General features: G+C 43.9%; 1 protein-coding gene across 1 annotated transcript; it reads left to right on the top strand.

The window, feature by feature from the left end:
• Positions 1 to 20,308: 20,308 nt before the first annotated feature.
• SLC7A13 (solute carrier family 7 member 13) lies at positions 20,309 to 70,218 on the top strand. Its single transcript, XM_056522255.1, has 4 exons — positions 20,309 to 21,030; positions 41,793 to 41,924; positions 61,207 to 61,571; positions 69,628 to 70,218. The coding sequence occupies exons 1-4, from the start codon at positions 20,316 to 20,318 to the stop codon at positions 69,871 to 69,873; spliced, it is 1,458 nt and encodes a 485-aa protein (XP_056378230.1). The 5' UTR covers positions 20,309 to 20,315; the 3' UTR covers positions 69,874 to 70,218.
• Positions 70,219 to 72,089: the final 1,871 nt, after the last annotated feature.

Below are 72,089 nucleotides of genomic sequence, written 5' to 3'. Positions count from 1 at the left end.
TCCACATTAGGTTCAGTATAGTCCCCCACATTAGGTGCTGTACAGTTCCCTCACATTAGGTGCAGTATAGTTCCCCCACATTAGGTACAGTACAGTTTCCCTACATTAGGTGCAGTACAGTTCCCCCAAATTAGGTTTGCAGTATAGTCCCCCCACATTAGGTGCAGTATAGTTCCTCCACATTAGGTGCAGTAAAGTTCCCCAACATTAGGTGCAGTACAGTTCCCCCACATTAGGTGCAGTATAGTTCCCCCACATTAGGTGCAGTATAGTTCCTCCACATTAGGTGCAGTAAAGTTCCCCAACATTAGGTGTAGTACAGTTCCCCCACATTAGGTGCAGTACAGTTCCCTCACACTAGGTGCAGTACAGTTCCCCCACATTAGGTTGGCAGTATAGTACCCCCACATTTGGTGCAGTATAGTTCCTCCACATTAGGTGCAGTACCATTCCCCCACATTAGGTTGGCAGTATAGTTCCCCCACATTAGCTGCAGCATAGTTCCTCAACAATAGGTGCAGTATAGTTCCCCCACATTAGGTGCAGTATAGTTCCCCCACATTAGGTGCAGTATAGTTCCCCCACATTAGGTGCAGTATAGTTCCCCCACATTAGGTGCAGTATAGTTCCCCCAGATTAGGTGCAGTATAGTTCTCCACATTAGGTGCAGTAGCAGTAGGTCCTGGGACCAGAGGAGCGGTGGTCGGAACACTGAAGATGATGTGCTGCCAGCTGGTGCTGGTGACTTACCATGCCGACAGGCGCGCGTCCTCCTCATCAATGCTCTGCTCCTCTGTTGCTATGGGTGCACGCACAGGACGTCAGTGATGTCCTTGCGTGCTCTACCTCCCAGCGGCTCCTGCGTTTTTAAAGTTAATGCGGGAGCCGCCGCAGAAAGGTAACCGAGATACCCTGGTGTCCAAAAAAGATTTTCTAGGACACAGGGATGTCCAGAATGTGACGGGGGCCCCCTGCGGGCTGCTCAGTGGCGACCGCGGATTCCCCCCCCTGGGCTTGGTTAGGGTGCGCCCAGGCAAACCTCGTGCGCACGCCTATGTCTCTAGTCATCACAATCATTTTCTGAATTGTGTATTTATTAAATGCTTTTTTTTCTATATGTAAACTATTTGTATTATAATAAGTTTTAGTTCACTATTGCCATTCTATTGTTTTTTGTTTTAAGTGGGATAGGGTAACTCCGCCCACTAATCTGGCACCCATTTTGTTCTATAAATACGCTGTATGTGTGATATTTTGTATTTCAACCTGCGGAAGGAGGACTGTACCTCTGAAACGCGTCATTGGTTTCTGAATTTCTATAAACATAGTACCCTTTGGTACTTTAATGAACTTCTGCTTTGGACACTACTTTCTTCCTGCCTAAAAAATAGAACAGCGTCTGATGTGGAGGTTTTTTTTGCCATTTTTTTCCATAATCTTGACAGTTCCTGACACGGACAAAGGTGTCAGCAGAGAGCACTGTGGTCAGACAGAAAAAAACTACACAACTTCCTCTGGTGCATAGTACTGGAAGGATTAAGATTTTTAGATAGTAATTTAGAAATCTGTTTAACTTTCTGGCACCAGTTGATTTGAAAACATTTGTTTTCCACTTGTTTTCCACAGGAGTTCCCCTTTAAAGGGGTACTCCCGTGGAAAACTTTTGTTTTTAAATCAACTGGTGCCAGAAAGTTAAACAGATTTGTACATCACTTCTATTAAAAAATCTTGATCCTTCCAGTACTTTTTAGGGGCTGTATACTAAAGAGAAATTCAAAAAAGAAATGCATTTCCTCTGATGTCATGACCAAAGTGCTCTCTGCTTACCCCTGCTGTCCATTTTAGGAACTGTCCATGGGGAATTTTTCCTGCTCTGGACAATTCCTAAAATGGACAGCAGAGGTCAGCAGAGAACACTGTGGTCATGACATCAGAGGAAATGCATTTCTTTTTTGGATTTCTCTTTAGTATACAGCCCCTAAAAAGTACTGGAAGGATCAAGATTTTTTAATAGAAGTGATTTACAAATCTGTTTAACTTTCTGGCACCAGTTGATTAAAATTTTTTTTTTTCCATGGGAGAACCCCCTTTAAAGGAAATCTGTCATCAGTATCACCCACACTAACCTTTCATACAGGCTTGTAGTGTGGGTGATACTGATCAAAATGATACTTACGGTGTTCTGAACCAGCCATTCCACCATTATTTTGCTATTTCTTCATATGTAAATGAGGTCCTTGGGGCATGGGCGGAGCTACGACCGGAGCTCTGGGCACCCCTACGCCATCTTTGACTGGGCGGGCCCTTTTCATGGCACAATCAGTAAAGATTTTTGCACTACCAGGTAATAAACAGAGGGAGGGGGCTCTCTTTTTTTATTTCTCTTTCTGCCCTGGAAGAATTTTGGGTAGGTTAACATATCAACAGATATTTTATTTTTTTTTTCGAGGCAACAATACACTGGGAATTCATTATAGCTAAAAATAAAAATTTTGATTATAGGTTCACAAGAAGGGCACAAAAGATCTAAGAAAAAAACCTGTTCAATTAAAGTAATAAAATGGCTTACATATATTTTGTATCCTCATAATGATATATATAATAAGCGCATTACTGTCTATATCAGTGTTTTCCCAACGGTGTATCGCCAGCTGTTGCAAAACTACAGCTCCCAGCATGCCCGGACAGCCGTTGGCTGTCCGGGCATGCTGGGAGTTGTAGTTTTGCAACAGCTGGAGGCACACTGTATGGAAAACACTGGTCTATATCATGAAAAAAAATAAAAAAAAATATATATATATTCTTATTAAATCTTACAATCAAAAGTAAAGCCACCAAAGTAACCTTTTATGATTGATGGTTTATACAGAAATGTCGTAGATATCTTTTAAATGCTCACTGTGGGGAAATGATGGAGCACACTGAAATAAATGTCTGTCAGAATGATTTTCCACTGTGTTGGTATAGCAATGGAGCGGAAAGCCCATTTTAAACATGAAATACAACAGTTATTGTCATTGTTCATGTAATTTTTCTGTAGCCTTAAAAAAGAACATATGAGGATGTCGAGCTTAGACCCGCTGCTATATTGTGGTAATATTGTGATCCAGATTAGGCTTGTCAAGTGTAATCTGCAATTATTATTCCATCTTCATAGTATATCTTTCCTGTAGCTATCCTGCTGGGAACAAAGTGTTACATTGGATAGAAATTCATGGGGGTGTTTTTGACCCTGTACAACTTCTGTTGGGTTCTGTAATGCCCCACGGGTGTGGACCCACTGAGCCACAAGTGGCAGCTGGCCAGGCAGGCAGAATGGGGAAAACTGACACAAAAATGTGGTGACACAGGGGTGCAAGGTAAACTTGTCAATTCGTGATGCCAGTGCACCGTTAGCCTATATACGGTCCGAGGTGGAGACAGTTTCTCCTGGGCCAGACACGGGGGGCAAGAAACACATGCCTGGTTATGGATAACTGTATTTTCTTGAGGCAGGTGTAGATGGTACAACACACAGTACGGAGCAGAGTAGAAGGGATGCAATCTAACCCTTGGGAGCTCTGTTACCTTGTTGGGACTGTGGTGCTTTTCACCCACTTGGATTATATAGACTTAAGATGTGAAACTTGAAGATATCCCACGTTGACTAGGGTTCTGACAAAGTCCAATTACTAACACCACCATGATATGACTCACTAACTGTACAGGGGAACACTTGCAGAATGACGGGGCTGACTTGATGAAAGATTTTCTTTAGGCTTCCCTCTGGATCACCACACACTCCTTCCTCCTCCTTTCCACACTGCAGCTCACATGGAGCTCTGAACATAATGCTCCTCACTCCTAGACTCTATGGGGGCAACTCCTCCCCCCTAAACTATATACAGGGCAATTTGAGGGTTCCCATTGGATAACAGGGGTAACCCGGTCACTCTGCATCTCCTTCTTAAAGGTACAGTACGTATACAATACAGTGACTGCAGTAAAAATAATAAAGTGTATGAACATGGTAAACAGTAAAACAGTGGGCACATCCCAAGAGCAGCAGGCATGCCAGAGGAGACCCAATGCCCACAGGAGGACAGCCTTTGGTGCTGTGACACCATAAAAGATAGCATCAGATGTAGCAGTTGAAAGAAAGAAAGTAGAAGGTGCTCCGTGTGTAGGATCTAAGGATAACAGGGTGGGGGAGGGGAACCAACAGCCGCTTACCAAAGCAATTTGTGTTAACTCACACACAACAGTGGAGAGCGCGTGTAATTATCAATAGATCGTCTGCAGCCTTCCTGAAGAGATCTGATCAATAAGGTGACTAGGAATACAGGAATGATGTCGGCGCTGGACGATAGAAGGTAGCGAGACCACAAACGTAAAAACCAGGTCTGTTTATTCGGCAGAAATGCAACGCGTTTCGTTGTGCATGCACAGCTTCATCAGGCCTTTGTTCTTTCATCTCCTATAATATACATGTTTATAATTCCATCTAGTTTCTTGCCATACGCAGTGCTGTTGGACTGTTCGACCTACTTGTGCTGGCATCAGTCTAATGATGTCATTTGGAGTTTATTATTATTTGTTCTGTCTAGTGTCAGGAGATGTGGAAATTACCCTTAGGAATATTGTTATCCTCCAACGGTTGTTCTATATGTAGTCACTCACCTGTATTTGGGATGTCGAACTGAAGCAGCACACTTTATGATGTGGCTTTGGCTTTTTACATCTCGTGTATGGGATATGTCCATATCTGGATCTTTTATTGTTTTGCTTTTTATATGTATACCTAATGATATAATGCTGGATGTATTTTTTTTTTTATCAGATATTTTGTTATTACTGCTGTATTGATATGGTTGAATTGAAAGTATATTGACACTGTTATGCTAAACTAAATATGAGTGATGTGGTTTATCCCCGTGTTATCCTGTGGGTATATAACCTGTGTAAATCTGACATGCCTGATGAAGCTGTGCATGCACAGTGAAACGCGTTGCATCTCTACCAAATAAACAGACCTGGTTTTTACGTTTGTGGTCCCTCTACCTTCTATCGTCCAGCGCTGACATCATTTCTGCATTCCTAGTCACCTTATTTTGCCTATAGGCAGATGTTGGCCCTGCACACCTTTATTAAAGGAGTACTCCAGCACAACATAACTTATCCCCTATCCAAAGGATAAGGGATAAGTTATAGATCACGGGGGGTCCGAGCGCCCCCTTTCCAGCACAGGAGATCCCGGGGGGCCCCAGTGCTCTGACCCCCCGCGATCTATAACTTATCCCCTATCCATCGGATAGGGGATAAGTTATATTGCACTACAGATGTCCTTTAACAGTGAACACCAGCCCTGTCTGATGTAAGTCTGAAGAAACATCTATCCACAGTGTGTCTTCAACATTACATAAATGTCACAGCATTTGATGTACTAAATATATCCTATAATTAAGGTAATACTAACCAAGTATGTTATATCCCTTTAATTATCGGCGGCACAGCTAACTGCAATGTTGTTATTATGTCGTAATAGGCGCACACAATTTATTTGTTTTTGATAGGTCTGTATTGAAATTCTGCTGATATCCATCCACATGAGGCAGTCTGGTGTTTGCATCTCGCTTCTAATTGACTCCAATCACATTAATTAGCAGTTAATGTTCCATTAGTTGCCAATATTTTATGAAACGCAACGCGCTCATCATTCTGAGTGTCACAATGAGTATAAAACTAAGGTAGTCATTGTAGGTTGATGGCATTAGAGAACTAATGTAGACAGGACAAACCTTCCAAAGATGGTGGGGGAGGAAGTGGGTGGAAAGAAAATATGTAGCACCTGACATCAGCCAACTAACAGATATTATTCTGTTCTAACAAATTCTACAAAATGCAGTTTCAATATTACAAACCTAATACTGTAGCATGCCAAAATGCACCAAATAAGATATCGCACCATAATGTTTGAGGGCTTCGTAGATGGGGTAGTTTGTAAGAAAATGATTCATGATTTAAAACAAATTATGTGATTTTCGGTGTGTGCTGGTGAAATTGAACTGTTAGAGATATGCTTGTATATAAATTATACATTTAAAGGAGAAATGTGGTGCAACACTTTCCATGTCCACTGTGCTCGGGTTGCAAAAACCAACAACAGAAACTTTAACCCAATTTCCTACAATTCCCCATTGCGCCTATATCGGCGTCCTGGTCCTCCGGTGCTGGTCTGCTTCCTGCTTCTTGGGCTCAGTGACTCATATTGCGCTCAGCATATCGCTGGCTGCAGCGATGTCCCGCCTCGGCCGGTTGAGCGCATTGTCATGTAAGGAGCCTGGGCCCCGCCTTCTCCCGGCTGCCCTGGCTCCTTACATGACAGTACGCTCAGGGTAAGACCGGCCAAGGCGGATATCGCTGTGGCCGGTGATATGCTGAGCATAGCATGAGTCACTGAGCCCAAGAAGCAGGAAGCAGACCAGCACCAGAGGTCTGGGACGCCGATGTCGGCACAACGGGGAAATGTAGGAAGGTGAGTTAAAGTTAGTTTTTCTAGTTTTTGCAGCCCGGGCACAGGGGACATGAAAAGTGTTGCGCCAAATGTTTTACTTTCTGGCACCGATTGATTTAAAAAAAATGTCAAAGAGATGTCTACTCCCATCCCATAAAGTAAATCTCTTTGATATGCCATCCGTTTATGATTGGGAGGATTCTTGGACCCCATCCTGAGAATAAATGGGCCACAGGGCAAATTTAATTGAATGGGGCTGTGCTTCAGTTCCATGCATAGAGGGTGGCTAGAAGCATTTCTATGTGGGCTAAAACAATGATACGGATGAGGCACAAAACCAGCATTGTGGCTTTTACTTTGGACAGGGAAAAGGGCAGCTCAGATCTCACCCAGACCACTGTACCTGCCTTTTGGGGTGCCCACCTCCTTACTAGGATGGCCCCAACCAGCCCTACTCTACTACAGTGCAAGGCGTAGTAAAGTTAAATACAATAAACAAACACTGTACAGAAGTCAGGAAAACAGGTCAGGACACTATGGATTATTCTAGAAACATGCTATTACTTTTTGAGATAGGAATAGCTCTTCAAGGGAGGTAAGTCTCTTATTCCTCACTTAAATAAAAGCTACTTATGCATATATAACTTTAACTAAAGTGTATATTGGTATTGCTCATTAATTGGCATATGTTGTGTATAGACAGAAATTATTATACTGTGATATACATAGTAGAAAGACAAAAGGTGGACTTCCAGCTCCTCCAGAAGATGCAGATGACGATTACGGTTAAAACATAACTTTTACTTTAGATACTTAAAAACTCCATGGATATTAACACAAAACAAACAAAAAAAAAACTCTAGAAGACAAACGCGTCGGTTTTCTAGCGGTTTTATTGTTTTGTATTGATAATATCCATGGAGTTTTTAAGCATCTAAAGTAAAAAGCTATGTTTTAACCATGATCGTCATCTGCATCTTCTGGAGGAGCTGGAAGCCCACCTTTTGTCTTTCTACTATGTTGTGCGAAAGTCGGCCCGCTTTGATCTCTCTGTGCTCTCCACATATGAATACAAGTGTGAATAAATCTCTGCTTTGTTGAGCTGGTGTATACATATTTTCATTTTTCTGCTGTGATATACATAGTTTATGCCCCTTGTAGCTAGTGGTGTGGTGGACTGGTGCGGCATTGCTACTATACCTTGTCAAAGCAGCTGGGTAGCAGAAATTATAGCCTTCTAGCTTCCAGGGGGCAGCCTTAGTTTGGGCCCATTAAGAGCCTGACGCCAATGTAGGTGTATGCGAGGTGGAGCTGAATTGCTGTGTTACAGTGCTGAAGTGGAAGGGGTTAAATGGTGGTCTGTCTTAAGACAGTGTTGTGTAGTAGATGAGGATTGTGCAATTTGAACATTTGGGGAGTCTGAGAAACTCGCTATAGGCCTAAGGCTATAGTATTTCTATCTACAGATACACAAAAAGAAGATTGCATGTGAGGGGGGGATGTGTCACCTAGATTTATTTTCCTGATTAGAGACAGATACTGAAGCACATCCTTATTTTGTAATCTCTTTCTATTTGTTTATTGTAATTTGTTTTTATATGATTCTTTTTTATCCATCATTATGGGGACTGCCATTATGTGTGGGCTGTATTTAACAGCCTTTGGAGATGTGCTTTACAGCAAATCCTATGGACAAGAATAGACAGGAGCTGTACCATTGACATCAATGGAAAAAGTTACTGGGCATACTCTTTGACCTTTGTAGTGTTCATTGTACTGAGGATGGGAGGCTGAGCTCTCATTATCTTCTTTATCTACCGGTGTCATCTTTCACTGTAATGCCGTACAGATCACTTCTGCAGCCTCATGCTTAACATAACAGACAGAACAGGAAGTCTAAGCTTAATTTTAGGCCTTGTGTTCAGAATAAATACTGCAAACATTCAGTATTATTTCATAATATAGATACAGAAAATTAGAAAAAAAATGTAAACAAAATTTCATTAAAAATATGTTTAACATAAAAAATTGATTTAAGCAATAGGCCATTTTCTGGTGGCAACAAACAAGTAGCATAAAACAAGCAAATAAACATGAATCAAACAGTAAATATATAATCAGCAAGTTAAACAATTCAGAGAGCAAATAAGTAATCAATAGTTCCCCAGCTTCAGCTTCCTCTATTACCTGCACCAAGGACTCAGGATTTAAGAAATAGTTTCTTCATTTCAACCGTGGTTTCTTTGTTCCAGTCATTGCACAATTTCCCATAAAGGCTTAACACACCCGAACTCTCTCACCAGTTCAGCAGTTTGGGCACCTGGAATTTCTTTGGAATTTCTTTGTCCTGTCACTTTGCACAATTAATTTTGGTCGTAGGAGCCCAAAACTGTTAACCCTTGTATGCAATGTTACATTTTGACAGAATGAATTATATTTCGTTGAACAATTACTGGTAATGTGTTGACTTTGGTGTTCATAGGTTACCTGTTGACTTGCACTGGCAACCAAACATTCCTGCAGTCATTTCTATATGTTTCACAGTTTAATAGAAGATTAACTTTAATTGATGTTATTTATTGAACAAACAGCAGCACTATAAGTTGGATTTCCCGGTCAGTATTGAGAGTGTTAGCAAAGATTCAACAAAAAGAAGGCTCAACAAAAGACTCAAAGGGTCAATGTGCTAAAAATGGAGGTTTCTTACCATGAAAAGAAGGTAAACATGGATGATGGAAGAGTCTGCTTGAAGAAGTATTTGGGCTGTTTCGACAGTGTTTGCTTCCTTGTTGGTAGCATTATAGGTGCTGGAATATTTGTTTCTCCTAAAGGGGTATTGGAATACTCTCAGCTCAATGTTGGAGTGGCACTATGTATATGGGCGGCCTGTGGTGTGATATGTATGATGTGCTCCCTCTGTTATGCAGAGCTGGGCACAGCATTGCCATTTGCTGGAGGTGAATACTACCACGTTAAGCGAGGACTCGGATCTCTGCCAGCTTTCATTACCATCTGGACACTAATACTGTTTATAAGACCTGCATCCAATGCAGCACGGGCCCTGACTTTTGCCGAATATATCAGCCGGCCATTTTACTCTGGTTGCCCACCGCCTGACCTGCTCAAAAAAATATTAGCTATTGGGATTCTGTGGATTCTAGGTGTTATAAATTCAAAAAGTATCAAGCTGGCGACCTGGGTTCAGAATATATTCACTGTTCTGAAAATGATGTCCTTGATTCTTATTATTGTCTATGGAGTGATTGAGTTTGGCTGTAACCCTAAGGCTTTGGAGCCTTTTAAGGATGCATTTCATTCAGAAGTCCCTAATGCAGCTCAGACTGCAGAGTCTTTATTTCAAGGCCTGTACGCATATGGAGGATGGAACTACCTCAACTACATGGCTGGTATGTATTTTGATAGTTGTACATATATGGAAATATTTATTTTAGTATCCGTAAGAACCTCTGAAAAACACAGGGAACTACCCCATTCCTATGAATGGGAAACACTGATTTATCTGTGCAAAAGTTGTTAGGTTACAGCACTCATTCTTTCTCTATTGAGATCCAAACTTTTAAAACGAATAAAAGAACATTCCCAGGAAACTTGCCATCCCTCATCCTAGATTCCATTAACCCCTTCCCGACCCATGACATACATGTACGTCATGACCGGGAAGGTTTTCCCGACCTTTGACGTACATGTACGACATGCAGATACTGGCCGCTACTCGCGGCTTCCCACCGAGCCCGGTAAGATGGTGGCTATCACTGATAGCCAGCCATCTTGCCTCGGGACCTAGGGGGGTTTCGTCCCCCCCTCACAGTGATTGCTCCTATCAGCTAGTCAAATCTGACTAGCTGATGGCAGCATTTCGCACAGAAAGATACTGAGCAGCGCAGTGTGTCCCGATCACAGGGATCGGGACACACACTGCTCTCCTAGGAGACCCCAGTGTCCCTTACCTGTCCCCCTTCCCTGGTGTCCCTTACCCGTCCCGAGCTGCTGACGCTGTGCCCGCTGTGCCCGCAGCATGCTTTAGTTTCACTTTAATTTATTTATTTTTTTGTAAAGGAGCTGTTTTGTTGTACAACAGCTCCCCCTAGTGTCCTGAACCTGTTACTGCATGTTTAGTGCACTAGACACTAGGGGGAATCTGTTGTACAGAAGAAAAATTTGAAAAATTGCTCATATAATATAATAATTTAAGCCTTCTAATGTTGTAAAAAAGTAAAAGAATGTTTAACAAATGATGCCAGTATAAAGTAGACATGTTGTGGATGTGAATGAATAACTAAATCTATTTGGCATAACTATTTCTCTTACGAGGAGAGAGTTTCACACATAGAGAAATGAAAATTTTTCAAATTTTTCACAATATTTTGGAGTTTTTCACAAAAATCGCTTCATGTATCAACAAAAATTTATCACTAATATAAAGTAGAATATGTGTCACAAAAAACTATCTCTGAATCACTTTGCCAGGTAAAAGCAGTTGAAAGTTATTACCACTTAAAAAGACATGTCAGATCTGAAAAAACGGATTGGGTCATGATAGCCAAAACTAGCTGGGTCATGAAGGGGTTAAATGGGTATTCCAGGAAAATAACTTTTATTTTTATATCAACTGGCTCTAGAAAGTTAAACAGATTGGAAAATGACTTATATTAAAAATTCAAGTTGAGTTGTTCTTTTCTGTCTGGCAACAGTGCTCTCTGCTGACATCTCTCTGCTTGTCTCGGGAACTGCACAGAGTAGAAGAGGTTTGCTACGGGGATTTGCTTATACTCTGGACAGTTCCGAGACAGGTGTCATCAGAGAGCACTTACCGTATATCCCGGCATATAAAACGACTTTTTAACCCCGAATTTTCTTCAGAAAAGTCGGGGGTCGTCTTATACGCCGGGTATTGAGGTATTGAGGTATTGAGGTATTGAGGATAGGAAAACTTCTGATTATCTCCCCAAGCTGGCTCCCGTGTGTGGCTGCAGGCGGGGGCCGGCCAGAGCAAGTAAATACGAATACTGTATACTAAAAACCAGGGGGCCTGCAGCTGTTGTGAAACTACAACTCCCAGCACGGCAGAGGCTGTCTGGGCATGTTGGGAGTTGTAGTTTTACAACAACTGGAGGCCCCCTGGTTTTTAGTATACAGTATTAGTTTTTAGCTTCTCTGGCCGCCCCCCGCCTGCAGCCACACACGTGAGACGGCCCGGGCAGATAATCATAGGTATTCCTATGCCGGACATCCCTGTGTCCCGAAAAATCTTTTCGGGACATCAGGATGTCCGCCGGTCACTTACCATTCCCCGGCGGCGCGTGTCCTCCTGCGATCCTCCTGCGGTCCGGTCCTCCGTCTCTATGGTTGTACGCATGGGACGTCAATGACGTCACGTGCCTACAACCATAGAGGCAGAGGAGCGCAGGACCAGGAGGACCACAGTGTTCCGATCACCGCTCCTCCGGCCCGGGTCACCATCTACTGCTATGGCCTATGGACCATAGCAGTAGGTGCCGGGACCGGGGAGCGGTGACCGGAACACTGTGGAGGCAGACCAGTACAGACATACAGCCTGCAGCCATACACTGTATATGGCTGGAAGCTGTATGTCTGTTGGGGGGAGCTCCCAATCTAATGTGGGGGGAGATGCCTACTATTGTGAGGGAACTGCTGACCTAATGTGGGGGGAGCTGCCTACAAATGTGGGGGGAGCTGCCTACAAATGTGGGGGGGAGATGCCTACTATTGTGGGGGGAGCTGCCTACAAATATACGGGGAGCTGCCTACTATTGTGGGGGAACTGCCTACTATTGTGGGGGAAATGCTGACCTAATGTGGGGGAATTGCCTACAAATGTGGGGGGAGCTGCCTACTATTGTGGGGGGACTGCTGACCTAATGTGGGGGGAGCTGCCTACTAATGTGGGGTAACTGCTGACCTAATGTGGAGTAACTCCCGACCTATTGTGGGGTAGCTGCCTACTATTGTGGGGGAACTGCCGAACTAATGTGGGGGAACTGCCGACCTAATGTGGGGGAGCTGGCAATCTAATGTGGGGGAACTGGCAACCTAATGTGGGGGAACTGGCAACCTAATGTGGGGGAACTGGCAACCTAATGTGGGGGAACTGGCAACTTAATGTGGGGGAACTGCCAACTTAATGTGGGGGGAACTATACTGCCTACCTAATGTGGGGGGAACCATATTGCCTACCTAATGTGGGGGGAACTATACTGCCTACCTAATGTGGGGGAACATGGTGCCTACCTAATGTGGGGGGAACTACAAGGTACCGTACATCGCGGTAGGAGGGGTAGTCTTATATGGCGAGCATATCCCAAACTCTATATTTTAACTGTAAAAGTTGGGGGTCGTCTTATACGACAAGTCGTCTTATACGCCGGCATATACGGTAGACAGAACAACTCCCGTTGCTTTTTATTAACAGAACAGAAAATTGGGAACACGATTCTTACTGACATTTTTTTTTTGGAGCAGTTGTTTAATTTTTAGAACTTAATATCGACAGATGTGGACAAAATTGTTGCTCCCCTTCTGTTAAATACAGAAAACCCCACAATGCTTCCTGAAACTGAAAAAGTTAAAATTTATAACAATTTACTGAAAATTAACTGTGGTTCAACAGAATCATTTTAAATATCAAAATAATTGAAATGGTCTGGACAAAAATGTTTTGCTCTTAGCCAATCTTGGGTGTTTTTAAATCTGTGTGTTTTGGGTCATTATCCTGTTGGAGGACCCATGACCCGCGACAGAGACCAAGCTTCCTTACACTGAGCAGCACATCTCCTTCCAGAATGTCTTGATAGTCTTGAGATCTCATTGTACACTGTAACGATTTAAGACGCCCTGTGCCAAAGGCAGCAAAGCAGTCGGAAAACGTAACCGAGCCTCCTCCATGCTTCACAGTAGGTACAGTGGGGGAGATTTATCGAAACCTGTGCAGAGGAAGAGTGGTGCAGTTGCCCATAGCAACCAATCAGATTGCTTCTTTCATTTTCCACAGGCCTCTTTAGAGGCCTGTGGAAAATGAAAGAAGCAATCTGATTGGTTGCCATGGGCAACTGCACCACTCTTCCTCTGCACAGGTTTTGATAAATCTCCCCCAGTGTTCTTTTCTTTGTGCGCTTCATTTTTATGTCTGCAAACTTATGTTATTTGACAAAAATCTCCAGTTTTGTCGCATCTGTCCAAAGGACAAGCCCCAAAGTTTCTGTGAGATTGTCCAGGCCAGTTTTATTATAATTTTTTTTTAAAGATTCTATTGAACCATAATTCAGAAGAAGCAGTGTCTTATTGTTATCAGTTAATGTTCTGTCAATTTGTATTCATTATTACTTTTGTCAGTTTCAATTTATTTCAGGGAGCATTGATGGTTTACTGTCTTTACCAGAAGGATAGCAACAATTCTTTACACATCGGTATAATGCCGGTTAACCTATGTAGGCTTAAGTATATGAGCATGTTTACTCTCTGGTTCATTTTAGAAATTTCGGGAAGTAAAATGATGTACCTACGTGGAGATACATAAAAAATGAAACAAGTTAAATTACAGCTTCCACAAAAAAACAAGCTACCACACACCTTTATTAACGGAAAACCAAGAAAGTTACACACCTCTGTATGTTAATGCAAAAACACAAGAATTATTATATATATACAGTATATATATATATATATATATATATATATATATATATATATGTTTCGTATTGCCTTAATTGTTCTCATACTGACCGACTAAATAAGTAAATGTGTTATTAATAGTGTATAGTGAATGGTGCAAAAAGCAATTATGAAATTGCAGTTTTTTCCAAACCAATTTTGAGAAGAGGCCACCACATGTATTTACTTTAATGGGCTAGGGTTTTAAGAACTCCTGCATGGCACATTGCAGGGAGCATTAGGCTGTGTTCACATTATGGAATATCTGGCCAGTGATTCAGATAGCTAGAGAACTAGTTAAAGGGGTACTCTGGTGGAAAACTTTTTTTTTAATCAACCAATGTCAGAAAGTTAAACAGATTTGTAAATTAGGAACACAGAGCTCTCTGCTTACATCAAGAGCAAAGTTCTCTCTGCTGACATATCCATCCATTTCAAGAACTGTCCAGAGTAGAAGAAAATACCCATAGCAAACATATGCTGCTCTGGACAGTAAAATGGACAGAGATGTCAGCAGAGAGCACTGCGCTCGTGATGTCAGCAGAGAGCTCTGTGTTCCAAAATAAAATAATTTCCTCTGTAGCGGGGCGATGGGGGGGGGGGGGGGGCGGTGCGTGGCATTATCGGATTAGGTAATTGGTAAGGTAAGGTAATTGCCGATAACGTCCAAAATCGTGAATATCGGCCGATAATATCGGCCAAATCGATAATCGGTCGATCCCTAGTGTATAGGGTGAGGTATAAGCAGTAGAGAGGGAAGTGCTCATGAGTGTGTAGGGGGAGGTATTAGCAGTAGAAACGGACAGTTCCTAAAATGGACAGAGGTGTCAGCAGAGAGCACTGTGGTCAGACAGAAAGAAAATTCAAAAAGAAAAGAACTTCCTCTGGAGCATACAGCAGCTGATAAGTACTGGAAGGATTAAGATTTTTAAATAGAAGTAATTGACAAATCGGTTTAACTTTCTGGTACCAGTTGATTTAAAAAAAAAAATTCCAGTTACCCCTTTAACCCCTTAACCCGAGTCCGCTCCCGTTCTGTAACAATGGGCCACGGGGTCATAGCGGGTCGGGCCGGGCCTCTAAAAACGGCCAGGACTCATGGCTAATAGCGCACGGCACTGATCGCGGTACCGCACGCTATTAACCCTTTAGACGCGCCGTTCAAAGTTGAACGTTGCGTCTAAAGTAAAAGTAAATCATTGCCGGTTTGCTCAGGGGGCTGTTTGGGATGTCCACGGCGAAATTGCGGCATCTCGAATAGCTGTGACACAGCTGGAAGGTCCCTTACCTGCCTCCTGGTGTCCGATCGCCGAATGACTGCTCAGTGCCTGAGATCCAGGCATGAGCAGTCATGCGGCAGAATCCATTGATCAAATGTAAAAGAAACCAGTGATCATGTAAAAGATCAGTGTATGCAGTGTTATAACCCCCTATGGGAGCCATAACATTGCAAAAAAAATTTTTGAAAAAAAAGTGAATAAAGAAAATTTAGCTCCTTCCCTAATAAAAGTTTCAATCACCCACCTTTTCCCATTTAAAAAAAAAAACACTGTCAATGAAAATAAATTGTTGTTTTATTGCCGCGTGTAGAAATTTCCAATTTATAAAAATATATCATTAATTAAACCACACGGTTAATGGCGTGCGCGCAAAAAAATTCCAAAGTCCAAAATAGCGTATTTTTGGTCACTTTTTATTTCATGAAAAAATTTATAAAAAGTGATTCCAAAAGTCAAATCAATATAAAAATGTTACCGCTAAAAACTTCAGATCACGGCGCAAAAAATTAGCCCTCATACCACCCCATACGCAGAAAAATAAAAAAGTTATAGAGGTCAGAATATGACAATTTTAAACGTATACATTTTCCTGCATGTAGTTATGACAAAATCAAACCTATAAAAGTAGGGTATCATTTTAATCGTAGAAACAGAAGCCCCCAAAAGTTACAAAATGGCGTTCTTTTTTAAATTTTGTCGCACAATGATTTTTTTTCCTGTTTAGCCGTTGATTTTTGGGTAAAATGACTGATGTCATTACAAAGTAGAATTGGTGGCGCAAAAAATAAGCTATCATATGGATTTTTAGGTGCAAAATTGAAAGAGTTATGATTTTTTAAAGGTAAGGAGGAAAAAATGAAAGTGCAAAAACGGATAAACCCCTGGTCAATAAGGGGTTAAGGGCATGCACCATAAATGTACTGCGCTGCATAGCACCTCTTAGTGCACATCGCTGTACATTTACTGCCCGGCTGTGATATGAGCGCAGGAGATGCGCTCGCATCAATCCCGGCGGGTTCTGGCGGCTGTCAGCATTTCTGCTTTTTTGTCACATCAAACTGCAAATTTTTTTTTTAGAAAAAGCGATCAAAAAGTCACATATACGCAAATCTGGTACCAAAACAAACTACAGATCATGGCACAAAAAATGAGCTGAATACGGTAAAATAAGAAAGTTACAGGTGGTCAAAATAGGGCAATTTTAAACATACTGATTTTGTAAAAAAAGTTTGAGATTTTTTAAAAGCGGTACAATAATAGAAAAGTATGTAACCATGGGTACCATTTTAAACATATTGACACAGAGAATAAAGAAAACATGTAGTTTTTACCGTAAAGTGTACAGCACGAAAACAAAGCCCCCCAAATTAGCAAAATTATGAATTTCGTTAAAATTTTGTTACACAAAAAATAATTGTTTGGGTTTAACATACATTTTAGGGTAAAATGAGTGATGTAATTACAAAGTACAACTGGTCACGCAAAAAACAAGCCCTCATATGGGTCGGGGAAAGGAAATATAAAAGAGTTATGAATTTTAGATGGCAAGGAGGAAAAAAAGGGTCCTTAAAGGGGTTATCCAGGAAAAACTTTTATATATATATATATATATATATATATATATATATATATATATATATCAACAGGCTCCAGAAAGTTAAACAGATTTGTAAATGACTTCTATAAAAAAATCTTAATCCTTTCAGTACTTATGAGCTGCTGAAGTTGAGTTGTTCTCTTCTGTCGAAGTGCTCTCTGATGACACCTGTCTTGGGAATGTCCAGAGTAGAAGTAAATCCCCATAGCAAGCCTCTTCTATTCTGTGCAGTTCCCGAGACAAGCAGAGATGTCAACAGAGAGCACTGTTGCCAGACAGAAAAGAACAACTCAACTTCAGCAGCTGATAATTATTGGAAGGATTAAGATTTTTTAATAGAAGTAATTTACAAATCTGTTTACCTTTCTAGAGCCAGTTGATATATAAAAAAAGTTTTTTTTCCTGGAATACCCCTTTAAGGGGTTAACAATGCAAACTAGTGCCCCCTTCTCCACATACATTTTTAGCCAAGGTCGCAAAGAGCTTTTGAATTTGAGCATAGAAGTCCACTGTTATTTAACCCCTTAACGACGCAGGACGTAAATCTATATCCTGGTGAGGTGGTACTTAACGCACCAGGACGTACATTTACGTCCTGAGCATAACCGCGGGCATCGGAGCTATGCCGGCATCATGCGCGGCAGGTCTCAGCTGTGGATCGCAGCCAGGGACCCGCCAGTAATGGCGGACAACCGCGATCCCGCGAATGTCCGCCATTAACCCCTCAGATGCCGTGATCAATACAGATCACGGCATCTGCAGCATCGCGATCACTTAACAGGATGATCGGATCGCCCGCAGCGTTGCCGCGGCGATCCGATCATCCTGCACGGCAGACGGAGGTCCCCTCTCCTGCCTTCCCGCAGACCAGAGCAGAAGATGACCGATAACCCTGATCAGTGCTGTGTCCTATACATAGCACTGAACAGGATTAGCAATTGAATGGTTGCTATAAATAGTCCCCTATGGGGACTATAAGAGTGTAAAAATAAAAGTAAAAAAAGTAAAAAAATAAAGTAAAAAAATATTTGAAAAACCCCCTCCCCCAATAAAAACGTAAATTGTCCCATTTTCCCTATTTTACCCCCAAAAAGTGTAAAAAAATTATTTTATATACACATTTGGTATCGCCGCGTGCGTAAATATCCGTACTCTTTAAAAAAATGTAAACGATCCCGTAGGGTGAACGGCGGGAACGTAAAAAAAAAAATCCAAAATAGCTGCTTTTTTTTATAACATATTATTCCAAAAAAAATTAATAAAAAATGTAATAAAGTTTTGTATAAGCAAATATGGTATCAATAAAAAGTACAGATCACGGTGCAAAAAATGAGCCCTCATACCACCGCTTATACGGAAAAATGAAAAAGTTATAGGTCTTCAAAATACAGTGGTCCCTCAACATATGATGGTAATTCGTTCCAAACGACCCATCGTTTGTCGAATCCATCGTATGTTGAGGGATTCGTGCAATGTAAAGTATAGGAAGCTGTACTCACCTGTCCCCGCCGCTCGAGATGGAGACCCCGGGCCTCCGCTGGGCTCTCCGCTGTCTTCTCCGGTCCTCCGCTGTCTTCTCCGGTCCTCAGCTGTCTTCTCCGATCCTCTTCTGTCTTCCGCAAGGCCTTACTGGGCCTGCGTAGTGACATCATTATGCCGCTGCGTACGCCATTCCTATTGGATGGCGTGCGCAGCAGCGTATTGACGTCATCGGATTGGGCCGAGAAGACGCCGGAAGACCAGCGCTGGCCCCGTAGCACCGTGGAGGGGTAAGTAATACTTACCACACCACACGGGGAACATTAAGCTGCTATCCGGCAGCAGCTTAAGCATTTGGCGCTTCCGGATAGCAGTTAATGTGATGGCCCCGACATAAAAAAGCATCGTATGTCGATGCTGACATCGACATGCGATGGCCTCTGAGAGGCCATCGTATGTCGATTTCATCATATGTCGGGGCCATCGTAGGTCGGGGGGTCACTGTAGGGGGATTTTAAACGTAATAATTTGGTTAAAAAGTTTGTGATTTTTTTTAATTCGCAACAGTATTAGAAACATGTGTAATCATGGGTATCATTTTAATCGTATTGACCCAGAGAATAAAAAACACATATCATTTTTACCATAAATTGTACAGCGTGAAAACAAAAAATTTCCAAAATTTGCAAAATTGCGGTTTTCTTTTAATTTCCCCACACAAATAGTATTTTTTTGGTTGCACCATACATTTTATGGTAAAGTGAGTGATGGCATTACAACGGACAACTGGTCGCACAAAAAACAAGCCCTCATACTAGTCTGTGGATGAAAATATAAAAGAGTTATGATTTTTTGAAGGGGAGGAGGAAAAAACGAAAGCTTAAAAATAAAATTGTCTTAGTCCTTAAGGTCCAAATGGGCTGAGTCCTTAAGGGGTTAAGTCATATTTATCTATTCACAGAGAATGACAAAGCTCTCTAGGTGGCAAAATCATATGTTAAATCTCAATGAGGCATTCACCACTAGGCCCAGTACAATATCATCACAAGTCCGTAGGGGTTAAAGGGGTATTCTGGCCATAGACATCTTATCCCCATAAGATGTCTATTGCCGGAATACCCCTTTAAGAACACCACCTGTCCTGCACCTCTCTTTCAATCTCCCCTGAAGTCTGAGGGAAACCAAAATATATCTGTCTCTTATGAGTAGATCATTACTATAAATAATGCACGATTGTTGGGAAACAAAAGATTTTCATTGAGACCCAGATGTTAAGCATCTCTAGGAACACTTTTTTAATCTGGTGCGCAGAACATGACACCATGAAAGTCATAGCCAGACTCTTCAAATACAAACTGGGAAGTTGATCATTGCAGAAGTTGAACATTACACTTCTCGGCAGAGCATACAAAGCAATAGACATACAAACATTCATCAATCAGATTGAGACTTATTATCACCATGGTTTATGTAGATTAAAAACAAGACATTCATTGTAACTTGTTTTTAGTATCCAGAAATGTATTAAATTCCAAGTTTGTTTATACAGTAGCTTGAAGAGCATGTCACAGTTTGACACTCTTGAGGTGTATCGGTAACACATTTACCGGCAATTACTTAACTTTGGTCACCAATGAGAGTGACCTGGTGACCTATGAACATCCAGTTTAATAGATGATGAACTTTTATGGATGCTGTTTAATGAACAAGCAGCATGGCTTTAAAGTGGATTCCCTGTCCCTGCTAAGACTATTTGCAAACACTAAATATCCTGAAAATGGAGACATCTTCCCAGGAGAAGAAGGTAAAAGAAGACGATGGAAGAGTTTGTCTGAAGAGGCGTTTGGGCTGTTTCGACAGTGTTTGCTTCCTTGTTGGTAGCATAATAGGTGCTGGAATATTTGTTTCTCCTAAAGGGGTATTGGAATACTCTCAGCTCAATGTTGGAGTGGCACTATGTATATGGGCGGCCTGTGGTGTGATATGTATGATGTGCTCCCTCTGTTATGCAGAGCTGGGCACAGCATTGCCATTTGCTGGAGGTGAATACTACCATGTTAAGCGAGGACTCGGATCTCTGCCAGCTTTCATTACCATCTGGACACTAATACTGTTTATAAGACCTGCATCCAATGCAGCACGGGCCCTGACCTTTGCTGAATATATCAGCCGGCCATTTTACTCTGGTTGCCCACCGCCTGACCTGCTCAAAAAAATATTAGCTATTGGGATTCTGTGGGTTCTAGGTGTTATAAATTCAAAAAGTATCAAGCTGGCGACCTGGGTTCAGAATATATTCACTGTTCTGAAAATGATGTCCTTGACTCTTATTATTGTCTATGGAGTGATTGAGTTTGGCCGTAACCCTAAGGCTTTGGAGCCTTTTAAGGATGCATTTCATTCAGAAGTCCCTAATGCAGCTCAGATTGCAGAGTCTTTTTTTCAAGGCCTGTACGCATATGGAGGATGGAACTTCCTCAACTACATGGCTGGTATGTATTATTAGTTATTTGTTCATAAACTTATACGTATTTTAGTATGTACATTTCCTTTGCCCTGAAAAAAACAGCGACTCCACATTAGACCCACATTAGAAAAAAAATATTTATATTTCTACAGAACATGAGACTAGTTTTTGTACTTTCTTGATTTTACTGAATACCTGGTCATACACTGACTGATCCAATTATATTTGACGGTTTAACAGTACGATTCACTGTATGGAAATAATCTTCCTGTATGTAAATATTTACATATAAATGTGATACAGTCCGGCCTGTATATCCTGATGGTGTCTTTTGACAACCTTCATCTGCCTCCAGGGACGTAGCTATAAACCACAGGGCCCCGATGTGAAAAGTTGCCTTGACAGAAGATCTTCATCCTCTATGAAGACAATAATCATTATAACCCTGCCAAATACTGTGCCCTGAATATAATACTGCCACACACTGTTTCTTCTTTAGCTGAATATCACCCCTGCACCATACTTCCCCAGACCTCTTTGTCCTGTGTCCAGGCTCCTCTGTTCTACCTCCCCAGACCCCTAAGTCCTCTCCTAGCATCTCTGCCCCCCCAGACCCCTAAGTCCTCTCCTGGCACCTCTGCCCCAAGACCCCTAAGTTCTCTCCTGGCACCTCTGCTTCCCAGAACCCTATGTCTTCTCCTGGCACCTCTGCCCCCCCAGACCCCTAAGTCTTCTCCTGGCACCTCTGCCCCCCCAAGACCCCTATGTCCTCTCCTGGCACCTCTGCCCCCCAGCCCCCTAAGTCATCTCCTGGCACCTCTGCCCCCAGACCCCTAAGTCCTCTCCTGGCACCTCTGCCCCCCAGACCCCTAAGTCCTCTCCTGGCACCTCTGCCCCCCAGACCCCTAAGTCCTCTCCTGGCTCCTCTGCCCACCTCCTCAGACCCCTAAGTCCTTTCCAGGCTCCTCTGCTCCCCTCATCAGACCCCTAAGTCCTCTCCAGGCTCCTCTGCCCCCTCCACAGACCCCTAAGTCCTCTCCAGGCTCCTTTGCCCCCTTCCCAGACCCCATAGTTCTGCTACAGAAGGCTGTCAGAACATGATAGGAGTTGTAGTTGTGCAACAGATTGAAGAACACCAATCTGAACCAATATTCCCCAACCAATCACTGGTATATTTTAGGTTTGTGCTGCCCATACCACATCGCCTCCTGGCCCCCCATCCCTCCGCATTGATGTACAGTGTATGTATTTATGATAGATGTGAATATGACTGATGTATGTATGGTGTGTGTATATGTATGTACGTATGAAAGATGTATGCACAATAGATGTTTGATCTATCATACATACACACATCTATCATACATACCCCCATCTATCATGCAAATATACATCATACATATACACACACCATACAGACATATACACACACCATACATACATATACACCCCACTTATCCTCGGTCTCCTCATCACCCTGCCCCTACACCCCATCCTTTGTCTCCTCAGCCTCCTGCGGAATAGCATTGATCATTGTATGCAATCAAGAGATTGCATGTTATAGCCCCCTATGGGGGCTAAAAAAAAAAAATAATTAAAAAAAAGTTTTAAAAAGTTAATAACAGTGAATTAAACCCTTCCTAATAAAAGTTTGAATCCCCTCTTTTCCCATAAAAATAAATAAATAATAATAATCATATGTGGTACTGTCGCGTTTGTAAATGTCCGAACTATTGAAATATAAGGGTAGCTAAACCGCACGTAAAAAAAAGACCAAAATTGTGCATTTTTGGTCACTTCATATACCATAAAAAATTTATAAAAAGTGACCAAAACGTCCCATCAAAACAAAGTACCAATGGTACCAATAAAACTACAGACCACAGTGCAAAAAAATTAGCTCTCATATAGCCCCGTATGCAGAAAAGTAAAAAAGTTATAGGAGTCAGAAGATGACAATTTTAAACATACTAATTTTGGTGCATGTAGTTATAATTTTTATTATGTAGTAAAATAATATAAAACCTAGATATATTGTGTATCCTTGTAACCATGTGGACCTACAGAATAAAGATTCGGTAAACAATTTTACCGAAAATTGCACTGTGTAGAAACGGATCCCTAAAAAGTAGCAAAATGGCATTTTTTTTAAATTTCCCTCCACAAATAATTTGTTTTTGTTTCACCGCAGATTATGTTATAAAATAAGGGATGTCATTACAAAGTACAATTGGAGATGCAAAAAACAAGCCCTTATATGAGTCTGTAGGGCAAAATTGTAAGCATTATGATTTTTAGAAGGGGAGGAGGAAAAAATGAAAGTGAAAAAACAAAAATTGGCCTGGTCCTTAAAAATGAGCTTGGTCACCAAGGGGTTAAAGCACTCTGTCATGTTCTTTCTAGTTCTTGGTCTACTCAGCCCCCTCCTTGTTCTCCTCAACAACCCGCCCCCCCCATCCTTGGTCCCCTCAGCCCCCCCCCTGCACCCCATCCTTGGTCTCCTCAGCCCCCCCTTTACCCCATACTTGGTCTCCTCAGCCCCCCCCTGCACCCCATCCTTGGTCTCCTCAGCCCCCCATGCACCCCATCCTTGGTCTCCGAAGCCCCCCCATGCACCCTGTCCTTGGTCTCCTCAGCCTACCCATGCACCCCATCCTTGGTCTCCGAAGCCCCCCTATACACCCCATCCTTTGTCTTCGAAGCCCCCCCATTCACCCCATTCTTGGTCTCCTCAGCCCCCCCATGCACCCCATCCTTGGTCTCCGAAGCCCCCCTGCACCCCATCCTTGGTCTCCTCAAACCCCCCCCCCATCCTACACACTGTGAAGACCCCCCCCCTGTCACATGCTGCTCCACACACCGTCCCTGGCTTTCTTAGCCCCTCAGTTCACTCACCTGGAAATCGGTACCTTGGTTGGGGGTGGTTTCCCCCTCTCCTCTCTCATGCACAGTCGGAAAACCCCCTTTCCTTAGTCTCCTCAGCCCCCCTCTGCTACCCATCCTTGGTCTCCTCAGCCCCCCATGCACCCCATCCTTGGTCTCCTCAGCCCCCCCCCAAGCACCCCATCCTTGGTCTCCTCAGCCCCCCTATGCACCCCATCCTTGGTCTCCTCAGCCCCCCATGCACCCCATCCTTGGTCTCCTCAGCCCCCCCATGCACCCCATCCTTGGTCTCCAAAGTCTCCCCATTCACCCCATCCTTGGTTTCCGAAGCCCCCCTGCACCCCATCCTTGGTCTCCTCAACACCCCCCCCATCCTACACCCTCTGAAGACCCCCCCTCCATCGCATGCTGCTCCACACACCGTCCCTGGCTTTCTTAGCCCCTCAGTTCACTCACCTGGAGATCGGTGGCTTGGTTTGGGGTGGTTTCCCCCTCTCCTCTCTCATGCACAGTCTGAAGACCCCCCTTCCTTGGTCTCCTCAGCCCCCTCTGCTACCCATCCTTGGTCTCCTCAGCCCCCCATGCACCCCATCCTTGGTCTCCTCAGCCCCCCCAAGCACCCCATCCTTGGTCTCCTCAGCCCCCCCATGCACCCCATCCTTGGTCTTCTCAGCCCCCCATGCACCCCATCCTTGGTCTCCTCAGCCCCCCCATGTACCCCATCCTTGGTCTCCTCAGCCCCCCATGCACCCCATCCTTGGTCTCCTCAGCCCCCCCATGCACCCCATCCTTGGTCTCCGAAACCCCCCCATTCACCCCATCCTTGGTCTCTGAAGCCCCCCCTGCACCCCATCCTCAACACCCCCCCATCCTACACACTCTGAAGACCCCCCCCCCTCCATCGCACGTTGCTCCACACACCGTCCCTGGCTTTCTTAGCCAGGGACGGTGTGTGGAGATCGGTGGCTTGGTTTGGGGTGGTGGAGCTTGTGCTACTCCTGGCACTGCTGCACAGGGGACCTCTGCCTGGGAGAGCTGGGAGAGAGAGCACACAAGGAGCGCTGCTGGGGAGAGCACACAGGGACAGGGTCAGGTGATTGTTGGAGCAGACGTGCGTCCCTGCGTGGGCATGTCAATTCCCATCAGCCTCTGGCCTGTTCCTGCGGGCCCCCCCCAGGATAAGGGGCCCGATCGCGATTGCAACGCTTGCGACCTCTATGGTTACGCCACTGTCTGCCTCCATATACTGTCTTTACTGATAAGTTTTAGTGCATTATTGCCAAGTAATTGTGTTGTTGGTAGACTATACCCAGTGCAATAAATCTATGAATCATCTATTACATATAATCTATAAAATCATATAGTTTATTTATTTATTTTATTTATATAGCGCCTACAGATTCCGCAGCGCTTACAATTATGGGGTACAAACAAAGACAAGTATCAGACATAAAATTACACAATAACTATTCAAACAAGAGGTGTGGGGATATATTGAGGATATGTTGGGGATATGTTGAGGATATGTTGGGGGTATGTTGGGGGTATGTTGGGGATATGTTGAGGCCAATTAGAGACTGTTATAGGCCTGTCTGAAGAGATGTGTTTTTAGGCCACGTTTGAAACTATGGATGTTGTTGTTGAGTCTGAGGGATTGAGGGATAGCATTCCAGAGAACTGGTGCAGCACGAGTGAAGTCTTGGAGATGGGAGTGAGAAGTTCGGATTATAGAAGATGTTAGTGTGAGGTCATTAGCAGATCGGAGAGAACGTGTAGGATGGTAGACAGAGATGAGAGAGGAGATGTGGGGAGGTGCAGCAGTGTGGAGAGCTTTGTGTGTGAGACTGAGGATTTTGTATTGTATTCTGGACTGAATTGGTAACCAGTTTAGTGACTGGCACAGGGAGGAGGCATCGGTGTAGCGGCTGGAGAGGAAGATGAGTGTCACGATGCCGGCTGGCAGGTAGTGGATCCTCTGTGCCAGAGAGGGATTGGCGTGGACCGTGCTAGAGGATCGGTTCTAAGTCACTACTGGTTTTCACCAGAGCCCGCCGCAAAGCGGGATGGTCTTGCTGCGGCGGTAGTGACCAGGTCGTATCCCCTAGCAACGGCTCAACCTCTCTGGCTGCTGAAGATAGGCGCGGTACAAGGGAGTAGACAGAAGCAAGGTCGGACGTAGCAGAAGGTCGGGGCAGGCAGCAAGGATCGTAGTCAGGGGCAACGGCAGAAGGTCTGGAATCACAGGCAAGGAACACACAAGGAACGCTTTCTCTGGCACTAGGGCAACAAGATCCGGCGAGGGAGTGAAGGGGAAGTGAGGTGATATAGGGAAGTGCACAGGTGTAAACACTAATTGGAACCACTGCACCAATCAGCGGTGCAGTGGCCCTTTAAATCGCAAAGACCCGGCGCGCGCGCGCCCTAGGGAGCGGGGCCGCGCGCGCCGGGACAGAACTGACGGGGAGCGAGTAAGGTACGGGAGCCGGGGTGCGCATCGCGAGCGGGCGCTACCCGCATCGCGAATCGCATCCCGGCCGGAGGTGGTAACGCAGCGCCCCGGGTCCGTGGAACCGACCGGGGCGCTGCAGTGAGGGAAGTGTAGCGAGCGCTCCGGGGAGGAGCGGGGACCCGGAGCGCTCGGCGTAACAGTACCCCCCCCCTTGGGTCTCCCCCTCTTCTTGGGGCCTGAGAACCTGAGGATCAGACTTTTGTCCAGGATATTGTCCTCAGGTTCCCAGGACCTCTCTTCTGGACCACAACCCTCCCAATCCACTAAAAAAAAAGTTCTTCCCCTGACCTTTTTAGAGGCCAAAATCTCTTTGACAGAGAAGATGTCCGAGGAGCCGGAAACAGGAGTGGGAGGAACAGATTTAGGAGAAAAACGGTTGAGGATGAGAGGTTTAAGAAGAGAGACGTGAAAGGCATTAGGGATACGAAGAGAAGGAGGAAGAAGAAGTTTGTAAGAGACAGGATTAATTTGACACAAAACTTTAAAAGGACCAAGATAGCGTGGTCCCAACTTATAGCTCGGGACACGGAAACGGACATATTTAGCGGAGAGCCATACCTTGTCTCCAGGGGAAAAAATGGGAGGAGCTCTTCTTTTCTTATCTGCGAATCTCTTCATGCGAGAAGAAGCCTGTAAGAGAGAATTTTGGGTCTCTTTCCATATGGTGGAAAGATCACGAGAAATTTCATCCACAGCGGGCAGACCAGAGGGCAAGGGGGTAGGGAGGGGGGGAAGAGGGTGACGGCCGTACACCACGAAAAACGGAGATTTGGAGGAAGATTCAGAGATTCTGAAATTATACGAGAATTCGGCCCAAGGTAGAAGATCTGCCCAGTCATCCTGGCGGGAGGAAACAAAATGTCGTAAATAGTCACCCAAGATCTGGTTAATTCTCTCTACTTGTCCATTGGATTGAGGATGGTATGCAGAAGAAAAATTTAATTTAATCTTGAGTTGTTTACAGAGAGCCCTCCAGAATTTAGACACAAATTGGACGCCTCTATCCGAGACGATCTGTGTAGGCAACCCGTGAAGACGAAAAATGTGTACAAAAAATTGTTTAGCCAACTGAGGCGCTGAAGGAAGGCCAGGAAGAGGGATGAAATGTGCCATTTTGGAGAATCGATCAACGACCACCCAAATAACAGTGTTGCCATGGGATGGGGGTAAGTCAGTAATAAAATCCATACCAATCAGAGACCAAGGTTGTTCGGGGACAGGTAGAGGATGAAGAAAACCAGCGGGCTTCTGGCGAGGAGTCTTATCCCGGGCACAGATAGTGCAGGCTCGCACAAAGTCCACCACATCAGTCTCTAGAGTCGGCCACCAATAGAAGCGAGAGATGAGTTGCACAGATTTCTTGATGCCCGCATGACCTGCGAGATGGGAGGAGTGACCCCATTTGAGGATCCCAAGGCGTTGGCGTGGAGAAACAAAGGTCTTTCCTGGAGGAGTTTGCCTGATGGAGGCTGGAGAAGTGGAAATCAGGCAGTCAGGAGGAATGATGTGTTGAGGAGAGAGTTCAATTTCAGAGGCATCTGAGGAACGAGAGAGAGCATCGGCCCTAATGTTTTTATCAGCAGGCCGAAAGTGAATTTCAAAATTAAATCGGGCAAAGAACAGAGACCACCTGGCCTGACGAGGATTCAGCCGTTGGGCAGACTGGAGGTAGGAGAGGTTCTTGTGATCGGTGTAAATAATAACTGGAAATCTTGATCCCTCCAGCAGATGCCTCCATTCCTCAAGTGCTAATTTAATGGCTAGAAGCTCTCGATCCCCGATGGAGTAGTTCCTCTCCGCCGGAGAGAAGGTCCTGGAAAAAAAACCACAAGTAACAGCATGCCCGGAAGAGTTTTTTTGTAGAAGGACAGCTCCAGCTCCCACTGAGGAGGCATCAACCTCCAATAGGAAGGGTTTAGATGGGTCAGGTCTGGAGAGCACGGGAGCCGAAGAAAAGGCAGACTTGAGTCGTTTAAAGGCGTCTTCCGCTTGAGGAGGCCAGGACTTGGGATCGGCATTTTTTTTTGTTAAAGCCACAATAGGAGCCACAATGGTAGAAAAATGTGGAATAAATTGCCTGTAATAATTGGCGAACCCCAAAAAACGTTGGATGGCACGGAGTCCGGAGGGGCGTGGCCAATCTAAGACGGCAGAGAGTTTATCTGGGTCCATTTGTAGTCCCTGGCCAGAGACCAAGTATCCTAGAAAAGGAAGAGATTGGCATTCAAACAGACATTTCTCTATTTTGGCATAGAGTTGATTATCACGAAGTCTCTGAAGAACCATACGGACATGCTGGCGGTGTTCTTCTAGATTGGCAGAAAAAATCAGGATATCGTCCAGATATACAACAACACAGGAGTATAGTAGATCACGAAAAATTTCATTAACAAAGTCTTGGAAGACGGCAGGGGCGTTGCATAGACCAAAGGGCATGACCAGATACTCAAAGTGTCCATCTCTGGTGTTAAATGCCGTTTTCCATTCATCCCCCTCTCTGATGCGGATGAGATTATAAGCACCTCTTAAGTCCAGTTTGGTAAAAATATGGGCACCTTGGAGACGATCAAAGAGTTCAGAGATGAGGGGTAGGGGGTAGCGGTTCTTAACCGTGATTTTATTAAGACCGCGGTAGTCAATGCAAGGACGTAGAGAGCCATCTTTTTTGGACACAAAGAAAAATCCGGCTCCGGCAGGAGAGGAGGATTTACGGATAAAGCCCTTTTTTAAATTTTCTTGGACGTATTCAGACATGGCAAGAGTCTCTGGGACGGACAGAGGATAGATTCTGCCCCGGGGTGGAGTAGTGCCCGGGAGGAGGTCAATGGGACAATCATAAGGCCTGTGAGGAGGTAGAGTCTCAGCTTGTTTTTTGCAAAAAACGTCCGCAAAGTCCATATAGGCCTTAGGGAGACCGGTTACATGAGGAAGCACAGGGACACGGCAAGGTTTACTGGGAACCGGTTTTAAGCAGTCCTTGGAACAAGAGGGCCCCCAACTCTTGATCTCCCCAGTGGACCAATCCAGGATTGGGGAATGGAGTTGAAGCCAGGGAAGTCCAAGAAGGATTTCAGAAGTGCAATTGGGGAGGACCAACAGTTCAATCCTCTCGTGATGAGATCCGATGCACATTAGAAGGGGCTCCGTGCGAAAACGTATAGTACAGTCCAATCTTTCATTGTTTACACAATTGATGTAGAGGGGTCTGGCGAGACTGGTCACCGGGATGTTGAACTTGTTGACGAGAGAGGCTAAGATGAAATTTCCTGCAGATCCAGAGTCCAAGAAGGCCACAGCAGAGAAGGAGAAGGCAGAGGCAGACATCCGCACAGGCACAGTAAGACGTGGAGAAGCAGAGTAGACATCAAGGACTGTCTCACCTTTGTGCGGAGTCAGCGGACGTCTTTCCAGGCGGGGAGGACGGATAGGACAATCCTTCAGGAAGTGTTCGGTACTAGCACAGTACAGGCAGAGATTCTCCATGCGGCGTCGTGTCCTCTCTTGGGGTGTCAGGCGAGACCGGTCGACCTGCATAGCCTCCACGGCGGGAGGCACAGGAACAGATTGCAGGGGACCAGAGGAGAGAGGAGCCGGGGAGAAGAAACGCCTCGTGCGAACAGAGTCCATATCCTGGCGGAGCTCCTGACGCCGTTCGGAAAAACGCATGTCAATGCGAGTGGCAAGATGGATGAGTTCATGTAGGTTAGCAGGGATTTCTCGTGCGGCCAGAACATCTTTAATGTTGCTGGATAGGCCTTTTTTAAAGGTCGCGCAGAGTGCCTCATTATTCCAGGATAATTCTGAAGCAAGGGTACGGAACTGTACGGCATACTCGCCAACGGAAGAATTACCCTGGACCAGGTTCAACAGGGCAGTCTCAGCAGAAGAGGCTCGGGCAGGTTCCTCAAAGACACTTCGAATTTCCGAGAAGAAGGAGTGTACAGAGGCAGTGACGGGGTCATTGCGGTCCCAGAGCGGTGTGGCCCAAGCCAGGGCTTTTCCAGACAGCAGGCTGACTACGAAAGCCACCTTAGACCTTTCAGTGGGGAACTGGTCCGACATCATCTCCAAGTGTAATGAACATTGGGAAAGAAAGCCACGGCAAAACTTAGAGTCCCCATCAAATTTATCCGGCAAGGATAGTCGTATTCCAGAAGCGGCCACTCGCTGCGGAGGAGGTACAGGAGCTGGCGGAGGAGATGATTGCTGGAGCTGTGGTAGTAACTGTTGTAGCATAACAGTCAGTTGAGACAGCTGTTGGCCTTGTTGCGCAATCTGTTGTGACTGCTGGGCGACCACCGTGGTGAGGTCAGCGACAACTGGCAGAGGAACTTCAGCGGGATCCATGGCCGGATCTACTGTCACGATGCCGGCTGGCAGGTAGTGGATCCTCTGTGCCAGAGAGGGATTGGCGTGGACCGTGCTAGAGGATCGGTTCTAAGTCACTACTGGTTTTCACCAGAGCCCGCCGCAAAGCGGGATGGTCTTGCTGCGGCGGTAGTGACCAGGTCGTATCCCCTAGCAACGGCTCAACCTCTCTGGCTGCTGAAGATAGGCGCGGTACAAGGGAGTAGACAGAAGCAAGGTCGGACGTAGCAGAAGGTCGGGGCAGGCAGCAAGGATCGTAGTCAGGGGCAACGGCAGAAGGTCTGGAATCACAGGCAAGGAACACACAAGGAACGCTTTCTCTGGCACTAGGGCAACAAGATCCGGCGAGGGAGTGAAGGGGAAGTGAGGTGATATAGGGAAGTGCACAGGTGTAAACACTAATTGGAACCACTGCACCAATCAGCGGTGCAGTGGCCCTTTAAATCGCAAAGACCCGGCGCGCGCGCGCCCTAGGGAGCGGGGCCGCGCGCGCCGGGACAGAACTGACGGGGAGCGAGTAAGGTACGGGAGCCGGGGTGCGCATCGCGAGCGGGCGCTACCCGCATCGCGAATCGCATCCCGGCCGGAGGTGGTAACGCAGCGCCCCGGGTCCGTGGAACCGACCGGGGCGCTGCAGTGAGGGAAGTGTAGCGAGCGCTCCGGGGAGGAGCGGGGACCCGGAGCGCTCGGCGTAACAATGAGTCTGACTGCAGCATTAAGGATGGACTGGAGAGGAGAGAGTTTGGAGAAAGGAAGGCCTATTAATAAAGAGTTACAGTAGTCGAGGCGGGAGTGAATCAAAGCAATAATGAGAGTTTTAACAGTTTCTGTAGTGAGAAACGGGCGGATTCTTGAAATGTTTTTGAGATGCAGGTGACAAGAACGTGAAAGAGACTGAATATGGGGAGTGAAAGACAGATCAGAGTCAAGTATAACTCCAAGACAGCGAGCCTGCTGCCCGGGAGTTATGGTAGTACCACATACCGAGATGGAAATGTCAGGGTTAGGTACAGTATCAGTTGATGGAGAAAAGACAAGAAGTTCTGTTTTAGAAAGATTTAGTTTCAGATATAAAGAGGACATGATGTCTGAGACAGCAGAGAGACAGTCACTGGTATTCTGTAGGAGTGCTGGGGTGATGGTGGAGGAAGAGGTATAGAGTTGGGTTTCATCAGCATAGAGGCGGTACTGGAAACCAAATCTACTGATTGTTTTTCCAATGGGGGATGTGTAGAGTGAAAAGAGTAGAGGACCCAGGACCGATCCCTGGGGAACCCCGACAGCAAGGGGAAGAGGAGAAGAAGTAGAGCCAGAAAACGAGACGCTAAAGAAGCGGCCAGAGAGATAGGAGGAAAACCAGGCGAGAGCAGAGTCCTTGAGACCGATGGAGCGGAGACTACTGAGGAGGAGTTGGTGATCCACAGTGTCAAAAGCCGCAGACAGGTCCAAGAGAATCAGTAAAGAGAAATTGCCATTTGATTTGATTTGTAAACCAGACTGTAAGGGGTCAAGGAGAGAGTTCTCAGAGAGATAGCGGATAAGGCAGGAGTAGACCAAGCATTCCAGGAGTTTGGAGATAAAGGGGAGATTTGAGACGGGTCGATAGTTGGCTGCACAGCACGGGTCCAGAGATGTTTTTTTCAATAGTGGGGTTATGATAGAGTGTTTGAAAGAGGAGGGAAAGACCCCAGAAGAGAGGGAGAGGTTAAAGATTTTAGTTAGGTGACAGCTGATAGCAGGAGAGAGAGAGACTGGATGAGGTGTGAAGGCATGGGGTCACTAGAGCAGGTAGTGGGGCGGGCGGAGGAGAGGAGCCTGGAAACCTCCTCCTCCGTTACAGGCTCAAAAACTGAGAGTGATGAAGAGGAGACGTGGCTGGGAATTGGATCAGAACTTTTAGGGGACTGGGAGAGGATTTTATCACGAATGTCATCGATTTTAGTTTTGAAGTATTTGGCCAGGTCTTCAGCACAGAGATCAGTGATTGGGGTCTGTAATTTGGGCCGAAGGAGAGAGTTGAACGTGTCAAAAAGACGTTTTGGGTTGTTAGACAGAGAGGAGATGAGAGAGGTAAAATATGTTTGTTTGGCGAGATGAAGAGCGAAGTAATAGGATTTAAGCATGAATTTATAGTGCAGATAGTCTGAAGAATTCTTAGTTTTCCTCCACAGACGTTCAGCACACCTAGAGCATCGCCTGAGAAAGCGGGTTGTTAGGGTGTGCCAGGGTTGCTGCCGTCTGTGTCGGGAGGTTCGTGTTTTAGAGGGTGCCATTTGATCCAGGGTAGATTTTAGGGTGTCATGGTAATGTTTGGCTGCTAGATTAGGGCAGGAGAGAGAAGAGATTGGTGATAGTGAAGATTGTAGAATGTCTATAAATTGACTAGTGTTTATGGCACGCAGGTTTCTGTAAGTGTACAAGGTTGGAGTGTCTGGAAGAGGATAGGAATTACTGATAGAGAAAGAGAGAAGGTTGTGGTCAGAGAGCTCAAAAGGAGAATTAGTGAATTTAGAGACAGAGCAAAGTCTAGAGAAGATCAAGTCCAGTGTATTCCTATCCTTGTGTGTGGGAGAGTCAGTAAGCTGTGAAAGGGCAAAGGAGGAGGTTAGAGACAGAAGCCGAGAGGCAGAATAGGAGATTGGGGTATCGATGGGGATATTAAAATCACCCATGATGAGTGTAGGTGTTTCTGAGGAAAGAAAGTGAGGGAGTCAGGTGGCAAAATGATCCAGGAACATTTGGGGAGAACCAGGAGGACGATAGATGACTGCCACTCTGAGAGACAATGGGCGGAAGAGCCTGAGGGTGTGGACCTCAAAAGAGGGAAATGTGAGTGAGGATAATGGGGGGATGACTTAAAAAGTGCGTTGTGGGGCTAGAAGCACCCCAACTCCTCCACCATGCCTGGTGTCAGATCATGGGGTATGGGAAAAGTGAAGGTCACCATAAGATAAAGCAGTGAGAGAAGCAGTGTCAGAGGGTTGTATCCATGTTTCTGTGAGAGCCAGCAGATTAAGAGAATTAGTGAGAAATAAGTCATGAACCTGGGTGCGCTTATTGCACACAGATCGAGAGTTTAGAAGAGCGCATATAAATTTTGTAGTGGTTCCGCAAGAGGCAGGTAGTGTAGAGCAAATATTCGTGAAAGGTGGGCCAGGGTTAGGAGCAATGTCCCCAGCAGCTAAAAGCAGAAGAAAGAAAAGGGAGAGCAGATGGCTTGGTTAAGTGATGAAGCGACTTCTGTGCTGTACCGACTTCTGTGCTGTACCATGGAAGGAGGTGACTTTGGGTGGTTTATGATGGTGAGCAGTGCATGCGAGCAATACATAGGTGAGGGAAGGAGGCATGGACAGATGTATATAGAGTCCTCTGGAGAAATCGGTGGGGAATATAAGAGAAAATGTATCGCAATGATGTAAGTAATAAGTGAGTGCATGTTTGTTTTTTGTTTTTTTTTCTGAAAAAGAGTAACTTACTTTTGTAGTTATAATGTTTAGTTAGTTCCCTTTTGTTCCCTTCTGAATTTATTCTGGTATAATTCTTGATATCACACTTAAGAAGCACTTTAGATTGCATATTTTAATGTCTCCAGACCTAAGGTCTAACAGACCTATAGCCTCTGATATATAGTGCTAGGGTAAGCCAGAGAATTGGCAGAGGAGTGCAATCAGGTGTGAATCAGGGCGGGGAGCAATAAAGTTTGGGGAATAAACTTAAGAAAAAATAAACAGTTTGGGATCACTCAGGGGAAATAAATTGTGATCAAACAAAATAGAAACACTTGCCAGATAACAGTAATAAATATACATGACAATGCAATGATGGGGGAATGGGAGTACACATTCACAGGATGAGTGACATACCAGGTTGATTATTTAAATACAGCTAAACAGATATGCAGTGGTGAGAACAAATGATGGTGGTAGTTGTTCAAGAAATAAATGATGACATACCTGTAAATGAAAGAATAGGCTGGTGAGAAGATGAAGTGAATTAATTCTGGTATAATTAAAGAATGTTAAAGAATGCAGACCGAACCCCCTCTTGCAATGCATTAGTCATCACATTTTCCTCTAACAGAGTTCCATAGTGTTAATGATCCCATTTAGGGTGGGGTCACATGTATCGTATATGCTGCGTATTTCACACTGCAGGCACACAGGGCTTCTCTGCCACATCCCTGTGTGCACAGTGAGATTTGAAGGCAGGCCCAGTGCGCCGGAGTGACTGTATCACACAGGCCCTCCTCCAAACCTCACTGCGCACACAGAGCTTTGTATTTCCTGCTGCCCAGCAGATTTCCTGCAGTGTGAAATATGCAGCGTATATCCCCGGTGTGCCCCTGCCTCCGCTTGTCCATGCCTACACTCTGCTGAATAAATTTTGTGGATGGAGTGCAATCTCGTTTTGGACTTTTTTCTGTCTATATGCTACATGTGACCCTACCCTTAGGGTGCAACTTTTTTCCTTCTAGACATAGTGGATGTCTCCTTGTTACAGTTACAGTATTGGCCATTAATAGATTATTAGACAAATCTCTATACTGATCTATAGAGATATTTAAAGCATACCTGTCAGATACCACAATAATTTTTTTTAATGTTACTTAGTACCTAATCCTGACCATGGACATGTAATTTTTATGTCTCTATCACCTATATTTATTATAAAAATATCTCTTTTCATTAGCTCACAGTGTTAGAAATCCTCTCAGGTGGAGGGGGCGTGTCCCTCCCTTGTGGTGGTGGGAGGTGATTGGTGTGTCTGCTCAGGCAGCCTTGTCCATGAGTCATCTCTTTTCCATGACTGATGGACAAGCTCATGCTGCTGCAGGCCTGGTTAGTGTCCCAGTAGATATGAGGACCCCTAGTGGTGGGATCTTAAGGATCCGTTTTCTTTATTAAATATTCAAAAACCATATTACAAAAGGTCTTTAATTTTCATCATTAACAACATATAAAAAGTTTTAGATCTGAGAGAGCCCATTTAAACGTCATTATCACACAAAGCCCATGTACAAGAGTGGAGCTGTTTGTAACCAAAATAATTTTTTTTTTCTAATACTGGTAATCTACAGGATCTTGTTGTAGATGACTGTTTTAGGATTACCATACATTTTAGATAGCTGATGGCTGAAAATATTTTCAAACACCAGCTATCTCACCTCATATACTTGATCCCTAAATATAGATACATGCGTGGCTTGGCTGTGCATGTATGTAATTGGTAGAGGAGAGAAAGCCGCTGCCAGACACCTCTGGTTGTGGCTTTTCTCGCTAAGAACAAATGTATAGAGCTAATTCTCTACCTGACATCTGCTTTCAGGGGAAGAGTTGGTAGGTCCCACACACATTGGATCTGATCCTGATGAAATTTACTTTATTGCATATGGACAATATTAAAATTAAATAAATAACTTTTAATATTTATCATATTCACAGTAAATGCTCCATGTTCTTTAGAGCCTTGACATACTCAGTATTTCAAGTCAATAGTTGGTTCCTGAACAGATAATTGGACTATATTTTACATTTTTAGGAAAAGCGCTTCATCCAATAAAACATGTTTGTGCAACGTATGCTTGAAATATAGAATCTACTCCTGCAATAGGCTTCATAAATATAGATGAGATGTTGGCTCTGTAACCACAGCCATGTATGACACAAGTGTAATGAAAATACAAGTCAGCCGTGGTCTCCATCAATACCACATATTAATCATAGGGAAACTATCATGGAAGAAATCATAGATGGCTTCCCGTGACCATTTATATCTAGGAAATATAAAAGCCGACAGCCCAATTAAAATGATCAATCTATGTATGGGCCCGTGCTCTTAATTTAATGGAAAGCAAGGGCTCGAGTTAATGTAGTTTCATCTATTCGGAGAAAGCAATTGCAGATTGTGTCACACAAGTTTATAACTAATGGTTTTATGTTTCTAGCAGACTGACCTATGACCCTGCCGATAGGTCAAGTATTAATGTTATGCAGTACTATCACTATTTATATTGTGTAGATATATTTTCTATCTGTCCGGCTTCTGTAGGAGGATACAAAGTCCTCTATTCATGTAGGGCCTTTAATTGTATCATTATATTGCTGTTAATCATATGTGGGGATAGTAAATCTTTGTGTGAGTGAATGGAGCATGTTGACTTTTTACAGCTCCAGGGCAGGGTTCACAGACAGAAAAAGCAACGCAATACCAGGATTTTTTCCTGGATTTAAGTATTTAAAGGGGTTATCTACCATAAGGTAATTTTAGTACTTACCTGCCAGACAGTAATGCAAATGCTTAGGAAGGATCCATGCTTGTTGTGGCCCTGAGTTCACCATAACGCTGCTGATTTCTTTGTGTGAAATGGGTATTTCCTGTTGGAGTTTCCTCCCTCCAACTACCAATCACAGGATCCATTGTTTGCAAGTTTGAGGTAACTTTTCTCCCTTCCACACATCAGCCACAACACCCATTGAAGCACAGCAGAGCTCCCTTCTATGATGTGCTGTAAACAACAGACCAGTGTTTTCTAACCAGGGTGCCTACAGCTGTTGCAAAACTACAATTCAATGCAAAATGATCTCCCTCCCACCCAGCGGTCACTCCACCCATTGAAGCAGACAATCTCCTTTGAACACCTGACTAGTGATGCCATCCTGCAACCAGGGAAAACCTGAGAGGACAGTCATTTTTTATGCTGTTAGAGATTAACATTGGGGCAAAAATCACAGAAGAATTGTGAGACCACCATGATACACAGGTACAGACACAGAGGGGAAAGTTTGGTTGGTAAGAGTTGCCTGCTTGCTGATGATACGAAAGTGTGTAATAGGGTTAATACAAAAAGGGTCCAAGACTGATTGCATATAAAAGAGCTGTTGTTTATTGGTTCCCAAATGCCTTTGGCATTTGGGGAACCAATAAACAACAGCCCTTTTATATGCAATCAGAATTTTCCAGTCTGGTGCTGTGGATTGGCCAACTGGATTGGCCATCTGGTTGACAATGAGTACAATGGACTAGTCCTGTGCTGTCCTCTACACTTCTTATTAATAGCGTTGATATTACTTGCAGAGTTTATAGGGAAATGACTTAAAGTGTACCTCTATATAGTGATTTTTTAAATTGACATGTGAAATTTGAAATTCACATTTTTCACATTTGAAATTAATTTGAAATTTGACACCTAAATGCCAGAATGAGGTGTGGTTCTACCTGCTCCTTATCTGCATAATGAGACTTCCAGCTTTCTCTCTATAGCAGCTATCTCCAGTGTGAGACCCAATGCCATAAATAGCATTATAATGGAGATGGCTGCTATGGGAACGGAGCTGGAATCTCTGTCTCTAGAGATGAGCAAATTTTTGAAAAATTAGACTCGGCCGAGTCGCCAAATTTTCTTGAAAAATTTGGTTCGGTCCGAATTTATTTGCTGCAAATCTATATTAAAAACGGCTATTTCTGGCCTACAGAAAGCCTCAATTGGGGTGTAGAACACTTTGCCTTACTGTATCACTCATAGCGAGTGTGCTGGGGTAGTGAAATAATACTGTTATTCAGTATGACATGCAGGTTAGAGGCGTCGCTATTAGAATCACTGTCACAGAGCGGCAAATGATAGAGCCTGGAGGTGGCATCAGTATGAGGAGACCATATAGTGGCTGAATGACACAATGTGGAGGTGGCGGCAGCATGAGAAGATCATATAGTGGCTAAATGACAGAGCCTGGAGGTGGCGGCAGCATGAGGAGACCAGATAGTGGCTGAATGACACAGCCTGGAGGTGGCAATCCCCGCGACTCTGCAGAAACTCTGCCACTGCAGCGTTCACTTGTATATACTTCTAACAGTAGCATCTATTCCTTAGTGCTCCGAGGGTTTATATAACCATGTACTGGAACCCCTCTATTAAATATGAACTTGTCCTATGGGGAGCTACTAAGGTGATGCCATATTTATAATACCTACCTATTTTGAAACTTTGGGGTCTAAGCTGGATGTGGTACTCTTGTCTTGTCCATCCACTCTATGTGTAAATCTTCCTGATGGAATATATGTTCATGTTTATGTTGTGTCTACACATATCCCTGACTGTGTGACCTGAGGAAGTATTTGTGTCAGCAATTGAAGGGAAATGTTTACAGAAAGACGTCGGAATGGGGACTTATGTGTGTTTTATTACTAGGAGCATCAAGAATATAGTGATATAATTGTGGAGCGTTCTTTTTCTTGACCCCCTGTGTGTGATCTAATTGTGGCATATGGATATTGTACATGGGCTACAAATAGTGAATATAGGTGTACTGTTGATCTAATTTACCTTCATACAGTAGGATAGTAGTTTGTGTTTATTATTGGAATCCACCTTTCATGCATTGTGTGGCAATTTTTAGAGCATCTATTAAAAGTTATTTTTTAAGTGGCACCTTTTTCCTTAGGGATTATTCTTTTTTCAATACTGAATAAACCAAGATGTTTCCAATATTCGTTTTCCATTTTATTTTTGATTTGCATAACAGTAACATGCCTATCGATCCTGTGATTTTCATCATTTCATGACTTGTCCTAAAGTTCTTACCATACAAGTCCACACTAATATGAAATTCTTGCATTTTTTTGGCAGCTACATCATTTAATATGCAATACGCCAGGTGGTATTTTACAGCTTGCGTTATTTTTGCTACACAACAGCGTGTATATGAATAAACAGGATCATGACAATTGTCTGCACATCAGTGGCAACATTGGCCAAAAACGCATAGAGCTTGTTATTGCTTCAAGTGTTTTTCTCAAACTTTTCCAATCATTCCTTTCCCCAGTGTTTAATTTATTGAGACAGTATGTTCCACTATGGGTTTTGATGTATTTAAATAGTAAACTATTTAAGACATTTATTCACAGATCGGAAATTCCCTAATGATATTGTAATTGAGACTTATTGCTTTTAGGAGCATTTTATGGCAAAGTAAAATATGCTGTACTTTAATTGCACAACCGAAACACAGACTGTTTACCCCCTAGGAGGAAAAGAATTCGCTTTCCAACTGAGCAGTTTCTTACTAAATGTACATATGCTCATCCTTAATACCGTATAGATGGAAATAATTTCCTGCTATCATGTTGCGGCTTATTGTAAAGCCTTAATTGGATGCAATCACAACCACCAAAATGTTGTTCTTGCTTTGAGATGTTTGTACAGTGGAGCAGCCAGTTATATAAGGGCTTAGACATTCGAATATGATGGGTAAGTCTGTGTCAAAGTTTTATTATTATTGGCCCAAGTAGTATGTTTTTGGGACTAATAAGTATTCTCATCAAGTGATTTAATAGATAGATATAATTTATTTTTCTTATGCTATGTTCACACATCAGAATTTCCGTACAGAAGTTTGCAGCAGCAGAGTCCTGTTGAATTCAATGGGATTCTGCTGCGCTATGCACATGGCGAAATTTCTGAACAAGATCTTCTGATTCCATTGTCCACAGAAAGAATGGACATGTCCACTCCGCATGGAAATGCATTGCCGTCTATGGAGATAGCGCATTTCCGAGCAGTCTTAGCTATACCGATGCCCGCAGTCTGTGGAATGTCCGCACAGAGGTTTTCCATGCGGACATTCTGATGTCTGAACATACCCATGCAATCCAACTGTGGCTAGGACATAATGGGATAACTGAGCACGAATTTCTCCCAAAGTACGAGATAGAGTCCAAGAAAGGTCAAGCACAAGGGTGTACTACCATGGAAGCAGACTATGAGGTTGCTATGATTCCCTAAAAGTGAATGGGCCCTGTCCCTTTCCCTTCAATACTGGATAGTGAGAAAGTATTGCATCAACTATATAGAACAATGTCAAGGTTACTCACATGACTTCTGTAATCTATGTTCAAGATGGATACCTCCAATTTTAAAAGAGAGCATTGTACAAGATTAGTAGACATGCTGTTCCATGTTGTATTGTCCGCAGAGAAAACAAAATGTTTGGCACATGTCCAAATCCTAAAAATCTTTATATTCTTTACAGAAAACTGAGTTAGGACCCTTTTGAACAGTCCGACAAAAGGGAGCAAACTGGCACCAATCAGAAATGTTTAGAGAGCCTTTATAAGGTTCAATCAATCTTGCCTTCTTAGTGCATTGTTAGCAAGGAAGAGGATGGGGAACCCAAAAGTCATGGAAAGAGCTGGAAAGATCTTCTGATGGTAAAACCCAAAACCCTAATGGGGGCTCATTTTCATCTTTGCCATGGGACACCTTCTTCTATAAATGCCCCTGGTTAAAGTCTCCTGAATAATATGGCTCCCAAAGCCTGCCATTGGACCCATATTGTCACTTAACTTACTGGTGCTCTCCCGAAGGAGAAACTTTACCCATTTAGTCCTATGATACAAGCCTTTCTCCAGCCAGCCAGTTCTTTGCTATGTACTGATAAGGGGACAAGAACCCTGTAGCTGCTATCTACAGATGGGTCACTTCTCCTTTTTGGGAAGTTTTCTGGCTTGGCTGTCTAAATCCTTAGTCATGTCCTGAGGTTTCTTAAAAGGAGAAAAATTATAGGTTTGAAGAGAAAGCTACCCCGAAACGCTTTGCCGTTCCTTTAATTTAAAGTGGATAGTACACTGTACAATGATTTATTGGGACACCATTTGTTAGCATACAGATTGCTTACCAATCTATGATAGCGACAGTGTGAATGTACCTGGTTTATTCACTTATACCACAATACAAAAATCTATGACAAAAATACCTTACAAAATCCCATGTATAAGCCTTGCTGGATATGACACTGCTAACAATGTATTACTCCTATCCAGGACTTTCTGTAGACATTATCAGGACAAAGTAACAGGCAATATATTAAGGTGTCAGCGTTGGTATTTTAATCCCCTTTGCTTTTAACAGTTTCATCATCAAGTAATGATCAATGATAATTCTCGCTCTATCTATCAAAAAGTCACTTCTTGATTCCCTATAAGAAGATTTTGTGCTACATTTTTATTGATTACTTTTCATTTCTATTTTTCAGAGGAGATAAAGAACCCAAGTAAAAACATCCCCCGCAGTATAATAACCGCCATGTGTGCGGTAATTGTCTTCTATCTGCTGGTGAACATCTCATACCTCACCGTCCTGACACCCAAGGAGATTGTATCTTCAGGTACGCTGATTTCCATTTTCTTAATGAATCCAGAAACTCCAGTACATTCCCAGCTGAAGTCATTTGTCACATGCGAATGAAGAACCTACCAAATGAGGTCTGAAATCCGCCGTATTTTATTTCACTCATGTTCTTAAGACTTCTCTTATTTCAGTGTTTAGACTTATTACATTTTATCCAGAAAATGGCTGTGGACGGGGAATATAGGTCGAACCAGCCCAGTTTATAGTGGTCATTCTAGAAATACCCAAGGAAATAGATCATTGTTGCTTTGGTAAGCGAGTTCTGTAGTCATTTTTATTTATTTTTTTGCTTTAGTTTTGCTTATGTCTGACATATTTATTATACTATCACAGGGGGTTGATACATTTGGCTTACATAAGCAAAAAACAATATATCACTTTTGAATTCCATCTTTTTAGCACACATAAGCAAAAACCAATAAATGACTTCAGAACAACACTTTGTAACACCCCCTCCTCTCCTCAGTGACTTTTCTGCTTTAAAATCGCAGTTGTGAAAAAAATGTGTGATATATAAATATTTTTTTAACCCCTTTTGGACACGGGTTTTATTTTTGCACTTTTGTTTTTTTTCTCCTCGTCGCCTTCTAAAAATCATAACACTGTAAATTTTCCACCTTACATTTAAAGCCTTGTTTTTTGCACCACCAATTTTACTTTGTAATGACATTAATAATTTCATCACAAGATCTATGGCAAAACAAAAAAAAAATATTTGTGGGGCAAAATTGGAAGAAAAATGCCATTTTGTAACTTTTAGGACCTTCCGTTTCTACCCAGTGCGCTTTTCCGTAAAAAATGACACATTCTATGTATTCTGTAGGTCCATACAATTGAAATGATATCCAACTTAGGCTTCTTTCACACTGCCGTTGTGACACAGCAGTGTGTCGTCCATCAGGTAACCCAAGGAAAATAGCAGGAGGAAAAATATATCATGCAATGTTTTTTCCTCCCGCTACTTCTGTCAAAAAACAACAGCGCCCGACAGACCTCATGATAGAAAATGGGATCTGTCGGGACCTGTTGTTTCTTGTTGTGCCCTGTCAAAAATAACGTCCGTTAAGGCACAAAAAAAAAGTGCCTGACGGACGTTTGTGGCAGTGTGAAAGGGGCCTTATATAGAGTTGATTTTGTTTTGCTTTCTTCAAAAATTTATAACTATTTATATGAAAATTATCATGTTTAAAATTGTCCTCTTCTGACCCCTCTAACTTTTAAATTTTTCCCTATACGGGGATGTGTGAGGGCTCATTTTTTTCATCATGGGAGTTGTAGTTTAGAAACAGCGAGACTCCAGCTGTTGCTAAATTACAACTTATAAAATAACGTAAGAAAACAGCAAAAGCACACAAAGGCGAACACCCAAAAAAATTTCATATTATATACTTTATTAGAGTTACATCACAAAAGTATATACAACACACAATTAAAAACACTTAAAATGGAGCCAGATAATACATGGCTTCCCTATCCCACGGAGAGGAAACCCAGCTTACTGGAGACTCCCCCCAAGGAGCACCCCCTATCCAAATGTTGTAAAACACACGATCCCTCAGTGCCGTAGGCCCCTATATATGATATACAATATTGCACGGTCTCTACCAGCCAAGAACAATTGTAAACTGATGTCAATAAATAAATATATAATCAAAGGTGTACAATTAACCCCTACACATAGTATAATTAAGATATAGTATTGCACAATTACCAGCAGCCACAGTATTCACCAAAATCCCAATATCCATGCACGGCCTAGGGAAGAATAGAAAATATGTCACACTGCAAATACTGGAGCGGGTCCCCCCCCCCCCCCCCCCTAAAAAAAAAACAGGTCCCTACGCATTCCGTCACTCCAGGTGACTTCCTCAGGGGCGCCCCTGCATGCCTGGGATTTTTGACTGAATCTTCACTAAAGGATCCTAATGGAACTTCCAACTCATATGTGAAGGGGGCTCTATTAATTTTAACAGGTTCTGTAAAAATCCATATCCAGCTCATTTGCAATCCAGTTGAGCTCCCCCTAATGGTGGCTGCAGACAAACTGGATATTTTTATTTTGCTATTGCTGAGTGGAGGAAGCAGGGTGTTCTGAAGTTGGAAACAGAGGCTGAGAACTCACATTCTTAAAAAGATGTATTATTAAATTAATCACCATAGAATATTTTGCATTTAAAATAAATGGATTTTCTCAGTCAGAAATAAATATATGTTACATTTTCTGTAGATTTTGTTGTGGGATGAATGATTCCAGAATCCCTGGTGAGAATGTGCCGCTGTGATCTGATCCAGCATGTTGCTTGCTTTTAACCGTGTAGAATTGCTATAGCTGGAGAATTATATTAATATTAATGTCTCCCATGCTGATTGAGGATCAGCATGGGAGAGCCTAGAAGTAGTACTAGTTGGAATAACTTTCTTCATTTGGACTTCAAATGTTTAAAAAAAAAGCCAAATAGGAAAAAATCATTACAAACCCATATAGTTATGTAACAGACTGTATTGTAGGATGTAAACATCTCTAGTGATGTACAGTGATCATTACAAATATTCAGGCTTTAAAAAATAAAGAGAACCAAACAGAATTAGTCTGGGGCTCACAGTGATACTGGTGACATGGTGTCGGTCACTTGTGAGTTGTGACGCGACCCCATTTCCATGCATGAGTTGAAGTATCGCACAATCATGGCAGAGCGACATGGTAATTTTTAGTCGGGAGACCAGAAATAGCTGTGTAGCTCCAGCCGAATATTAGGATTAACATACCGTATATACTCAAGTATAAGCCGAGTTTTTTTGAAAACACCCCCCTCGGCTTATACTCGAGTGAACTCTCCGCCCTCAGTGGTCTTCAACCTGCGGACCTCCAGAGGTTTCAAAACTACAACTCCCAGCAAGCCCGGGCAGACATCGGCTGCCCGGGCTTGCTGGGAGTTGTAGTTTTGAAACCTCTGGAGGTCCGCAGGTTGAAGACCACTGCGGCCTTCAACATCATCCAGCCCCCTCTCACCCCCTTTAGTTTTGTCCTCACCTCCGCTCGGCGCTGGTCTGGTGCTGCAGGACTGTCCGGTGAGGAGGTCGTCCGGTAGGATAGTGGTTCCAGGCTGCCATCTTCACTGGGGAGGCCTCTTCTCCGCGCTTCGGGCCCGGCCCCGGAATAGTCACGTTGCCTTGATGACGACGCAGAGGTACGTTCATTACCAACGTTCCTCTGCGTCATCGTCAAGGCAACGCCTCTATTCTGGGCCCGAAGCGCGGAGAAGAGGCCCCCCCGGTGAAGATGGCAGCCCGGAACCACTATCCCACAAGACGACCTCCTCACCGGACAGTCCTGCAACACCGGACCAGCGCCGAGCGGAGGTGAGTACTGTACAGAACTAAAGGGGGTGAGAGGGGGCTGGATGATGTAGAAGGCCGCAGTGGTCTTCAACCTGCGGACCTCCAGAGGTTTCAAAACTACAACTCCCAGCAAGCCCGGACAGCCGATGGCTGCCCGGGCTTGCTGGTAGTTGTAGTTTTGAAATGTCTGAAGGTCCGCAGGTTGAAGACCATGATGATGACAAGGGGATGATGAAGGGGGGGGGGGGGGATTATGACAAGGGGATGATGAAGGGGGGGGATTATGGCAAGGGGATAATGAAGAGGGAGTGTGAGGAATGATGACAGGGGGATGATGAAGGGGGGGGATGATGACAAGGGGATGATGAAGGGGGGGGTGTGGGATGATGACAAGGGGATGATGAAGGGGGGTGGGGATGATGACAAGGGGATGATGAAGGGGGGTGTGGGATGATGACAAGGGGATGATGAAGGGGGGTGGGGATGATGACGAGGGGATGATGAAGGGGGGTGTGGGATGATGACAAGGGGATGATGACAAGGGGATGATGAAGGGGGTGGGGATGATGACAAGGGGATGATGAAGGGGGGGTGTGGGATGATGACAAGGGGATGATGACAAGGGGATGATGAAGGGGGTGGGGATGATGACAAGGGGATGATGAAGAGGGGTGTGGAATGATGACAAGGGGATGATGACAAGGGGATGATGAAGGGGGGTGGGGATGATGACAAGGGGAGGATGAAGGGGTGTGTGGGATGATGACAAGGGTATGATGAAGGGGGGAGGGGATGATGACAAGGGGATGATGACAAGGGGATGATGAAGGGGGGTGGGGATGATGACAAGGGGATGATGAAGGGGGTGTGTGGGATGATGACAAGGGGATGATGACAAGGGGATGATGAAGGGGGATGATGACAGGGTGATGATGATGAGGGTGTCAATGACGGGGGTCTGGATGATTACAGGGGGGATGATGTATTTCCCACCCTAGGCTTATACTCGAGTCAATAACTTTTATATATTCGGGTCGGCTTATACTCGAGTATATACGGTATGCAATATAATATAATGAATTCACACACCACACAGCACAAGATGTAAATGGATCATTGGAGAATTTTGGTTGCGATGCAACGTCAGTAAGACCCTATAGATAAAAAAAAAGTTGTCGTTTTGTGACTACAGCAGGACTTTAGTGGTCGTTGCAAAGTTGCTTGTGACTTAAAGGGGTATACCAGGATTTTTATTTTATTTGACTATGCTACAGGGGCTGTAAAGTTAGTGTAGTTTATAATATTGTGTCTGTACCTGTATGTGACAGTGGTGTCACAATTCTTCTACACAGGTTTTTGCCCCAAATTGTATTTTTAACAGCATACACAATTACTCAGGGTTCCCTGATTGCAGTGCGGCCGAGACATTACATCACTAGTCAGGTGTGCAAAGGGAGCCTGTTCTGCTTCAATGGGTGGAGCGACCACTGAATGAGAGAGAGTTCATTTTGCTACAGCTGTAGGCACCCTGGTTAGAAAACACTGGTCTTTTGAATGGAATGCAACTCATTTGTGCTTCGATGGGTGGGGTGGCTGATGTGTGGGAGGGAGGAAAGTGACCTCAAACTTACAAGTATGGAACTATGGGATGTGTGGTTTGAGAATGAAATCCAACAGTTCTTCCTAAGCATGTCCATTACTGTCTGTCAGGTACGTACTAAAATCACCTTATGGTGGATCATTGTTTTAAAAAGAGTTGGCCTCCGTTAAAAGATTTTTTTTATAATCACTGATACTGTGAGATTTCTTTGCTGCCCTGTTCTCTCTAGTCATTGAGCTCGGACCCCAATTGTGGAGAAAGCACAGTGAAGTGTATGGAGGAAAGAATGTCCAGCTGCATACGGGGACAGGTGACCGAGCGGGGCAGGGGAGCAGGAGCAGGGGTGAAGCTCCATGATTAGATAGAACAGGCCACAGAGAAGGCTTACAGTGTCAGTAAGTAATTTGTTATAATAACTGCGGTGCTCTAGTGAAAACATGGTAAAGATGGCCAGCCCCTTTAAATGAATTGTCTGAACTCTTTTTTAAAAGGTTAATACAAGAAGTCATATTTACCTTAAAGGGACTTTTGGGTCCGGCACGGGCATGTGAGGAGCGCTAAGCCGGAGCTCCCGCTCCCCGGACCTCATACCCACGCCGTACCAAGTATAGGAAGTGTCGTTTACCTGCCCACCCAGCTGCCTGAGGTTCCGAGGGAGCGGAGGTCCAGGTATTGCCGCACCATCAGCTGCGGGGTCAACGACATTCAGCAGAGACCGCGCGGCCTGCTGGATGGGGCCACCATCTTCCTCTGGCCAGCAGAGCATAGTGGAGGGAGTTACAGCGTGCCTGCCTGCACCAGCCAGGTACAACGCAGCGCAGCTGCAAGGGATCACTCCAGCATGCCCGGAATAAGGCAGCCCGGGACTGATAAGGGGCTGCCATTCTGCTCTGTCCCGTATGGGCCACGCTGCATAGAGGACCTGGCACTCTGTTTCTAGGCCAGCGTTGGGTGCCACACTTACATCCGCCGCCATAGCTGCTTGGGTGCAACGCAGAAAGGATACAACCCTGTACAAGCAGTGAGGACACAGGACCCCTTCATAATACCTCCTGACCTCCTGTTCCGCCCTCATATCTCGACCTCATATCCCGTCCTCCTATCCCGTCCTCATATCCCGACCTCCTATCTCAACCTCATATCCTGTCCTCCTATCCCGACCTCATATCCCGTCCTCATATCCTGACCTCCTATCCCGTCCTCCTATCTTGACCTCATATCCTGTTCTCATATCCCGACCTCATATCCCATCCTCATATCTCGACATCCTATCCCGACCTCCTATCCCGTCCTCATATTCCATACTCATATTTCATCCTCATATCTCAACCTCATTTCCCGTCCTCATATCCCGACCTCCTATCTCAACCTCATTTCCTGTCCTATCTTGACCTCATATCCTGTCCTCATATCCCGACCTCATATCCCGTCCTCATATCTCGTCCTCACATCCTGTCTTCATATCCCGTTCTCATATCCTGTCCTCACATCCCCCCTTTTCCCATTTCAAAAAAAACTATGTAAATAAAAATAAAAATAAACATATGTGGTATCGCCGGAAATGTCCGAATTATAAAAATATATCGTTAATCAAACCATACGGTCAATGGCGTAGGCGCAAATTTTTTTATCAATAAGTCCTATGAATACAAAAATGGTACCACTAAAAACTTCAGATCACATGCATAAAATGAGCCCTCATACAGCCCCATACGCGGAAAAAAAAAAAAAGTTATAGGGGTCAGAAGATGACAATTTTAAACGTATACATTTTCCTGCATGTAGTTATGATATAACCTGTATAAGTAGGGTATTATTTTAATCGTGTGGACCTACAGAATAAAGAGAAGGTGTCATTTTTACCGAAAAATTTACTGCGTAGAAACGGAAGCCCCCAAAATTTACAAATTGGTGTTTTTTTTTTAATTTTGTCTCACAAGGATTTTGTTTTCCGTTTCACCGTAGATTTTTGGGTAAAATGACTAACGTCATTACAAAGTAGAATTGGTGGCACAAAAAATAAGCCATCATATGGATTTTTCCAGAAATGGAAATCCTTTATTGTTACTCACTTTGACTCTCAGGGGATTGCTGAAATTGTACGACCATTCAGATACACCACTTGGTATAGTGTGGAATCTCTGAGAGGTTCCCTAGGTGCTCTACCTTTACCGGATACTTAATTCAATCTACCTATTCCTAATCGAACGCAACTGTTCTTTGTTTGGATCCCCTGGAAGTCAGCAGAAAATTTGCTGCATCTCAAACTCGCTGTAAACCTCAGCCTGTGCGCAAACCTCCAGCTGTTGCAAAACTACAACTCCCAGCATGCCCTTTGGCTGTCCGTGCATTCTCGGGGTTGTACAGGCTGGGCCATTTATATGTATACACAGGGCCGGATTAAGAGCATCATGGGCCTGGTGCTGAGAATTTTTCTGGGCCTTTTTATGAAAATATTTTACAATATATAAAATGAAAACGCAAAGCAATTTTATTAAGACAAATTAAATAATTTAATTAACATTTAAGTGTGATAACAGAAATGTATAGAAAAAATGTCTTTGTAACAGTAGAACAAGAATAAATACAACATTCACAACAATAGAACGTAAACCTTTAGGATAGGGGATAAGATGCCTGATCGCGGGAGTCCCGCCGCTGGGGACCCCCGTGATCTTCCATGCAGCACCTCGTTCATAATCAGTCACGCTCCGCCCCTCAATACAAGCCTATGGGAGGGGGCGAGACAGCCCCCTCCCACAGGCTTGCATTGAGGGGCGGAGCATGACATCACACGGGGGCGGAGGCGGCGGGTACCGCGTCCAAGCTCCCGGGGGTCCCCAGCAGCGGGACTCCCGCCATCAGGCATCTTATCCCCTGTCCTTTGGATAGGGGATAAGATGTCTAAGCACCGGAGAACCCCTTGTGGAATTCGGCCCGGGCATTCCGCTGTAGCAGAGTCCCGTTGAATTCAACAGGATTCTGCTGCGCTGTACTCATGGCAGAATATCCATGGCAGATGTTTCCAGCACGGAAATTCCGTTTTCTGTATCCGCAGAAAGAATGAACATGTTCATTCTTTCTGCAGACACCGCATGGAATGCTTAACCATCTAGGAGACGGCTGTCCGCACAGAGATTTTCCCTGCGGACAGATAGGATATGTTTGAACAGATATATCAATATTACAAAGATCATAAGACATTTTAAGCAGTTGACGTATAATATATTAGAATGTTTACATAAACAGGACTACACATAGGACACGGTCACACATTTAGTGGGAGATTTATGAAAACTTGTCCGAGGAAAAGTTGACCAGTTGCCCATAGCAACCAAAGCCTTTTTACAAATGAAAGAAGCGATCTGATTGGTTGCTATGGGCAACTCAGCAACTTTTAGACTGGAAGAAAGGAGATTTTGTCTAAGGCAAAGGAAAGGGTATTTTACACTAAGAACATTAAGGATGTGGAATCCTCTGTCTGCAGATGCGGTTTTATTAGTCTGTACAGACATTTAAACAGCAACTGGATGAATATTTGCAAAAACATAACATTAAGGGATATAGGCCCTGTGGCATTTAGTGATGCCTGTAGCATGTTGTGATGCCCGCGCTGTAGCATTTAGTGATGCCTGTAGCATGTTGTGATGCCTGTAGCATGTTGGTATGCCCGCGCTGTAGCATTTAGTGATGCCTGTAGCATGTTGGGATGCCCGCGCTGTAGCATTTAGTGATGCCTGTAGCATGTTGGGATGCCCGCGCTGTAGCATTTAGTGATGCCTGTAGCATGTTGGGATGCCCGCGCTGTAGCATGTTGTGATGCCCGCGCTGTAGCATGTTGTGATGCCCGCGCTGTAGCATGTTGTGATGCCCGCGCTGTAGCATGTTGTGATGCCCGCGCTGTAGCATGTTGTGATGCCCGCGCTGTAGCATGTTGTGATGCCCGTGCTGTAGCATGTTGTGATGCCCGTGCTGTAGCATGTTGTGATGCCTGCGCTGTAGCATGTTGTGATGCCCGCGCTGTAGCATGTTGTGATGCCCGCGCTGTAGCATGTTGTGATGCCCGCGCTGTAGCATGTTGTGATGCCCGCGCTGTAGCATGTTGTGATGCCCGCGCTGTAGCATGTTGTGATGCCCGTGCTGTAGCATGTTGTGATGCCCGCGCTGTAGCATGTTGTGATGCCCGCGCTGTAGCATGTTGGGATGCCCGCGCTGTAGCATGTTGCAGTAAATTATTTCCAGTATAATAATCAAATATACCAATTGCCACAGAATGGGAAAGTGCTAAAGAAGTTTTTACCATTTAAAACTACAGCTCCCAGTATGACTTTAAATATGTGGTGAGAGGATGCTGGGAGTTGTTGTTTCCCCCATTATTACTGCAGAACTTACAAATGACTACAGCTCTGATAGGACATAGTGAGGAGAATACAGAATGGTATCAGTGACTACAGGTGACGTCTTCTCTATAGTCTTCCCTTATCTAATTCAGATGGTACATACCACCAGGACTTGTTCCAGCTAAATGTTCTCTCTGCAGAACTTGATGCCCAGACGTCTCCTCACTATGTCAGTGGATTCTGATCCTCTATATGAAAACAATAATTATTATAATACTGCCAAACACTGTATCCTTTGAATATAATACTGGCACACGCCGTACCCTCTGAATATGAAAGTACTACACACTGTACCCTCTGAATATAATACTGCCACACACCGTACCCTCTGAATATAAATCCGCAACACACCGTACCCTCTGTATATAGGGGCACAGGTCATGGGGTATTATATATGAGGGGCACATGACAGGGGGGGGGGGGTCCTGTCATGTGCCCCCACATATAATGTCCCCTGTCATGTGCCCCTCATATATAATACCCCATGTCCTGTGCCCCTCACATATAATGCAGCTGCCCCCGACATGTGCCCCTTACATATAAATTGCCCCTCTCACTTATAATTCCCCCCCCCTTCTCACACCTGTCACCTTTCTCACATAATAATATATATATAATATATTATAATGCACATATAATGCCCCCCTGACATATGTCCCTGACTTATAATGCCCCATGTCCTGTGCCCCTCACACATAATGCCCCATGTCCTGTGCCCCTCACAGGGGGCATTATATGTGAGGGGCACAGGACATGGGGCATTATATATGAGGGGCACATGTCAGGGGGCATTATATGTGGGGGCACATGACAGGGGGGCATTATATATGAGGGGCACAGGACAGGGGGTATTATAAATAAGTGGCAAATATCAGGGGGGCACTATATGTGCATTATATTGGCACATGACAGGGGGGCCCCTGTCATGTGCCCCCACATATAATGCCCCCCTGACATGTGTACCTCACATATAATGCCCCCTGAGGGGGCAGGACAGGGAGCATTATATGTGAGGGGCACATGTCAGGGGGGCATTATATGTGAGGGGCACAGGTAATGGGGTATTATATATGAGGGGCACATGACAGGGGGGGGGGTCCTGTCATGTGCCCCCACATATAATGTCCCCCTGTCATGTGCCCCCACATATAATGTCCCCCTGTCATGTGCCCCTCATATATAATACCCCATGTCCTGTGCCCCTCACATATAAAGCGGCTGCCCCCGACATGTGCCCCTTACATATAAATTGCCCCTCTCACTTATAATTTCCTCCCCCCCCTTCTCACACCTGTCACCTTTCTCACACAATGCGCCCCCTGAGATATTGCCCCTCACTTATAATTTCCCCCCCCCTTCTCCCACCTGTCACCTTTCTCACATAATGCCCCCCCTGAGATATTGCCCCTCACTTATAATTTTCTCCCCCCCCCCTTCTCACACCTGTCACCTTTCTCACATAATGCCCCCCCTGAGATATTGCCCCTCACTTATAATTTTCTCCCCCCCTTCTCACACCTGTCACCTTTCTCACATAATGCCCCCCCTGAGATATTGCCCCTCACTTATAATTTTCTCTCCCCCCCCCTTCTCACACCTGTCACCTTTCTCACATAATGCTCCCCCCCCTGAGATATTGCCCCTCACTTATAATTTTCTTTCCCCCATTTACTCACAACTGTCACCGTCCTTACCCTGCGGCCCCGTTCTTGCAGTGAGAGTGAGAGCCGCAGGGACGTGATTTCCGGCAGCCAGCGCGATGATGTGATGTCATCGCGCCGGCCTGCCGTGGACTGGATGGCGGCCGTCACCGAACAGCTGACAGCGGGGCCTTGGTGGCGCTACCGCGGCTCTCGCTGACAGCCGTGCGAAGCGTGTTTGAATGGAGAGGGGGGGGGGTTGGGGGGCTGAACAGCTGACAGCGGGGCCTTGGTGGCGCTACCGCGGCTCTCACTAACAGCCGTACGCAGCGTGTTTGAATGGAGAGGGGGGGGGGGCGGGTGTCGGGTGATGCAGTGCAGGGCCGCGCCGGCCCTCTTTGATTTTATTGTGTGCGCTGGGCGGGCCGTCTGTGCAGGCCGCTGGGCCTATTTTATGTAGGGGCCTGGAGCGGCAGCTCCATCCGCCCCTACGTTAATCCGGCCCTGTGTATACACCTTAATAAAATGGGAATGGTTGGTGATATTAACTTCCTGTTTGTGGCACATTTGTATATGTGAGTGGGGAAACTTTTCAAGATGTGTCGTGACCTTGGTGGCCATTTTGAAGTCAGCCATTTTGAATCCAACTTTTGTTTTTTCAATAGGAAGAGGGTCATGTGACACATAAAACTTATTGGGAATTTCACAAGAAAAACAATGATGTGCTTGGTTTTAACGTAACTTTATTCTTTCATTAGTTATTTACAAGTTTCTGACAACTTATAAAATGTGTTCAATGTGCTGCCCATTGTGTTGGATTGTCAATGCAACCCTCTTCTCCCACTCTTCACACACTGATAGCAACACCGCAGGAGAAATGCTAGCACAGGATTCCAGTATCCGCAATTTCAGGTGCTGCACATCTCATATCTTCACAGCATAGACAATTGCCTTCAGATGACCCCAAAGATAAAAGTCTAGGGGGTCAGATCCGGAGACCTTGGGGGCCATTCAACTGGCCCACGACGACCAATCCACTTTCTAGGAAACTGTTCATCTAGGAATGCTCGGACCTGACACCCATAATGTGGTGGTCACCATCTTGCTGGAAAAACTCAGGGAACGTGCCAGCTTTAGTGCATAAAGAGGGAAACACATCATCATGTAGCAATTTAGCTTATCCAGTGGCCTTGAGGTTTCCATTGATGAAGAATGGCCCCACTATCTTTGTACCCCATATACCACACCATACCATCAATGTTTGTGTTCCAACAGTCTTGGAGGGATCTATCCAATGTGGGTTAGTGTCAGACCAAACTGGTGGTTTTGTTTGTTAACTTCACCATTCACATAAAAGTTTGCCTCATCACTGAACAAAATCTTCTGCGGGGTCCTGTTGCAATTTTTGTTTTGCCCATTCTGCAAATTCAGTGCGCTGATCTGGTCATCCTCGTTGAGATGCTGCAGTAGCTGGAGTTTGTAAGGGTGCCATTTGTGAGTAGCTAATATCCGCCGAAGGGATGTTCGACTAATGCCACTCTCCAGTGACATGCGGCGAGTGCTACGCTGTGGGCTCTTGCTGAATGAAGCTAGGACAGCCACTGATGTTTCTTCATTAGTGACAGATTTCATGTGTCCACATTTTGGCAAATCCAACACTGAACCAGTTTCACGAAACTTAGCAAGCAGTTTGCTAACTGTAGCATGTGAGATCTGTGGTCTCGTAGGGTGTCTTGCATTGAAATCTGCTGCAATGACTCCGTTACTGCTTTCACCAGACATCAACACAATTTCTATCCGCTCCTCATGTGTTAACCTTGACGACATGTCAATGGCGGTAAACAAAGAGAAACTTGTAAATAACTCATGAAAGAATAAAGTTACGTTAAAACCAAGCACATCGTTGTTTTTCTTGTGAAATTCCCAATAAGTTTGATGTGTCACATGACCCTCTTCCTATTGAAAAAACAAAAGTTAGATTCAAAATGGCCGACTTCAAAATGGCCGCCATGGTCACCACCCATCTTGAAAAGTTTCTCCCCTCACATATACTAATGTGCCACAAACAGGAAGTTAATATCACCAACCATTCCCATTTTATTAAGGTTTATCCATATAAATGGCCCACCCTGTAGTTATGCAACAGCTGGAGGCTGGTTGCAAAACACTGAGAGTTTGTTACTTAACTCAGTGTTTCCCAACCTGTGTGCCTCCAGCTATTGCAAAACTACAACTCCCAGCATGCATGGTCTGTCAGTGCATGCTGGGTGTTATAGTTTTGCAACAGCTGGAGGCACACGGGTTGGGAAACACTGATATAGGAAATGTTTCCCAACCAGTGTGCCTCTAGTTGTTGCAAAACTGCACAGTGGTCTCCAAACTATGGCCCTCCAGATGTTGCAAAACTACAACTCCCGGCATGCCTGGACCGCCAAAGGCTGAAAAGTTTTGAAACTCCTACCGTGTTTCTCTGAAAATAAGACTGAGTCTCATATTAATTTTAGTCACAAAAAACACACTAGGGCTTATTTTCAGGGTAGGGCTTATTTATTTACGGTACGGTATGTACATTGAACAACATGGTGGTTCCACGGTATTTACACTCCCCTCATTATAATCATGTGATGGGCGCAGCTCTGCCCCCCAACGTCCCCCCCCCGCTGGTTTATCAGCACATCGCTGCACCCCACATGGGGGTACTAATCGTCTGTCACCCAAGAGCGCAGCTTCTCTCCTCCCCTGCCAAATAATTATCAGCCTCTGCGCTGTACTTTGTATTCCTGTGCCGGCCGGCTTCTTACATCACAGTGGGCTCAGCCTATCATCGGCCGAGGCGGGACATCGCTGCGGCCGGTGATAGGCTGAAGGCTCTGTGATGTTCCCATCCCCAGGACCACAGCAAGAACCGCGGAGGACAGTGAGGCCGGTTCCTTAGCAACGGGGGAACGGAGGACGAAGGTAAGTTAAAGTTTGTTTTTTAATATTTGCAGCCCGGGCATTGTCTAGGTCAGTGGTCTTCAACCTGCGGACCTCCAGATGTTGCAAACATTTGTAAAATCTGGAGGTCCGCAGGTTGGAGACCACTGGTCTTATTTTCGGGGTAGGGCTTATATTGCAGCCCATCCCGATAATCCAGCTAGGGCCTATTTTCGGGGTAGGGTGTATTTTCGGGGAAACATGGTAGAAATAGCAGTGAAGATCACTTTACAGCGATCTTCACTGCTGCCTCTGATGCTGCCGCCGCTGCCTTCTCCTCTTGCCTGCCACCGCTGCCTCCTACACTTGTGCCTGCCACCCCTGCCTCCTGCACTTGTGCCTGCCGCCGGTTCCAGGTATCTGCCGCGGTCCCCCCCCCCCCCTGCAGCCCTCGGGATCCTCTTCCCCCGCTCTTCCCGACTTCTAGGGGCAGGCAGAGCGGGGGAAATGAACTTTAACCTCCCAGTCAGATGAGACACAAGGACCAATCACACTGATCGCTGACCAGGACCATCCACGGATGGTCCTAGGGGGGCTTGCAGAAGTTGTCTCCTGCTGGTAACAGTTAACCCGCATAACATGACATTTATATAAGTCATTCTGCGGGAAGGGGTTAAAAAAGAAATTAATATAAAACTGAGGCTGTGGAAAAATAGAAAAAAAACTTTACTTATCTAGTCTGGGTCCTCCAATGTTCTGCTTTTGGCCCCCCCGACACTCAACTTTCAGCCAGCTGATGACCGTTCAGAGCAGGACCTGATTGCTCAGCCAGTTACTGGCAGAGATGGGACACTACTGCAGCTAGTTATTGGCTAAGTTGGCAGGTCCTTCTCTGAGCAGTCCGAAGCAAGCTGAAGCAATGAGCGGAAGGGGACCAGAAGCAGAAGAATGGGAGCTTCAACGGTTTAACCAGGGGTAGGTAAGTATATATTTATTTTCTAATTTTTCACAGGCCCAGTATACAAATTTTTAAGTTGCTAAATACTCATTTAACAATGTTTCCCAGGTCCCCCTCAGTACAGATATGTGATTGACTACAGGTCAATCTCTGGCTGTAGTTGCTCACTATAAATTTACATTTTTTTCTCATCATCTCATTTTTAGGATCAAATTTCTGTGCTGAATAATTTCTTACTTTTCTTATGTTTACATTTGGGCCCGATGGCCCCGACATACGATCATTTCAACATACGATGGCCTCTCAGAGGCCATCGCATGTTGAAGGCAGCATCAACATACGATGCTTTTGTATGTCGGGGTCATCGCATAAACGGCTATCCGGCAGCGCAGACTGCTTCAGCTGCCACCGGATCGGCGTTTACGGTGCCCCGTGTGCTCCGGTGATGTCTCTTACCTGTCCTTGGGGCTCCGGCACGTCCTCTTTGGGATCCCCTGCATCGTCGGCGCTCTCCATCTTCGTCATCACGTCGCTGCGCACGCCGTCCCATCATCCAATAGGAGCGGTGTGCATAGCAACGTGATGGCGACAACGGAGAGCAAGGATGCCGGGGAAGCAGAGGCCTTGCCGGAGCATCGGGGACACCCCGAGACACAGCGACAGCGATGGAAGGCGACATCCAGGGCAGCGGTGATGGTCCGGGGCGGCGGGGACACGTGAGTACAACCTCCAATACCTGTGGTCTTCAACCTGCGGACCTCCAGATGTTGCGAAACTACAACTCCCAGCATGCCCGGACAGCCATTGCCTTTGTGAAAGGACTTTAAAATTATTTTTTTTTATTTTTTTCTTACATGAATAAATAAATAACAACAGTTCTTAGTGTGCTTCTAAATAATTCCTTTTATTGGCTCATGTTAATATGAAGATAGTGAAGGGATGGGAACTTGAGCAGCAATTACTAGGCCTATGTGTCTCAGGCTGTCCCCATAGACCTCTGGCTCATAATGATTATCCCAGTATGAAAAGCCCCCATTCTTTGTGCTTTAGCCTCCAAGATGTTGAGTTGTCACATTGCCCTGTGGCTGTGTCTTTCCAATCCTTTAAAAGGAATCTGTCATCTCTATTTGCTTTTAGGAGCTGCAGATACCATTGGATAGCAGTTAGGGCATAAGAGCAAAGCAAACTTTTCCTGGAGCTGATGATGGTTTGCGTATTTATTTATCAGCCAAGTGTCAAGCAGGCGGAACTGGGCTGCTCAAGTGTCACACCCTGGCACGCCTCCTCACACACCCTCACCACACCCTCACCTCCCAGCTCCTCGCTCTTGAGGTACAGCGCCTGTTTTTAAAGGCTTTGTACATTTGTTATACATTAAATGATATTTTAATAAATTGTTTTTAACACATTTGCATATACACAGTTGCATCTATCTGAGGCATAGCTGACCATTGCAAATGGTAAGTGCCAGACATAGTGTGAATGTCAGGATTCGGCAGGCTGGAGGTGCATCCTCTGTGTCAGAGAGGGATTGGCGTGGACCGTACCGGTGGACCGGTTCTAAGTTGCTACTGGTATTCACCAGAGCCCGCCGCAAAGCGGGATGGTCTTGCAGCGGCGGTAGCAACCAGGTCGTATCCACCGGTAACGGCTCAACCTCTCTGACTGCTGAGATAGGCGCGGTACAAGGGGTTAGGAAAGAGCAAGGTCGGACGTAGCAGAAGGTCAGGGCAGGCAGCAAGGATCGTAGTCAGGGGCAACGGCAGGAGGTCTGGAACACTGGCTTGGGACATACAAAGAATGCTTTCACTGGCACAATGGCAACAAGATCCGGCAATGCAGGAAAGGGGAAGTGAGGTTATATGAGCAGGGAACAGGTGGAAGGTAATTAGACTGATTGGGCCAGGCACTAATCATTGGTGCACTGGCCCTTTAAATATTAGAGAGCTGGCGCGCGCGCGCCCTAGAGAGCGGTGCCGCGCGCGCCAGAACGTGACAGCCGGGTACCGGGACAGGTAAGTGGCTTGGGATGCGATTCGCGAGTGGCCGTGTCCTGCTATGCGAATCGCATCCCCGTCATCAGTGTCAGTGCAGCGCTCCCGGTCAGCGGGTCTGACCGGGGCGCTGCAGAGAGGAGAACGCCGCGGGCGCTCCGGGGAGGAGCAGGGACCCGGAGCGCTCAGCGTAACAGTGAACCTAGTTTAACCTCAAGGGTCACAGCTGTGTGAGAACTACTGTGGACACTGTTCTATGAATATATAGGAAACAATTCAAAACTGGAAGATAAAAATGTTGAAAGGTGTCATACAAAATGACAACATAGGGAATGGGATAAATATAAGAAACTGTCACTGTATGTTATTCTGTTAAATCTAGGCGTCCTGTAACTTTTCTCTCATACAATCGGTGCAGATAAGAGTTCCTATTCATATCTTTCAGCATGTGGTTTATTCTTACAATGCACTGTAATTACCCGTCAGTATGCGTATTATCTGGTAAAAGGAATGGGAAAAGTATGCATTCTCCTTAGAAGCTACATTCGACTTTTTGATCTGGCTTCTACATTATAGTAGCGGCTCTTTTTCTAGGACTCAGCACTGTAACAGGGCACAGTCACCTGTTTTGCCCAAGTCCCTGCTGGCAGACATCTATGGCTGTCTGTCATGACAGGATGACAAGCAATCTTCCACTATTCCTCTCCATTTGGGGTGCCTCCAGTGGACACTTACATTCTTGTGTATACTAGGCATGGCTTGCCTCCTATTGGCTGTCTGCTTCAGGTTACTATTAGCAAAGGAGTCCTTACATCTTTAATAGCTGTCAGCTCAACATTTTTTTGACCAACAGGTATCTTTCAAATCCATGCCATACATAGAACAATTTGATTTGGCCAAGGTTTTATATGTTCTGAATGAGGAGAGGGGACTAAAGCACCTCTGGTGGTGGCTTACCTCCCTAAAAACATAACGGTTGGAAAGGGAAGGATAGGAGTGGTAGTGAAGAAGCTGAAGTTGTAGTCCCTTGGAGATGTAATAGATAGTGATGTCATGTGGCAGGGTGGCTACCCTTGTAATCCCAGCAATCCTTCTGTTAAATGGATTGTGTGCTTAGTGTCAGTAATAATAAATCTGGGCACTTGTGTAACTTGCAAACAATGTAGAATTTTACTTAACATTACTTATATTATGTGCATATCCAAGTAAAATATAGTCTCTTTGATTACAGAATTGCAGGTTAAAGGTTTAATGCAGATGAGTAAAGAGTTGGTCACTGTCCCTTTAAGAGTTGCTTTAATAGCAGATATGCTGACCGGAAAGTCTCTCTTTGTGAGTGATGTTGCTAGTTGTATTGTAGTTGCAAACAAGAAAGAGGAACAGTCCAATTCATTTCTACTGTGAAGGGCCTACACAGGTTGGCTTACCGTACTGCTGTACTTACCTACTTTACTCACAGTTTTTAAACATGATACCCTATGTGTAGTACTATGCTGAATAAACTTCTGTGACGTCCACAAAGATATGAATGTACACAGAGGGGCCCTTGTTCAGCATTTCTCTTCTCTGTCAATACCTCATCTTGGAGCGGGAACTTGAAGCACAGTACCCTTTCAGTGTGGACTGGAATTTTGGATGAAACTCCCCCAAACTCATGGTTCTTTGACTTGAACAAGATACAGGATAGGACTTAACACAGGAAGGTCAATCAGACTAGATGTATGTACTTTTATGTGACTGAGTAGTCTACCAAGCAGAAGCAGTGCTAGGAGAAATGTTTACACTTTCTTGGCCTTAGCCAGACTCCAAGCAGACTTAACTTGTGCATGTGTGTAAGGTTGGTTAGGGATGGGGGAGGGGTTGTGCTAGGGAGTAGGGACTCAGCATTTCCAGAAGCTTGTTCATAGTAGCCTAACTGGGGAGTGTGTCGTGTGATCAATGCACCTAATAATTTTCTTTTTTTATGACTTTAATAAAATTTTAATAATAAGATTTTTCAACAGATGTACATGAAAAAGCATATTATTTCTGCATAGCTCTAATAGGTCATCTCTTTTTGTAGAAACAATGCGTCTCTTTTTCCAAATAGTGTCTGGCAATGCAACTTTCCATTCAAATAAACAAAATTGCCATAACAGACATAGCCCATGGACTTAAGAGGCATTGTTTCTGGAGAACAAAATCAGATTTTTTTTCTAATCTTGTACAACCATATTAATTTTCATGTACCCGCAGAATTCCTTTGTCACCATCTTAAAATGCAATTTCTCTTGCTTATACACGAGGTATATGTTTGTCCATATTTTGATAACATAGAATGTAGATTATGCACATGCTCAGTGATGAATTACCTGCATTCGTTTTATATCTTATATTGTAAGTCCCCTTTTAACTATGATTTTGTCATTGCAGCTGCAGTATCCGTCACATGGGCAGATAGAACAATTCCATCAGTGGCCTGGATTATCCCCGTTTCAGTTGCTGTCTCAATATTCGGTTCTCTAAATGGTGGAATGTTTATGTTGGGGCGACTAAACTACGCTGGAAGCAAAGAGGGACATTTGCCAGCCATCATATCAATGCTTCATGTACATTATCTGACTCCAGCCCCGGCGATGATCATTTCCACAATAATTGCATCAATTTTTGTCATTCCTTCTGACCTTATTTCATTAACAAACTATTTTAGTTTTGCCTCCTGGCTGCTGGTTGGACTAACTTGTACTAGTCTGGTTGTACTGCGTTATCGTGAACCCAATCTTGATCGACCATACAAGGTAAGTTGAAGGTAAAAAACATAATTAAAGGGCAGGTTGGCTTATTTACTGTAAAGATGGACGTAGAAGTTACATTTTTATATTTAAAATGTATTTACCTGTTAATATTCACAGCACTTCTTAGTGTATTAGGCTGGAATTCCACTTGTTTTTATTTTTTTATTTTTTTTTGTGAAAACGCCAAGAAACACTGCGGCCAGATGTTAGCTGTAAATCAATGAGAAATCGCTAAATTCTTATTCCACTTGGCGTTTTTCACTTTGCCGTTTTTTAAATCCTTTTGGCGTTTTTTCACTCTTTTCTTGCGTTTTTGAAATCATTGGTAATCGCAGCATGTTGAGCCACTGGCGTTTTTTTTTATCAAAATCGTGGCATAGAAGTCCATGGGAGTGAAAAAACACCAAGAAAACGAAATGTGGGTTTTAACTTTGGCGTTTTTGCAAGCGTTTTTAATTTTTTTTGGACTTTGGCGATCCAAAAAAGTGATGGAGATACCTTTTTTTAATAAAATTTCGTAGGGTACCATTAAAAAAAAAATATATATATGTATACAGTAGTGAAGGAAAAAATTGTATCTTACTAAATTTATCTTTTTTATTATACATTTTTTATTCATTTTTAAACAGGGATCTATTTATATGGGGACCTAAAAGTGTAGCCGACAATAATAAAAATGTAGTGTGTGTGTGTGTGTGTGTGTGTGTTTCACTTAATTTTCTTTTTCTTTTACATTTTTTTTAGGTAGTACCACTACTCCCAGCATGGAACACACTTCCATGATGGGAGTAGTAGTACTTGTACTAATTGACAGATCGCCCATTGCGATCCTCCTGTATAATGTATAGACGCGGCGGCCGCTCTTCTATGGTCCCCTGCACTGACGTATATATACACATATTCATATTTCCCACAGAGAGCTGTGATTGGTCACATGGTTCCAGCCAATCACAGCCCTCTGTGGGAAATCGGAATGTGTATATATATGCTGCCGTGCAGGGGACCATAGGAGAGCGGCCGCTGCATCTATACATTATACAGGAGGATCACAGCGGGTGTGAGTAGTGATACCCCCTATGATTTTTCCTTAACTGCAGGTACTCCCAACATGGAGCACACTCTGTTCCATGCTGGGAGCTGTAGTACCTGCATTAATAGACAGATCGCAGCGAGTGTCAGAAGTTACACTTGCTGTGATCTGTCTATTAATGCAGATACTACAGCTCTCAGCATGGAGAAGAGTGTGCTCCATGTTGGGAGTAGTAGTTCCTGCAGTTAAGGACACATCACAATGGATGTCACTACTGACACCCACTGCGATAGTCCTATCTTTAGCAGAGATGGAGCGGCTCTATACAGCACTCATATCTCTGCTATGTACTCCGGCCACTCACTCATTGATATTTCCCTCAGTTTATTCCATGCTGGGAGTAGTAGTACTACCTTAAAAATGTAATAACATTAAATTTAATAACATTTTTTCCATCACTGCTGCATCTTTTTTTTTTTTTTTTTTTTGGAACCCAACAAATTTTGGTTATCAAAAAAAAAAAAACGCCAAAAGGTGCCAAAAATGCAATTTCCACACAAATGAAAAAAGCCAGAAAAAACGCCAGACGCAGGGCATTGCACTGGCGTTTTTTTCAGATGTTTTTTTAATCCTAAAAAATGCAGCACAAAAAAACAAATGGAATCCTAGCCTTATGGTTTCTGGTTCAGAGTGGAAGGTGAAGAAGAGCTTTATAAGGGGGGCAATCCAGGATCAAAAATATATATTTAAAACAATCACCCCGAGATATATATCTTTGTTATTACTATTTGTACTGGGTTTATCAAGCTACTCAAATTCCTGACATGAAGTTGTGTAACTTTTTTTTTTTCAGTGTGGTGTTGTAACTTAGCACCTCATCCACTACTGTCTGGATGTTGGTCTCTGAGCTAACGCCCTTCCCCCGAGTGATGTCACTACCTCTTCCCAGTCCTTACAGTAGTGCTTCCGAACCTTTTTAACCTTTGGACACCCCTGGGGGAAATATGTTACCTCTGGTAACCCCCCCACTAAATAATAATTAAAAAAAAAAAAAAAAAAAAAGGGGGTTAAATACTAAATTAATGTAATCCAAATTTCTAATTCCCATTCAGGCTTACGTCCTCCTGGGACTAATTTACCAAACTAGAGAACCCTACAGGTAACGCACAATACCTAGTCACTTTTAGCTATTTAGCACTTGAATCTCACTCGCAGCAATAGTTACATTCAGGGCCTTCATCCCATCCCTCCAGCAGTAACCATTTTCTCAAGAATGCCCTTTACCCCCCCATCCCAGCAGTAATCACTTTCAGACATGACCCCCCCCCCTCCCCAGCAGTAATTACTTTCATATCCCCCACTTAAACAAAGCATCACCGGGTAGCTGCTTACGGCTGTGTTCACACATTCAGCTTTTAAATTGCAATTATTAAATACAAAGCCAGGAGCAGATCATAGATGGGAGACCACAAATAAAAGCTGAAACTTAACTTCTCTTTTCAAATCCAGTCCTGGCTTTGTATTCAATATTTGCAACAAAAAAACCTGAAAGTGTGAACACACACTGAGGGAATGAAGTTGTTCTAATGGAATAATATAATTTAATTATTCATTTAGGGCCTTTGGAAAGTTGTTTACAATGCCACTGTTCCCTAAAATGGCTGCTAAACCTGCCAAATTCAGATACATACAGAGGCACTACATACATTGTGGTACAGTCACTGTCAACTTTGGTACTCTAGCTTCTTTTAAAGTAAAATACCTCATAGGTAGCTGAATAGAATATTAAATCTTAGAATTTAGCATATTCCAGCAATTTCCCATTACTGTTAAAGTGAATAAACTTCTCCATAGAGTGCACAGTCAGCTATCCACAAGGATGAAAACATCAGCATCTTAAGCATTGCAAATGTATATTTCACCTGTCAATCAAACCCACAACTTCCTTCTTTTTTCTTTCAAATAAAGTTTATTAAGAATTTCAACATACAATGACTACACATCAATAACATAAAATTAGGCAGATAACATAGATGGGATCATGCTAAAACAACAATACAATAAAAGTATTAAATAATAAAAATAATCGTGAAACATGAGAAATGTTTATACAAATATCAAAAATATTAAAAATATGGTTGCAAGAATATTTATCTCAACATATATTTTTCGATCTGTAACTATAGTGGGGACCATCTTATCTATACCATCAATATAGAATGAAAGAAAATAAATAAAACCGACAAAACAAATGTAGCCCAAGAAAGAAATCTATTATATTGCCATGAAAAGAATAAGCTTATAACTTCCTTCTTATTTTCAAACTACATGAAATTTATAAATCTTCTAAGTTTGAAAGTGATATCCAACAATATCGAAGTCTTTAAAAAGTTTCATAAAGTTTTCCAATATGTTCTGTATAAATTTGTCACATTCCCCAAGATCTCTCTAATTTGTTCAATCAGAACAAATGGATGGACACGTATGTACAAGGTTCAAGAGACGGTAATCAGAACTGTTGCCTTGTAACAAGGACTATTAATAGGACAGATTTGTATCCCCTAGGAGGGCAGAATAAGAATTTATTTTCAATTTCAAGCAGCAAGCGAGCAGACATCTTGTAAACCATGGGGTACTGGTATAAAAATATTTATAATATTGTATAATTTTACTGTATAAGGGTGGTTTCACACTACATTTGTAGTGTACGGGTGCTGCATCCGGTTGGGAGGGGCGAAAACCGGCCGCTCCCGTATCCCAACCGGATCCGGCCCGAACCCCATTCATTTCAATGAGCCGACCAGAGTCAAACGCTGACTCCGGTTGTCTCATTTTTGCCCCGTATACGGTTTTCTGACCGGACCTAAAACCGTGGTATACCGCGGTTTTCACCCCTCTCAACCGGATCCAGCACCCGTACACTACAAACGTAGTGTGAACCCACCCTAAGGTAAATAATTCCATTACAAAAGAGATCATTGTGATAAAGCTGTAAGCTTTGTGATAAAGCTGTAAGTCAATAAATTACAATCCTACATTACACAAGCAACTTATTAAATGGGTTATCCACCATAATGTGATTTTAGTACGTACCTGGCAGGCAGTAATGGACATGCTTAGGAAGGATCTGCGCTTGTCTTGGGGCTAAATGTCATGAGATTACCATAACACTGTGGCTAGCTTTTTGTGAACTGGTATTTCCTGTTTGAGTTTTTTTTTTTGACTACAAATCCCACAGTTCCATTTTTCTCCCTCCCACACATCAGACACCCCACCCATTGAAACATGAATGAGCTGCATCCAATCAAAAGACCGGTGGTTTTCAATCAGGGTGCCTACAGCTGTTGCATTAGTTGCAGATTGATCTCTCTCCCACCAAGCAATCGCTCCACCCATTTAAGCAGACAGGCTCCCTGTCATCAGCTGACTAGTGAGGTCAGGTATCGGCCGCATTGCAACCTGGGAAAAATCTGAGACAGCAGTCATTTTGTATGCTGTTAAAAATAAATATTGGGGTGAAAATCACATAAGAACTCTGAGAAAACCATCACACACAGGTACAGACACTATATTATGAACTACACTAACTTTACAGCCCCTGTAGCATAGTCAAATAAAACATTTTTTGGGAATACCCCTTTAATCTGAGTGAGTGTTATGTAATGCTAAATTTCTACTGTGGTGGCGCTGCAAGGAAATTAAATACATACAGACAGATTAAAGCTGATCCCTGTGGTTCCCGCAGATGGAGACCTTGTGATCCGCTTATTGTCAGATGATCCTTCTAACATGTAGTGGTCATCCTAAGCAGAAGAACCCATTAAGTTACATTATTATATAGTACCAGTAATTGCTTTCACATCCCCCACAGTAATGCCCCAGCAGTAATAACTCTCAGCATTTTACATCCCCCCCAGCATTGATCACTTTCAGGAATATAATACCTCCTTGTTCTTCTTCAAGCAGTAATCACTTTCAGGCATCACGTTTACACCCCAGCAGTAACAAGAGCCTCCTAAGCAGTAATCCTCTCAAGTACATGTATAGTACTTACCATCCTTCCCAAAATCCACCTTAGCAGGAAGTGTCCGGTTTAGTAGAGGGTCCTTCTAGAAGATGTGCTGAGGATGTGACATGCTTGAGAGATGCGAGTACAATTCTTTTGGTCACCATCTTGACTGTGAAAGTGCTAGGGCACCCTGAAGGGCTCTCATAGCACTCTACTTAAGAATCATTATGTTAGGAAAGCCCCTGTCCTATGCCATAGTTGGTCATTTAAATGAAAGTGAGTAATTTAATTTCTGGTGCCAATAAAAATAGCTTAACAATTACCTTATCACCGGGTAGCTGCTTAAAGGGTTACTCCACTGCTCAACGTTTGGAACAAGGGGTACTCCGCTGATCAGCGTTTGGAACAAACTGTTCCGAACGCTGGAGCCGGTGCCGGTAGATCGTGATGTCATAGCCCTGCCCCCTCATGGTGTCACGCCTCACCCCTTCAATGCAAGTCTATGGGAGGGGGCGTGACAGAGAGGGGGCATGGCGTCTCATAGACTTGCATTGAGGGGGAGGGGTGTGACATCATGAGGGGGTGGGGCTATGACATCACGAGCTACCGGCACCGGCTCCAGTGTTCGGAACAGTTTTGTTCCAAACGCTGATCAGCGGAGTACCCCTTTAAGGCTGAGTTCACACGTTCAGGATTTAAATTGCAATACTAAGCCAGAAACAGATCATAAATGGAGGACATAAATAAAGGAAAGACTGAGACTTCTCCTCTTTTCAAATCCAATCCTAGCTTTGTATTTAATAATTGCAAATAAAAACCTGAATGTGTGAACACGCCCTTAGGGTACGTTCCCACACAGCGTATTTTGCTGCGTATTTGCTGCGTATTTGGTGCTGCGTATTTTCCTACCCATTGACTTCAACAGAGAAAATAAAATACGCAGCAGCAAATACGCAGCAAATACGCCGTGTGGGAATGTACCCTTAGTGAATAAAGTTTATTAAACAATTTAAGACCTTAATTACACTATTTTTGATTTACTCTTGACAATGTTATATGAGAAGACGCCATGAGATTGGCAGTTTTTTTTAATATTGGCCCTGGCTAGTCTAGCACCAATGGCAATGGCTCAAAATGGTTCAGATCACTTGGCTTTTCCATTCTAATATGGATTCACACTGAGGCTAAGTTTCTACTTTTTTTTTTTTTTTTTAAACGCTAAGAAAAATGGCAACTCTGCCGCATGGCGTTTTTTCGGCCAAAAAATGCTGCGGCCAGATGTTAGCTGTAAATCAATGAGAAATTGCTAAATTATTTTTCCACTTGGCATTTTTCAGTTTGGCGTTTGTTTTAATCCTTTTTGCATTTTTTCTAAATTTTTGGGCGTTTTTCAACTCCTTGGGGGTTTTGCTAAATCGCAGCATGTTGAGCCACTGGCGTTTTTTCCCCTGAAATCTTGGCATTTTTCTCCCATAGAAGTATATGGGAGTAAAAAAAAACGCCAAGAAAAAAGCCATGTGGGTTTTAACTTTGGTGTTTTTTCAGGCGGATTTTATTCTCTTTCGGATCCAAAAAGTGATGGAGATACCTTTTTTTAATAACATTTCGTAGGGTACCATAAAAAAAAAATAATAAAAAAGATACAGTAGTTATGGAAAAAATTGTATTTAACGAAATTTATCTTTTTTATAACAACATTTTCATAAATTTTTAAACAGGGATCAATTTATGTGGGCGGGCAGGGCACTAAAAATGTAGCCGACAATAATAAAAATGTAGTTTGTGTGTGTTTTTCACTTTTTATTCTTTATTTTTAGGTGGTACTACTACTCCCAGCATGGAACACACTGTTCCATGATGGGAGTAGTAGTACCTGTACTAATTGACAGATCGCCCCGGGTTCCATCGTGCGTATATATACACATATTCATATTTCCCGCAGAGAGCTTCATATTTCCAGATGGTTCCAGCCAATCACAACTCTGTGGGAAATATGAATAGGTGTATATATACGTCAGTGTAGGGGACCATAGAAGAGCGGCTGCATCTATACATTATACAGGAGGATCATAGCGGGTGTCAGGAGTGACATCCGCTATGATCTTTCCTTAACTGCAGGTACTACTGCTCCCAACAAGCAACAGAGTGTGCTCCATGATGGGAGTGGTAGTACCTGCAGTTAAGGAAGATCACAGCGGGTATCACTCCTGACATCTGCTGTGATCCTCCTATCTATTGCAGAGATGTGGAGCGGCTCTATACAGCGCTCGCATCTCTGCACTATACTCCGGCTGGTGATGTGAATAGAACATCAGTCATTCATATCTCCCTCAGATAGCTGTGATTGGATGTAACCATCCGGCCAATCACCACTCTGGGCGGAAAATATGAATGAGTGATGTTCTATTCACATCACTGACCGGAGTACAGAGCAGAGATGCGAGCGCTGTATAGAGCTGCTCCGCATCTCTGCTATATTATGGACGATCATATCGGGCAATATGTCTAATAGTACAGGTACTACTACTCCCATCATGGAACAGTGTGTTCCATGCTGGGAGTAGTAGTACTACCTAAAAAAATTCAAAAAAGAGAAAAAAAAAGTGAAACACACACACACTTTATTAAAAATGTATTAAAATTTCGAAATAAAAAATATAAATTTCATTAAATACATATTTTTCCATCACTACTGCATCCAAAAATGCAATTTCCACACAAATGAAAAAAACGCCAGATGCAGGAAATTGCACTGGCCTTTTTTTCAAGCGTTTTTTCATGCGTTTCTTACAACCCACAAAAAGCAGGACAAAAAAACAAGTAGAAACTTAGCCTTAGCCTGAAACTAATTTACAAAAAAAGTTCTCATTAGATTTTATGTTGCACCCAGGGTCACATGTCTTATTGCTATACATGGAAGCGCTAATTGTTAGTTGACAGTTGTTTTTAATACAATCAATATAATATATAAGCATACATTGCCTTTGTATGATAATTTGTATTATGGTTTTACATTTTAGGTCTTTCTTCCCATTGCCATTGGAGTTATCGCGGTGTCCATTTTCCTGGTTCTTGCACCTATTATCCAGTCCCCAAAAGTTCAGTATTTCTATGCTTTGCTGTTTATGTTAAGCAGTGTGATCATCTATATTCCCTTTGTACATTTCAAGTTAAAGTTCCCAGGCTTTGATAAAATCACCTGTTATCTGCAGCTTTTGATGGAGGTTTCACCGACTGATATTTTCGAAGATTCTAAAACTAAGTAACCCTGTTGTTTCCATCCTATAAAAACAGTCATGTTTATTGAGGACAATTGTGGAAGAATAATGGCTTTTAAAGAGTTTGCAGTAGATAAAGGTTGGGCCTCAATGTCAAGTAAATGTCCAGCGTAAAAAGATGAAATAAATCTATCTTGTGACCTACAGGTTAAGAAGTCGTTTCCTTCTGCTTTATAGCAGACGTCTTGTCTGGAGATTCTCTTTTATTGTGAAGAAAGAATGCAACTAAAGAGAACAATCTCAGTATTGTAAAAGTCTACAGTATGAAGTGTATTGAGTTCAGTAGTTTTTAGACAAAGAATAATCAGAATGCAAAGGTTCCATTGGGTTAGTTCACTTCTATACTGTACAGAAATAAAATATATTGTTTGAAAAGAAAAAAAAATATTGAATTTGCATTGGGTTCTTAAAGGGGTATGCCGGCGTTTTACATCTTATCCCCTATCCAAAGGATAGGGGATAAGATGTATGATCGCAGGGGTCCCACCACTGGGGACCCCCGCGATCTCGGTGCAGCCTCCAGCATTCTGTGCGGGGCGCTGCCTCTGAGACGGGGAGATGATGCCACGGCCATGCCCCCTAGTGACGTCACACCACGGCCCCTTCATTCATGTCTATGGGAGGGGGTGTGGCCCTGACATCACGTCCCCGTCTCGGAGGCAGGGCCTGGCACAGAATGCCAGGGGCTGTACCGAGATCATGGGGGTCCACAATGGCGGGACTCCTGCGATCATACATCTTATCATACATCTGGATAGGGGATAAGATGTATAAAGCCGGAATACCCCCTTAAAAGGGGAAATCCAACCTCAGTCCAGTACAGGAAGAGCTAAAGCTGAGCTTTGTTTCCTTATATCCTTGGATGTGACAGCTAGCGGTGGTTAGTAGAAGAGTGCAACGGGATTGGAGTCCTGTGGTTCCCAAGGGACCCATGAAGAAACTTTCAGGTGCAGGAGGTATTCTGTTTTCTGTGGGCAGGAATAAGCAGTCACACAATATACTTTGGGTCCTGCACACCACACTCATCATTTTTAGAACTGAAAAGCCACCAGGACTGGGTATCTGCACTAATTCCTGGCAGCTTTCCCTTCTGTGCAGGCATTCAGAGATGCCTGCTGGCTATACTAGCAGACTACTCTGTGGAGGTTAGGCTGTGATGATGCTACTTCCCAGCAGTGTTGCATGTGACAGAGCGCTGAGAGGAATTCATGATTGGAAATCCATGTTGCGGGATTGGGAATGATTGTACTTCCATGTGGCGGGAGCAGGCTGGGAAAGAACACATGTTGCAGGAGCGGGCAGTAATGGTCAGAAATTCAGCAGGAACAGGTGGAAGTGGGATGAAGAACAGTCCTGTGCAGGGCTCTAGTGGGTGGTATTACTCACCTAAAGCTCCCGAGCTGTGGACATGTGGTGATTCTTTAATACATAATACAGGGAATGAAATATTGGTGGTGCCATAAAATGCTGGGTCTAGACAAGAACACGTGCATCAGGTATGGTCCTCTCTGAATTCTACTGTTACCTGTGGTCTAATAACTTTGCTGATACCTAGTTTTAGGTGCCTTAAAATAAATATTAACATATATAAGGGTATTGGACAATTTTCGAAATTGTGATATACACAAAATCTTAATAACAAATTTAAAAAAGATCAAAAAGTCATGTTATACCCTGGAATACTATATTTTCTAAAATTAGACACCTGGCACGAAATAGAAATGCAACCCTGCACTTAATATTCATGGATACTTTCACAAAATTTGGTTTAAGGCTAGGTTTCCACTTGTTTTTTTTTTTTTTTTTTTTTTTTTTTTTTTACACCTAAGAAAATGCCAGCAAAAATGCTATAAAAACTGCCACAGCTTTTTCCTGTGTTTTGGCAGTTTTTCTGGCGTTTTTACTTGTTTGTGAAAACAGCCAATTTTGTACCGTGTGGCGTTTTTTTTCACTGTCTTCAGGTACCACTCTATGGGTTGGAAGCTGAGCGCCCGGTCCACAGAATGTAAGGAGATGAGGAGTGACGTATAGCAATCACTATTCCCCTCCGCCGGCCCTATAGTATACAGGGGTGCATAGTGTGCCCTATGTATACTATACAGGAGCCAGGAATCCAGTCACTATAATGACAGGACTCCCTGCTCCTATAGCCCCTTTGGGCGGTATACAGTATATACAGCTATCTATAGATAGCTGTATATAGT

The sequence above is a fragment of the Hyla sarda genome, chromosome 5 (assembly GCF_029499605.1).
Source record: "Hyla sarda isolate aHylSar1 chromosome 5, aHylSar1.hap1, whole genome shotgun sequence".
Classification (NCBI taxonomy): domain Eukaryota; kingdom Metazoa; phylum Chordata; class Amphibia; order Anura; family Hylidae; genus Hyla; species Hyla sarda.
Note: the sequence above shows the minus strand (reverse complement) of the source record. Positions and strands in the feature narration are given on the sequence as shown.

What these genes read in the sequence shown, in the direction of transcription:
- SLC7A13 (XM_056522255.1), top strand. Translation starts at nt 20,316, where the DNA reads ATGGAGACATCTTCCCAGGAGAAGAAGGTAAAAGAAGACGATGGAAGA. An exon ending in CTTCCTCAACTACATGGCTG is followed by an intron (nt 21,031 to 41,792) that starts GTATGTATTATT and finishes TCTATTTTTCAG; the next exon opens with AGGAGATAAAGAACCCAAGT. An exon ending in CAAGGAGATTGTATCTTCAG is followed by an intron (nt 41,925 to 61,206) that starts GTACGCTGATTT and finishes TTGTCATTGCAG; the next exon opens with CTGCAGTATCCGTCACATGG.